The following is a 72,089-nucleotide window of genomic DNA, read 5'->3' on the forward strand; positions in this document are numbered from 1 at the left end:
CATTTTTTGGGGGGGTGTACCAGGGATTGAACCCAGGGGCACTTAATCACTGAGCTACATCCCCAACCCTTTTTTATATTTTGTTTAGAGACAGGGTCTTACTGAGTTGCTTAGACCTCCCCCTACGTTGCCTCAGCCTCCTGAGCTGCTGGAATTACAGGCAGTCACCACTGTGCTCAGCTGGAGAATATACATTTTAAGGAACTGCAAACACTCTTTACCTTGGGGTAATTTTAATGCTCTAATGGTAATAAAAACTTAGAGATTTTCAAGGAAAAATATTTCAGCCTTCCCTGCCTGCCTTACCCATTATGGCTGACCTCCAGTGGTTCTTACTTCACTGTTGAACCCAGACTCTGGTAGCAGCAGATCTGTGTAATGCTTCAATAGTGGAAAGGATTTACAACTGTTTGTGCTTTTTTGTCAGTGGCTTGAGTAACATTAATTCAGATTGATGTGCTATGCTTTAGTAGTGCAGAACTGAAGGAGGTGGGAATTTAACTGGGGCCTCATGGTTTATTCTAGAATTGAGATGTACATGAAATTTCTTCAAACATGGAGTGCAGGTTTTAATTCAACCTGCACTCTCTCCTCCACCCATCTCACTGCCTTCTAAACAACTGTAGTTAAATGCAATCTATTAATCCTTCAGCAAGAAAGGAAAGCCATGGAAAATCTAGCAACACCAATTGTATGCATCAATGCTTGGGCTGTTCGAAGTGTTAGACGTGCAGAAATAAAGAAAAAAAACCCCTCACCTTGTAGCAAGTAGAGAGTATTAAATGAGCTTTGCAGGAGTTTCTTTTGTGTTTTTCTTTTTGATAGATGTCAGAGTGTTATGGTTTAGATATGAGGTACCTCCAAAAGCTCATGTGGGAGGCAATACAAGAATATTCAGAGGTAAAATTTTTAGATTATGAGAACTGTAACCTAATAAGTGAGTTAATCCACTTGAATGGATTAAGTGGGTGGTAAATGTAGGCAGGTAGGGTGTGGCTAGAGGAAGTAGAACACTGGGGGTGTGCTTTTAGGGTTTATATTTTGTCTCTGGTGAGTAGATCGATCTCTCTCTTTCTCTCTTTCTCCCCCCTCTGTTTTCTGGTTGCCATGTTATAAGCTGCTTATCTCCAACACACTCTTCCTCCATGATGTTCTTCCTCCTCTTGGACCCAGAGCTATGAAGTTAGCAATTTATGGACTGAATCTCTGAAATGATGAAGCAAAATAAACTTTTCCTCTCCTAAGTTGTTCTTGTCATTTCTTATGTTCACAGAAATGAAAAATTAACCAGAGATATTAAAATAAAGAGAATAAATAAATAATGATAAGCAAGAAATCATTGTTGCTGTGTTGTGCCCAGATCGCGAATCCCCAAAGACCACCAGGGACCCGTCTCCGATGCAAAAGCAAAAGGGTCTTTATTGCAAGCTCGAGCTCGGACTCACAGCGTTCACTGACGCAGCAGGTACTGGCTGAGAGTCCCAAGTCTCGATTCAGTGGGATTTTTATGAGCTCCACAGTAGAGCGGGAAATTTGAACAAAGCAAAATACACAGTTGGCTGATCTTCCAACATGTGAGGTTTGGCATGTTTCCATTGGCTTAGGGTACCCAGGTCTTAACATATTGACATATATGGTTTGGAATGTTAGGCATTGGCTTGTTAGCTCCCGATTGGTTGTTTGCCAAAGGCCAGTCCTAATCTAGTAGCCTTCCTGGAATCGGCTATCTGGGCCTGAAATCTTTCATGCCCTAAATGCAGCCTGTCATGGCCGTGGTTTAGCTCCCTTTTCAGCTGATGATAGCATCAAAACCCTTACTTGTAACTGTAAGGGATAATCAGAAGTCTATGCATTGTTGTTCTCTTAGTCCTAGTTTCTGGCAGCTCATCTGACCCAAAACGACAGGACTCCTTAACTCAGGAGCAGGGCTAACTTCCCCTTTGGATCTGGTTCCCTCTCAGTCCCATTCTCAGTCCCCACTGTGCTTCCCCACCTCCCCTGTCTTGGGATTTCCCTTTTTATTAGCTTCGTTGCTTGCAATGCATCCTGCACCCTAGACCAGAAGCTCCTCCTGTATACAGCAAGTCCCTCTGGGAGGTAATATTTACCTTTGCTTTGTTTCCAGTTTCCATCCTGGTGGCAAACTGGAGTTTTTGTCAAAAAATGAAGTCATAAGTCATGTATTATAAGCTGGTTCCATGTTCTACCATGTTTTGAGAAATTGTACTTTTTTTTTTTGGGTGTTAGAATGTGCAGTATGACATGGTGTGCATAAATCCTTCCAACTCCTCCCTGTTATACTTGACCTGTGATCTTAGTTCATTTCTATCCACTTTCTACAAGTGCTGTGTCTCTCATTCCATTCCAAGTGCCCCCAACAGTGTCTCCTTGTAATTAGTCTCATTTGTGGCCAATTATGCTTCTGTGCTTGGAATAAACATTTAAGTTCACCTTTCAAATTAGAACTTCTGTACTCAATCACTCATTTTACATTGTAATCAGCATTACTGAGTAGTTATTTTTTTTTTTTTTGAAAGATAGATGTGTACAGATTTCTTACCTTCTAGAAGATTGTTGTTTGAAAATATTATAACTAGAATCCAATCTGGAGGTTCTGATTCAGTGGATCTGAGAGGGGACTCAGGAATTTGTGGTTTTAACAAGTATGGTGGGTGATTGCTATCATGGGGGAAAAATGGAAGACACGACTTTATTGTATAGTCTACTTCCCAGTTCCCTTATATACATCATTCACAGACATGCTAAATATTTGCTGTCTCTGTGTACAACCTTTGTAATGAATTTGTAGGCTTCCATTTGTCAGAGTTTGAATGTGATATGTCATTTTGCACCCTTGTAATTTTTTAAAAGCAGAATTTTAGGATAAATACCAAGGCATAGCATAGCTGTGTCATATGGTAATTCTATGCCTGATCTTTTGGGGAACCTCCATACTGATTTCATAGTGATTGTGTTAATTCACAATCCCACCAGCAGTGTAAAAGTGTTCATTTTTCTCCACATCCTTTCCAGCATTTATTATTATTTGTATTCTTGGTGTGAAATGAATGAAATCTCAGTGTAGTTTCGATTTGCATTTCCCTAATTACTAATGATATTGAACATTTCTCATATATTTGTTGGCCATTTGTATTTCTTCTTTTGAAAAGTGTCTGTTTAATTCATTTGTGCATTTTTTAATTGGGTTATTTGACTTTTTTGGTGTTAAATTTTTTGAGTTCTTTACATATTAAGAGTAACTAGCGGGGATTCAAGATGGCAGCCTAGAGGGTGGCTGCATTTCATGTTGCTCCAGGACTCAGGATTCAAAAGAGGAGATATTGAGACACTTGGGACCAACTCAAAGCAGCCGGGTGACTCTCACCCATTGGGAAGGCGTCCCGGATGGGACGGTGGTCCCGGAACGCAGGGAACTTTGTGAAGTAGAGCTGCCGGCGAGACACCCCTCCCCCCGCTGAAGCAGTGAACCCGGACAACTGAGAGCGCCGTAAAGGAGGCTGCTCGGCACAGCGCTGGGACTCGGAGCAACCACTGGGGCTCCGGCGGCTGCCCAGGGGAGGAGTGGCGAGGAGAGCTGTGTGGACTCAGGACACCGGGGCCTGCCCTGAGGAGGAGGAGGAGGAACGTGGCCGCTTGGATTTGGAGTGACTGCACCAGAGCTACAGGAGGTTGCCAGAGGAGAAGCCGCGCGGCAAGCTGTTTGGACTCAGAACGATCGCTTCTGAACACCGGGGCCTGCCCTGAGGACGAGGAGGAGGAAGAGGAGCGCGGCTGCTTGGATTCAGAGTGACTACACCAGAGCTACAGGCGGTTGCCAGAGGAGAAGCCACGCGGCAAGCTGTTTGGACTCTAAGCGACCACTTCTGAACCCCGGGGCCTGCCCGGAGGACTAGGAGGAGGAGGAGGAGGAACGCGGCAGGTCGTTTGGACTCGCAGTGACTGCATTAGCGCTCCAAGCGGCTACTCAGAGGAGAAGGTGAGTGTGAGTTGTTTGGACTTAAAGTGACAGCTCCTGAACACAGGGGGGCTGCCTGGAGGAGAAGCGCGGTGGGTCGCTTGGTCTTGAGTGGCTGCACCAGAGCTCCAGGCGGTTGCCAAGAGGACCCGTGCAGCGGGTCACGTGGATTCAGAGCCACTCAGAGCGACTGCTCCTGAACATCGGGGGGGTTATCTGGAGAAGGAGGAGGAACGGGGAGGGTCACTTCGACTCGGAGTGATTGATTGCCCAGGGCTACGGGTGGTTGGTGGGAGGTGGAGGCACGCAGTGAGTTTCTTGGACTCCTAGTGACCGCACCGGAATACTGGGTGGCTGTCTGGAGGAAGAGGCGTGTGGCGGGTCTCTGGGACTCAGAGCTATTGTACGGGGCCCCAGGTGGCTGCTCAGAGGAGGGGCCGCATAGCCAGGCGATTAGGTGCAGAGCAGGGTCCCAGGATCTAGGAGGCTTCTGGGTGGAAGAGCCACACAGAGACAGCTTAGGGCGGAGCGAAGGTTCCAGGCCTGCGGGCAGATTCTCTGAGGAGGGGCAGCCTAAGGAGATTCATCTGCGAAGGGTGAGGCTCCCAGGCCCAGGAGGTAGGGCCGGGCCCCTGGAAACTTTGCAGAGGAAGGCAGCCCAGCCCAGGTGGTAGCTGTAAATTGAGGGGAACCTCTAGGAGGGAACTGACCAGCGAGACCTCCCCACAGGGTGAGTCTTCCCTGCCGGGTGAGGTTTCCCCACAAGGACGGTAAAACCAGAGACTCAGGCCCAAACAGGCCTTGCCTCAGCCCGCAGCCTAGGTCCCCTTTGGATGACCATTGGTCAACAAGTGGAGGCACCTCTGCCCACTAGCAGGGATTATACCCCTCCTGAAGGCCACCACTCCTAGAGAGGCAGCTTCCTTGTGGAGCACCGCATTATCAACTTCCTCCAAGACTTCAGCCTACTGAAGGCTAAGGGGGGATATATATAGAAATCTTCAGGGACATTGTAAGTCAATAGAGGAAATCTGCAATATCTCAGCGGTCCTCTGATACCTGAACAATATGAGAAAACAAGGAAAGAAAATGCTGCAAACAAATCTAGATGTTACATCAATAAAACCCAATGACAGCATGGCAGAAGAAATGACAGAAAAGGAGTTCAGAATGTACATAATTAAAATGATCAGAGAAGCAAATGATGAGATGAAAGAGCAAATGCAAGCATTGAATGATCGCACCAATCGACAGTTAAAAGAGCAAATACAGGAAGCAAAAGATCATTTCAATAAAGAGTTAGAGATATTGAAAAAAAACCAAACAGAAATCCTTGACATGAAGGAAACAATAAACCAAATTAAGAACTCCATAGAAAGCATATCCAATAGGATAGAACACCTGGAAGACAGAACCTCAGACATTGAAGACAAAATATTTAACCTTGAAAACAAAGTTGAACAAACAGAGAAAATGGTAAGAAATCATGAACAGAATCTACAAGAACTATGGGATATCATGAAAAGGCCAAATTTAAGAATTATTGGGATTGAGGACGGCCTAGAGAAACAAGCCAAAGGAATGAACAATTTATTCAATGAAATAAATCAGAAAATTTCCCAAATCTGAAGAATGAAATGGAAAATCAAGTTCAAGAGGCTTATAGGACTCCAAATACACAAAATTACAACAGACCCACACCAAGGCACATTATAATGAAAATACCTAACATACAAAATAAAGACAGAATTTTAAAGGCTGTGAGAGAAAAGAACCAAATTACATTCAGGGGGAAACCAATACGGATATCAGCAGACTTTTCAATCCAGACCCTAAAAGCTAGAAGGGCCTGGAACAACATTTTTCAAGCCCTGAAAGAAAATGGATGCCAACCAAGAATCTTATACCCAGCAGAACTTACCTTCAAATTTGATGATGAAATAAAATCCTTCCATGATAAACAAAAGCTAAAAGAATTTACAAAAAGAAAGCCAGCATTACAGAACATTCTCAGCAAAATATTCCATGAGGAAGAGATGAAAAACAAAGAAGCAAATCCGCAAAGGGAGGAATTATCCTAAAGGAATTGTCAAATAAAGGAGGAAACAAGTTGTGTCAAACAAATAAATAAATAAAATTTTAAAAATGAACCAAATGACCGGGAAACCAAATCATATCTCTATAATAACCCTGAATGTTAATGGCCTGAATTCATCAATCAAAAGACATAGACTGGCAGATTGGATTAAAAAGGAAGATCCAACAATATGTTGCCTGCAAGAGACTCACCTCATAGAAAAAGATACCCATAGACTAAAGGTGAAAGGATGGGGAAAAACATACCATGCACATGGACTCAGCAAAAAAGCTGGAGTATCCATCCTCGTTTCCGATAATGTGGACTTCAAGCCAAAGTTAGTCAGAAGGGATAAAGAAGGCCATTTCATACTGCTTAAGGGAAGCATAAATCAGCAAGATATAACAATCATAAACATCTATGCCCCAAACAGTGGCTCATCCATGTATGTCAAACAAATCCTTCTCAATTTCAGAAACCAAATAGACCATAACACAATAATACTAGGTGATTTTAACACGCCTCTCTCACCACTGGACAGATCTTCCAGACAAAAATTGAACAAAGAAATCATAGATCTCAATAACACAATCAATAATTTAGACTTAACGGACATTTATAGAATATACCATCCAACCAAGAGCGAATACACTTTCTTCTCAGCAGCACATGGATCCTTCTCTAAAATAGACCATATATTATGCCACAAAGCTAATGTTAGCAAATACAAGAAGATAGAGACACTACCATGTATTCTATCAGATCATAATGGATTGAAGTTAGAAATAAATGAAAGAGTAAAACACAGAAACTATTCCAACATCTGGAGATTAAACAATATGCTATTATATGATGAATGGATAACAGAAGATATTAGGAAGGAAATTAAAAAATTCTTAGAGGTAAATGAGAACAAAGAAACATCATATCAAAATCTCTGGGACACTATGAAAGCAGTACTTAGAGGGAAATTTATTTCATGGAGCGCATTTAATAAAAGAAGTAAAACTCAACAAATAAACGACCTAACACTACAGCTCAAAGCCCTAGAAAAAGAAGAATAGAACAGCACCAAAAGTAGTAGAAGACAGGAAATAGTTAAACTCAGAGCTGAAATCAATAAAATTGAAACAAAAGAAACAATACAAAAAATTGACAAAATAAATAGTTGGTTCTTCGAAAAAATAAACAAAATTGATAAACCTTTAGCCACACTAACAAAGAGAAGACGAGAGAAAACCCAAATCACTAAAATTCGGAATGAACAAGGAAATATCACAACAGACACGATTGAAATACAAAACATAATTAGAAGCTATTTTGAAAATCTATACTCCAACAAAATAGAAAATTTCAAAGACATCAACAGGTTTCTAGAGACAAATGAATTGCCTAAACTAAATGAGGAGGACATACACAATTTAAATAGACCAATTTCAAGTACTGAAATAGAAGAAGTCATCAAAAGCCTACCAACAAAGAAAAGTCCGGTACCAGATGGGTTCTCAGCTGAGTTCTACAAAACCTTTAAAGAAGAGCTCATTCCAATACTTCTCAAAGTATTCCATAAAATAGAAGAGGAGGGAACCCTCCCAAACTCATTCTATGAAGCCAATATCACACTGATACCTAAACCAGACAGAGACTCATCAAGGAAAGAAAATTTCAGACCAATATCCTTAATGAACATCGACGCAAAGATTCTCAACAAAATTTTAGCAAATCACATACAAAAACATATTAAAAAGATAGTGCACCATGATCAAGTGGGTTTCATCCCAGGGATGCAAGGTTGGTTCAACATCCGGAAATCAATAAACGTAATTCACCATATTAATAGACTTAAAGTCAAGAATCACATGATTATTTCAATAGATGCAGAAAAAGCATTTGATAAAATACAGCACCCCTTCATGCTCAAAACACTAGAAAAAATAGGGATAGTGGGAACATTCCTTAACATTGTGAATGCCATTTATGCTAAGCCCATGGCTAATATCATTCTAAATGGTGAAAAACTGAAAGCATTCCCTCTAAAAACTGGAACAAGACAGGGATGCCCTCTTTCACCACTTCTATTCAACATCGTTCTTGAGACTCTAGCCAGAGCAATTAGACAAACCAAAGAAATTAAAGGGATACGAATAGGAAAAGAAGAACTCAAACTATCCCTGTTCGCTGATGACATGATTATATATTTAGAGGAACCTGAAAATTCCACCAGAAAACTCTTAGAACTCATACGTGAATTCAGTAAAGTAGCAGGTTACAAGATCAATGCCCATAAATCCAACGCATTTTTATACATAAGTGATGAATCTTCAGAAATAGAAATTAGGAAAACTACCCCATTCACAATAGCCTCGAAAAAAATAAAATACTTGGGAATCAATCTCACAAAAGAGGTGAAAGACCTCTACAATGAGAACTATACAACACTAAAGAAAGAAATTAAAGTACACCTTAGAAGATGGAAAGATCTTCCATGTTCTTGGATAGGCAGAATTAATATTGTCAAAATGGCCATACTACCTAAAGTGCTATACAAATTCAATGCAATTCCAATTAAAATCCCAATGACGTACCTTACAGAAATAGAGCAAGCAATTATGAAATTCATCTGGAAGAATAAGAAACCCAGAATAGCTAAAGCAATCCTTAGCAGGAAGAGTGAAACAGGGGGCATTGCAATACCAGATCTTCAACTCTACTACAAAGCAATAGTAACAAAAACGGCATGGTATTGGTACCAAAATAGAAAGGTAGATCAATGGTATAGAATAGAGGACACAGACACAAACCCAAATAAATACAATTTTCTCATACTAGACAAAGGGGCCAAAAATATGCAATGGAGAAAAGATAGCCTCTTCAACAAATGGTGCTGGGAGAATTGGAAATCCATATGCAACAGAATGAAACTAAACCCATATCTCTCACCATGCACGAAACTAAACTCAAAATGGATTAAGGACCTCGGAATCAGACCAGAGACCCTGCAGATTATAGATGAAAAAGTAGGTCCAAATCTTCACCTTGTTGGTCTAGGATCAGACTTCCTTAACAGGACTCCCATAGCACAAGAAATAAAAGCTAGAATCAACCACTGGGATAGATTCAAACTAAAAAGCTTTCTCTCAGCAAAGGAAACTATCAGCAATGCGAAGAAAGAGCCTACAGAGTGGGAGAATATCTTTGTCAATCATACTTCAGATAGAGCACTAATCTCCAGAATCTATAAAGAACTCAAAAAACTCTACTCCAAGAATTCAAATAATCCAGTCGACAAATGGGCTAAGGAAATGAATAGACACTTCACAGAAGAAGATCTACAAGCAATCAACAAACATATGGAAAAATGTTCAACATCTCTAGTAATAAGAAAAATGCAAATCAAAACCACCCTAAGATTCCATCTCACCCCAATTAAATGGCGATTATCAAGAATACGAGCAACAACAGGTGTTGGCGAGGATGTGGGGAGAAAGGTACACTCATACATTGCTGGTGGGGCTGCAAATTAGTGCAGCCACCCTGGAAAGCAGTGTGGAGATTCCTTAGAAAACTTGGAATGGACTCTCCATTTGACCCAGCTATCCCACTCCTTGGCCTATACCCAAAGGACTTAAAATCAGCAGACTACAGAGATACAGCCACATCAATGTTCATAGCTGCTCAATTCACAATAGCCAGACTGTGGAACCAACCTAGATGCCCTTCAGTTGATGAGTGGATGGAGAAACTGTGGTATATATATATACAATGGAATATTACTCAGCCATAAAGAATGATAAAATTATGGCATTTGCAGGCAAATGGATGAAATTGGAGAATATCATGCTAAGTGAGATAAGCCAATCTCAAAAAGCCAAAGGACAAATGATATCGCTAATAAGTGGAGGATGACACATAATGGGGGGGAGGGAAGGGTTAGTGTTAGGGTTAGAGTTAGGGTTAGGGAGGGGGGCAAGTATGGAGGAAGGAAGGACTGTATAGAGGGTAAAGAGGGGTGGGAGGGGTGGGGGAAGGGAAAAAATAACAGATTGAATCAACAACATTACCCTATGTAAATTTATGATTACACAAATGGTATGCCTTTACACCATGTACAAACAGAGAAACAACATGTATCCCATTTGTTTAAAATAAAAAAAAACAAGATTCTTTTAACTATCATACTAAAAAAAAAAAAAAAAAAAAAAGAGTAACTGCAAAGATTTTTCCCATTCTGTAGGTTCTCTCTTAACTTTCCTAATTGTTTCCTTTGCTGCATAGAAGCTTTTTAACTTGATGCTATCTTATTTATTAACTCTTGGAATTACTTCCTGAGCTTTAGGGGTCCTGTTGAAAAAGTCATTTCCTGTGCCTCTATGTTGCAGTGCTGATCCTATGTTTTCTTCTAGGATTTGCATACTTTCTTATCTTATTCCTAGGTCTTTGCTCCATTTTGAGTTAATTTTTGTGCAATGTTGGGAGAAATTCCAGTTCTTGGCTGGCAGCAGTGAACCTCTCAAGTGTGTAAACCTGTAGGGAGGAGCATTCCGCTTCTACCACCTAGCAAAGTACAGAACTCCCCCAAATTGACTCAATGTTACCAAAGGAACCCGTATAGGAACCTGGTGGTCTGATGCCCCGTGGCACATTGTGATTGGGCAAGAAACCTATAAAATGTATAGCTGTTCCTGCAATAAATGAGTTTGCAAGCTGCTCGCCACAAGCTTGCTTCCACCCAACTCCCAGAGTCTGGGTCTTGACTCTGTACCATTTACTCCGTGTATGAGCCTATATGGCACAAGAGAAGCTACAGTGCAGGGTGAGAGATAAGGGTTACCATATGAGCCAAAAAGAAAAATGAAATTACACCATTTACAGGAAAAATGAATGGAACCGGAGACTATCATGTTAAGTGAAATAAGCCAAGCTGAGAAGGTCAAGGGTCCTGTGTTTTCTCTCATATGTGGAAGCTAGAGAGGAAAAAGGAAAAGTGTGTGTGAGGGCTGGGCATCTCATGAAAATCAAAGGGAGATCACTAGAGGAGAGGAACCAAGGGAAGGGAGATGGGGAGGGAGGCAGGGAGTGCTGGGGAACAATATTGGTCGAATTATGTTGTTATATTGTGTGCATGTATGAATTTGTAACAACAAATATCATCATTATGTACAATTATAATATATCACTTTAAAAATGTGGAAAGAGAGAGGAAAAAAAGGAAAGAACATAAGTGGCTAGAGATAGGGTGGGATCACACATATGGAATGCCAGTCTCCCATTCCTCCTTCCCCTGCTACCTGGCCTTCCCTAAGCAATAGGAAATTTTAATAATAATTGATCAGAAAAAGTATTCTGTCATGTGCATATTCTAGAAATATCTAGTATAGATAGTCACAAATATTTCAATGAGAAAGAAAAATTTAATGAACTGTTTCACTTTAAAAAAAAACAGAAGTTTATCAGATCAGTCATCCTGTGTCGACACAATTCATCACTTGCTTCTTTATGAACTTCTGAGAAACAATAATGATGTCATTTAAATCTGGAATTTAGTGTATAGACAAACATGATTCTTAGCAGTTATTCTGAGTAGTAATTGAAAGTTCTTGATTATTTATTCTTTTCGATTAAAACGTTTTAGAGAAGGGAAGAAATGGGGAGTTGTTTCACTGGTATAGTTTTGGTTTCAGAGGAGAAGAGCTCTGGAGATTGAGTACACATTACATTGACTATATTTAACATTACTGAACTGTACATTTAAAAGTGCTTAACATGGCAAGTTTTATGTTGCATATATTTTATCACAATTTAAAACAAAGTTTTGGGGCATGCCGAGATAAAGGATGAAAAATGAATATGAGCACCTACCAAGCAGTGTGTTTTAAAACTGCTTTCACTTTATCAATTTAATATTTAGTCCTTACACAGATATGAAAGGAGAAGTTCCTTCCTAAGACACAGGCCAACTGTTATGGACTGAATTGTCTCCCCCAGATGCACGTGTTGAAGCCTTAACCCCAACACAATGGTATTAGGAAGTGAGACCTTTGGGAGGTGATTAGGCTTAGAGGGGTCACAAGAGTGGGGGCCCTGTGATGGGATTAACGTCCTTATAATAAGAGACATCGGGGAGCCAGCTTCCTCGCTCTCTCTCCACCTGCATGCACCGAGAAAAGGTCAGAAGAACATACATTGAGAAGGTACTGTCTATAATCCCAGGAGAGAGCCCTCACCAGACAATGACCCTGCTGTCACCATCATCTTGGACTTCTGGCCTCCATAACTGTGAGAAATGAATCCCTGTTGTTTAAGCCACCCATCTATGGTATTTTGTAATGGCAGCTCGTGCTGACTAAGACATCAACTTATCTTACTTGCCTAGAGTCACTCAGTATTAGAGCCCAGAATTCTGACCTAGCTTTGCCTAACTCCACTTTCATGCTCTTTCCGGATTGAAACTTCTGTTCTGTCAAGTTTTCCTGACTCTTTTAGAGCTTTGGAGAAACATGAGTAGCAGGCTGCACATAGGGACTAGAACAATAGTGTGCTATTCCATTGGGACATCTACTCTGGGTCCCCTAATCTGTGAGTTAAGACTTGATATTGGTAAACTTGGTGAATTTAATGCTTATGGCTACCAATTCTTCAGATATGAGGGATACTCTAAAGGGATTTGCCAACAATGTCAGTATCCATACATAGTATGGAATGATGTATATACAGTTTGCCAAACCCTCAGCCAATACCATGTGTATAACTGGTGCCTACCAAAGTTCACTGGGATTCACTGTTGTGTGAGTGATAGCTCCAGGTGCAGGTAACACTGAAAAACTTTTAGCCCACTGTGGCCAAAAGCAATGACTCCACATTTATATCAGGACCTTCCTCTCTGTGGTCATGTCTTTCTATTCCTGCTGAACCTCTCTGTCCCCTGCAGGTTGGTGTGGGAATGCTCTCATTAATGCACCAGAGTTTTACTACTAACTCAAATCTTCTCTGTAACCAGGCATGATCACATCGAGTTCAAAATTTAAAGTCCCATTCCATTAACTATATTTCAGTTACTCCAGGGGATGCCTTCCCTAATTCACTCTGACTCACATTTGGGCTACTGTAAAAACTTCTCTGAAGTCCTTGTTGTAATATGCCTTCCACGGTTCCTCTTTTTTTGTCTCTGTTGTAATTTGGATCTGGAACGTCCCTCAAAGGTCCATGTTTTTTGAAGACTTGTCCCCCCAGCCTGTGGTGCTATTGGGAGGTGGTAAAAGCTTTAAGAGGTACAGCCTAGTGGAAGGTCTTCAGGTCAGTGGGGTCATGCCTTGACAAGGCACCTGGGGCGTTGGTATCTTTCCCCCTTTTTCTCTCTCTCTCTTTTGCTTTCTGGACATGAGTTGGATGGTTTTGCTCTACCACATGCTGACACCATGATGTGCTGCCTTGCCAAAAGCCCACTAATCAATCAATCATGGACAGGAATCTCTGAAACCATGAGCCAAAATAAATCTTCTCTCTCTATTCATTGATTTTTCTCAGGTATTTGTTGTAGAAATGAAAAGTCAACAGTCTCCTCTTTGTGCTGCCGTAGGAAAGCGGGTAACCTGCAGTCTTTTCTCTCAACCCTTTCTTGCAGAGAGAACAAATTTTAGGCTGGGGCTTCCTGAAGAATCCATTCTACTGGACAAATGGATCTGAGATTCCTATATCGTAGCATCAAACATGAGCTCTGTTTCTATCAACTTTAAGATCCGTAACCTGACTGCCACTGTTTTTTTGTTTTTTGTTTGTTTTTTTTTTTTTTTTAAACTGAGATTTTATCTTGTAGAAATCACTTTATCTCTCTGGGTTCCAAGTACTTATTTTTTTAAATAAAGGTCTCTTTCAGTCTGAGCATTCTGAGATTGCACAAGTTTTCCTATTTCCAAATTCATCAGCTCGAGAGTGTCACTCTGGAGGTCCAGTGACAGACAATAGGTGCTCCTCTGCAATGTTGACACAGGCCCTCCCTTGGCCTCTCCTACCAGAGTCTGGAACACTGCCTCATGGAGCTCAAGGTGGCTGGAACCTTCCTGAGGGAAGTAGAAAGTGGAGCTTCCATTTAGTAAGTGACTCAGAGTGACAGAATCAAGGCGCAGAATAATTTAGAGCTTTCCTCCCATTGACTAGTACTATAGGTGCTTTATCGCACAATATGCCCCAATGTCCTTCAAGTCCCTTATAAAATGAGGTTAAAATTGCGAACATCTAAATTTACCTTCACATAACTTTGACCTCCTACTAACAATCAATACTTTTTTGAAAGTATTTAAAAACTTTTAAAAAGTATTTAATAAGTATTTTAAAACTTTTTTTAAAAAATATTTTTTTTTAGTTGTAGGTGGACACAATACCTTTATTTTATTTATTTTTATGTGGCACTGAGGATCCAACCCAGTGCCTCACTCATGCTAGGCGAGTACCTTACTACTGAGCCACAATCCCAGACCAATCAATACTTTGTCAAACGACTTTTTCTTTTCTTATGAATGGCATTTGAGGAGAATTATTTTTCCCCATAGAGTTATAAGAAATACTTCCTCTGTTAATGGAGAATAAGAAAAGAATAGAAAATGTTCTCTTTCACTAAGTGACTCCTTCCAAAATGTTAGTTCATGAGCCTTTGTAATTCACATTGGAAGCTTCATAAAAATGACACATATAAAAACATACAGGACAAAACTGAAAATTGCCAGAACCACCATTTGAGTGTGTGTGTGTGTTGGTGCTGGATGCCACTGTGTCACAGGTGATGTGGCTGCATGGTAGATCAGAATGGAGTCAGGTCTCAGGTACAGAACCTGGAGAACAGGTATCCTTTATTTGGTGGCAGTGACAGCATCAAAGAGCATTGTATTTTTAAAATCCAGTTTTATTTTCCATTAAGATATGTATTGATTGATTGTTGATTTATTGATTATGAATATCATTCATTCATGTACTTATTTATTCAAAATTCTGTCTGAGCACCTATCTCTCATGTGTCAGGCCTGGGCAAAACTTTGGTCTTAGAACAGTGAACAAGTCAGGCAGGGTCTCTGGCCTCATAGAATTTGCGCTTGAGAGAAAGGTAATCAACTGGCCAATAAATGAATTGAATGATTACAGATTGTGATAAAAGGCCACAAAACAAATGAAAAGCATGGTATGGTGTTAATAATTGAACTAGGAATTACTGAAATGATAATTTGCCTAAGTCTCATTTTCTGATGTTCTGCTTTCTTTCCCAGTGTACTTCCTGACCAATGCTTCCCTAACTCAAGTTCAAACACTAATTATCTGAAAACCATGACAGTGTCTAAGAGAGCTGCTTTTGTCATTGCAAATAAATCAGCCTCACTAACCTATCCAAGTATGTCTTACATTTTATGATTCTTAAGGTAGGTCACGAGTGTTTTTGAAAATCATAGTATCTTCATTTTTTAGTTTACATTTTATATATGTATAAATCAAGGCAATTAAAAAGAAGTTTGCATTTGACATAGCTTCATGCATATTTGTGACATTAATTCTTTGAAATGATATTGACAGGGAAGATGAGAAATGAAAATTAACATCTAAGCTGTGGCCTATATGAGAACTTTATTAGCTCTCAGTGGCATGGGACATCTTATTCCACTGCCCTCAGCCCTTTTCTTTGTCTAGGCCCAGCTTTCTAGACTGATTTGGGTTTTTCCACTGTCTGGGGGGACACTGAGCAAGGCATTTATCTTTGGGTCTTCTTCTTTCCAATCTGCCATTTTCATATGAATGTTGCCTGCTTGAGATGAAGCAAACCTGTAAAAATGCTCTTTACATGGGTTTCTGTGATTGTTCTGTATCTTCGAATTTAAGTTTTTTAAATTGTTTGTGTATGTAAGTGCTATTTTCAGCTTTTGTTTTTGCTGCAAAATAATTTTAAAAGAATGAGATTTATATGAATTAAACTGAACAATAAGGCTCCCACCAAAAACCCATGCCCAAACAATAAATTCTAACTAAGGTTTAAAACAACCAATCTAATGTTAAGGAAATTGAGCGACTCTTCAAATAGAAGAAAGACAGGACATGTTTTCTGTATTAATGAGCTGTTCTACTTTAATTCTGTTGGGAGGGATGCCGATGGCGTATGAAGCTCTGTTATATTGGGTTGCAACATCTGTCACTGGCTAACATGGCTGTTAATCTTTCATTTCATATTCAGACTTATCAGTATTCATTAAAAATCCTCCATTTCTGCAAGTCCTTCTGGGAAAAAGTACCCTATCTTGGAGTCTTAGATTTTTTTTTTTTCTTTTTTTTTAAAAAAAGGTCCAATTTTAAATACATTTTCTACCCAGCAGTAAGCAGTCTTTGCAGCAGGAGGTGGGAATTTGTTATACATGCAGATGACCAAACAGCTCTTCTCCAGGGCAAGTTCAGTGCTGGTAAGAGAGAGGGGTTCAAAATAAAAATTTAAATTCACCGATTTCCATTTTGATTTCCCACCTACAAGAAAATGAAGAAGTTGGTGTAAATGGCATTCCATTAGCATTACTTCTGAGTCTGCCTCTTTTACCTGGAAGGGAGTACAAAGCTCCAGCTGGGAACCTGGGTCTTTAAGGCAGGATCTCATTGCCTGACGTACTTGGGAGTCCAGGCACATGCACGGTGTCTAAAGGTCTAAAGAAAGATAGGATGTCCTGCCCCAGCAAAAATCTAATGATTTTCCCTATCTGCAGCAGAGAATGAATACAGCAGGGATTTCTTCCTCCAGACCCACTCTGCAGCTCTGGTGTATATTAAAAATGTAAGAAATGTGCAATATCACCCATGCTGCTTATTTCATATTTATAAAACATGAATATTCCTAATGTGACCTGTATAACAACCGGCATTTTATCATGCCCACAGTCTCTGAATGATTCAAAAAGAAATTAGTATACACTGAGTTTTTTTCATGTAGGCAAGGATATTAGAATGAATCTATCAAATTCAATACAAATTGAGCCCATAGTCAAAAGAACCCATATGAAGAAAAAAAATCAAATCTTGGGTCTAAATTAAAGCTATTTTCATTTAGATGGAATGGTATTACCAGATCTTCTGCCTCCAAGGAATGGGGATATGAAGAATAAACTTTTGAAATTGTTAAGCCTGAGTAGAAATAGTCTTGCAGGAGAATACAGAGGAGCAAGATGCTGGGGGTTGGAGCCAGTGGACTTCTCTGCACTAACTCTTTGCTGATTTTGAAGGCCACTGGGGAAGGTCAGCAGCCCACCCCCCACTGGAAACCAGGATCAGCTTTATCCATAGTAGCTCCATGCTTAGTCTCCTCTCAGACAACACTTAAAAGTTTGTCTGTAGAACCACAGATTCCAGGCAAGCAAAAATTTTCCATGTAGGGGATGAGAGTGTGGGAGCCATCATCACTTAATCTGCAATGTCTTCTTTGTTTTTCAGGACGTTGACACTTTTGAGGAATTTGGGTTTGCCTAATTGTTCTTCCTGAGAGGTTCAGTTGAGCATTATGATGCAGATATCAGGACTTGGGAATCTCTTGTTACTGGTGAGGTTCACCCTGATACTTGGTTAAGGGGTTGTTGATTAGACTCCTCCAATCCCTTGGCAAATAGTAAATCTTATAAGGAATGTCTTGACATCATGTTCTGCATCATACAGTTTACCCATACTTTTAGCATCCTTTGATGACTCTTAACTGAAATACTTATGACTGTGGTGTTTTCCAGATGGTGGTTTTCTAATTCCCTCATTCCTTATATGTATATTAGTTGGAATTGTAGAGTCAGGAAGGCCTTCCTTTTCTCCCTTATTTTTCAATGATTTATTGATTTCAGGGTAAGCTCATGGATTCTTATTTTAGTCAATGAATTAAAACCCATTACTGTCATCATCATCATCATCATTATTATTTTTTGCTCAAATTATCCCAGATTCATCCTTGGAAGTCTCTTCAAAGACGTTTGTGTGTCCTTTGGCTTGACTCTATCAAGCATTTTTTTCCTTTATGACATATCAAGATGATCCAGGCTCATCTTGTTCTTTCCCTGCTCCAGTTCTGGAATGAGTCACTTCTTCAAGGAGCTCTGTTCCTTTTCTTAAAGAAGAGTATTTAAGATCCAAGATCTGGGAGTTGGTCTTTCTCATTGCTGTTGAGATACCATTACTTCTAGATCCTTTCACTAAGCAGAGTTAAGACATGTATGTATTTTACATACACATCTGTTTCTATTTTTCCCCCGAGTAAATTAGAAAATGTAGACGTGCATACTCCCTTCAATTCCATCCAAACCCAGAGGCTCATGCTGACCCACTTTCTTGTTTGTAAGGGTTTCTGACAGTGAGAACCTTGGTATCAGATATTGACTTACCTGCTCAGTCCTAGAATATATATAAAATAGTTGAACATCTTTCCTTCTTCAATTCCTGAACACAGTGTGAAATTCCAAATTTAAAAATGTGATTTTAAAAATCCTTGCCTTTCCTTCTTATATTATCAACCATAGTATTTCTCTTCAGTAATACAAATGTTTACCTATTTTTTTTTTTTTCAAGACATTTCAAGGCTGACGGAATTCTTACCTAGAATTCCACATTATTTCTGGATCTTTTCAAGTTATGTAGGGAGGGTTGGGAGTGGAATCAAACATATCATCCTTTCTTTCCTTGATTAAAAATAAATGACTATGATGTTTGAATACCTAAAAGAGACCCAAAGAAGACTGTTGTTATCTAATCCACTCATTTTCTTTCTGCACAGTTATATTGTTTATCTAGTTTAACTTAACTTTGCTAAACTAGATAGTTAACCATCAGTGCTCCCAGTATGGACTTCTTTGCAATTCTTGAAGAAGTTAGGACAATGGAAAATGCAAAGCTTTTCCAGCGATTGGTTGAGATTACCCTGGGCATGTTGTGATTACCCTGAGCAAAGATGTTATCCCCATGTTAAAGAAAGCACAGATTTGGACACAGGCAACTTTGTTTGTATTTCTTTGTACTTTAATATCACTAAAATTGTTGATTTGGGTTTTAAACAGGCTCTTGAACAACATTGCTGCCACATCAAACATAACTGCAGAGAACTGAGATGCATTGAAATATTGTCAATGTACGTTTTGCTATGCAGAAAGCAGTCCACAGATTTCTACTCTGTGCCTCTACCTCATTTGAGCCTAGGATGCCAATCATAGGTCTAAGTAAGGTGGTCAACAAGGTAGTCTGTTTACCTCAAGAAATTCACCAAGGTCTTGTGCTTATTCAGAGCAGAGTTGATCATTTTTCTGCAAAACCAGCTCTACATCAAATATGAGAGAGAAAAATGTTCATAGAATTTATAAGCCTGATGCATATATGCCTAAGATATTTGTACTATGTTTCTAAAAGGAAGCACAAGTATGTAAAAGCAATTAATATGAATGGGCTAAAATTGTTGCCAAAACAAACTCAACATTGTTTCAGAAGACAATTTAGCTGCCTATCTGTTATGATATTGCTTTTAAACATACAAAAGTCATAGTAAGGTTTAATATAAAGGGATGGAAAATATATCAGGAAAGTGTAATAAAAAATACAGCAGGCCTCTGCTGCTGATATAGCCCATCTCATAGAGCGCTTGCTTTACAGGTGGAAAGACCGGGGTTCAAATCCCCATAGCATCAGAGTGGAAAAAAAACCCAGCAGGATGGCAAGATTATCACACAAGGTAAAACTAACAACCAAAGGATCTAAATGGGATAAGATGATATTAAAAATAATAAAAGGTACAATCAGACAAAATCTATACAGTTATCACTTAGTACCCATGGGGTATTGGTTGCAGAACCCCTGTGAATATAAAGATCTGTGTGACATAATATTTGCATAAACCTATACCCATCTTTCTGTATACTTTGTCATCTCTTGATTACTCATAATACCTGATATATTGTAAATTCTATATAGTTATATTGTGTTGTTTTTATTTGTATTATTTGGTATCGTTGCATTGTTACTTTAAAAATAATTTGATCCTTAGTTGAATCTGTAGATGCAGAAACCACAGATACAGAGGGTTGACTATAGTAGGCATAAAACTTCATGCACTGACAAATGTAGAAAAAGTATGACAATATAACTGTTACAAAGCTTATAAGAACTTGGGCTAGAGACGTGGCTCAGCAGCAGAGTGCTTGCCTAGCATGCAGGAGGCTTTGGGTTCTATCCCCAGAAGCTTACACTGCAAAAAAAGAAAGTTTATGATAATGTTGCTCTTTTAGTATTAAAGAGATTGATTTAAACATACAAAGTCATAGTAAGGTTTAATATAAAGGGATGGAAAATGTATCAGGAAAGTATAATAAAAAATACAGCAGGATGGCAAGATTATCACACAAAGTAAAACTAACAACCAAAAGATTTAAATGGGATAAGATGATATTAAAAATAATAAAAGGTATAAGTTATTATTACTGAGTAATTTAAAAATAAAATGACTATGATGTTTTTAATATTAAAGTATTCATATGTTGACTATTTTATATAACATGTAACAATATATTTGAACAAATATTTTCAAGTATATATTAAACATATAAATATGCAAACTTAATTATAGATTTAAAAAATTGTTTTTTTTTTTTTTTTTTTTTTTTGGTACTGGGGATTGAAACTGGGGTGCTTAACCACTGAGCAACATCGCCAGCCCTTCTTTTATATTTTATTTATTTATTTTATTTAGGCCTTGCTAAGTTGCTGAGGCTGGCTTCAAACTTACAATCCTGCCTCATCTTCCAAGCTGCTGGATTACAGGCATGTGCCACAGCACCTGGCCAAAATTGTATTCTTTACACAGTTTCTTCAAATCCCCAATGATTGGTTGTAAAAGCTGACTATGTACCAAATAATAAAGAAAATATCAATAAAATGCAAAAAGCAGTACTTACTGGATAGTTTTTTGATTGTAATGTAGTATAGTATAAATTAACTATTAGGAGAAGATCAAAATGGTCCAACTTCTTAAAGGTTACAATATAACTATTTTTTTTGGTCCAGTCTCTTGAATAAATATAAAACCAAAGCTAAAATTTAGACTACTTAGGGAGAATAAAAAGGAAGTAGCATACAACAGAATGTGTAGGATACAGCCAAACCCTATTCTGAGAAAATTTGTATCCTTACATTATTTTGTGATCAAACAAGAAAGATAGAAAATTAAAAAAAAATTAAGCCAAATAATGAAAGACCAAAGTATAGTTGGAAAAAGAAATTAATGAATAATTAGAAAATGAAAAAAAATTTTTGATAAGGTCTTATAGCAGATTTTAGAAATAACAAAAGAGGGACAAAGATACCTGACCAAGAAAACTCTTCTGAATATTAGGAGTGAGAAAAGGAACTATGACCACAGATATTAGCTTAATTTCATGGGAGAGTGATACTTATGCCAAATTGATGGCGAAGTAGATAAAATGAATTATTTTAAGGAAAATGTCAAATATCAAAATTGCCCTGTTAATATAAAAACTTAGATATGCCAGCAATCATTGGGGTTGACAATTTTGCTAACAATTTACTTTCAGATGGTATTATTGGAAAACACTCTTGAACCCTATAAATCTGGTAATTGCTGTGTTGTTAAGCTATATCAGAATATAAGATAAGGCCTAGGGATATAGTTCAGTTGGTAGAGTGTTTGCCTCGCAAGCACAAGGCCCTGGGTTCAATCCCCAGTACCACAAAAAAAAAAAAAAAGATAAGCATTTCTCAATTAAATGCTTTAAGTTATCATATCCAGATTATAAACCTAATGAAAATGGTGAAAAATGCAAACCCATATATATTATAAATATTGAAATAAAGGTCCTAAATAAAATGTTAGCAATTTGAACAAGCAGTTAACTAAAAGAATAAAGTGCTAATAACAAGCAACTTTTAGCAAATTAAGAACAGTTCAGATTAAGAAATTTATGATTTATATCATGTTCATAGATGCTTGTGCAGGTAGTCTCTAAGATGGTCCCCAGTGATTTCTGACTCCTGTATCAATAGCCTTGTATAGTCCTCTGGTCTTGATTTGTTTCTAGCCCAAAGAACTCAGCAATATTGCAGGGATACCATTTTCATGATTAAATCATGAATGGACCTGACTTCTATCATAGAGCAGATTGTCTCCCTTGCTGACTTTGATGAAGTAATCTGCCATGTTGGGGAGGTCCACATAGCAAAGAGCTGAGGTCTTCAGTCCAGCAGCCCAAAAGGAACTGAGTCCTTCCAACAACCATGAGTAAGTTTAAAAAAAATTTTTTTAATTTGTTCTTATTAGTTATACATGAAAATAGAATTCATTTATGCATTTTGATAACTCATACATAAATGGAGTATAATTTCTCATTCTTCTGATTGTACATGTTGTAGGTTCACATCGGTCATGCAATCATATATGTACATGAGGTAATAATGTCTGGTTCACTCTACTGTCCTACCCCCATACCCCTTCCCCTCCCTTCACTGCCCTCTACCTAATCTAAAGTAACTCTATTCTTCTCTAGTGCCCTGCCCCCTACATTTTCCAGGACAGCTGTGTCTCTCTAAAGGTTTGCCATTATCCACCTTCATCTAAGTGAGTTTATTTCCAGGATAAAAAATGAGCAAGTCACCTGATTCTGTACATCTATGCCACATTCTCCAATTACTCTGGCCAATTAACCTGGTGTTTTGATCTCCATCTGTCTGATTCTTGTGTTCAGAATTGGTTTTAAACTCCAGGTGGGCAACAGACAGACTATTATTCATTGGTTGCCTAAACACCCAACTAATACTAATAAAAAAATTGTGGTATTCTATGAATCAAAGGAATCTTCCTTAATATGGCAAAGAGTGTCTAGAAGAAGCAAATAGCAACCATGATATTCACTGGCGAATTATTAAAGTAATTTATATGAAAGACAGGAACCAAGGGCTGGGAAGATAGCTCAGTCATTAGAGTGCTTGCCTTGCAAGCACGAGGCCCTGGGTTCGGTTCCCAGCACCGCAAAAAAAAAAAAAAAAAAAGAAAAAAGAAAAAAAAAAAGACAGGAACCAAGCAAACTTAATGCAATGAATTAATGGAGAAAACAGAATCAGATCTATGTAGGTTGAAGAAAGAAAGATATAAACATGATTTTTTTTTCAAACTGCATATTATTATATGGGAAAATCCAAGAAAATCACCTGAAAAATATTAAAACCAATAAGGGTGGTTAGTAAAGTGCAGAGAAAAATATGCATACAAAATCCAGTTGCTTTTCTTCATACGGCAATTATTTGCTTAAAAATGTAATGGAAAAAAAAAAAAAAGGATCCATTTATAATAGTAACAAAGCTACAAAATGCCCAGAGTGAATTTAAAAAGAAATGTGAAAATCTTTTGAAGAACTCTATAAAGTTTCTCTGAAGGAAATAAAAAGAGGAAAGACCTGAATATCTGGAGACACAACTAGCAGAGGTCAGTGGTTAGGTTGCTCTGGTAGACCACACTTAATGCATTTCTCATGAATTAAATGTAAATGCAATAATAATACTATAAGGTTTTTAGGAAATGATCAGAAAATATCATGAACACCGTATCAAACACCCATATTAACAAGTTTCTGAATATTCATTACTATTCAACAATTTTCATAGTTTGGGGATTTAGACAGGTCTTGTGTCACCTGGCTGCTGGACAATGTTTTCCATTCCTAATGATCCTTCCTCAACACTAAATGGCAGAACAGACTCATCATGGCTGAGTAGTGGTATGCAGCAAAAATCAACTCCTTTGTGTATTTTCTTATGCTGGAGAACGACTGTGTAGAACTACCTGTGCAGCAAAAAGAGGGTCAACAAGGTTCAGCAAGCAGTATTTTCACCCAAAAGCTCGGTGGTTCCCTCATGGAGTCAGGGAAGCAGATGAAGCATCGGTCCTTTGAGCCACATCACCTCTGGCCCAGTGACAGCTTTGAAAGACACTCAGCTGCTCTACAGAGCCTGTGCTGGTTACCATGGAGACTCCGGAAAGATGCTAATAACATATTTTTCCTCAGTTAGTGGGTCTTTGAGCTTCATTACCAAAAATCTCTATTTACTGAATTAATGTTTTGATGAGGAACATTCTGTTCACATCAGAGGTGAAGGTGTGGACGCCAAAACTTCAAGCAAGTGAGGACTGTGAAGTGTGAAGATTCTGTAGAAACTAAACATAGTACCTCAGGAGTTCCAAACATACCTTCCCAGTCAACCTGAACTCTTCTCTTTCTCACTTCCCAGTGCGATCTATTAGTACATCCTGTAGACTCTACCTCCAGAACTGTTCAGAGCCCCACTGCCCCTCCGCTCCTTAGTCTTGAGCCACGTCACCATTATTTCTTAATTATTTCTTGCCAAGATGGTTGTGGTTGTCTCCAATTGTTCTCCCCACTTCTACCATCACCCCTTTATTTTCAAACGAAAGTCATATCATGATGCTCCTTTGCTTTAACTTCTTCAATGTTTCATCTTTTTGCTCCGAATAAAAGCTAACATCCACAGAATGCAGATTGATCATATATCTTTCAAACGTGAAGGGTTTGGGGAATGAAAAGGGGTATTATAAAAATTTTCCTTGAACAACAGTCAAAGGACTATGCCAGGCAAATGAGACGTGTGCTCATCCTATAAGTCCTCACATGATCTGTCCACTCCCTGTACCTGTCAAACCTCGTCCTCCCTCTCTATCACTCTCACTCTCTCTGTTCCACCCAATAGACTTCCTGCTGTTCTTTCAACATGTTAAGCCTGCTCCAATCTCAGGACTTTGGCACTTGCTTTTCCCCCTAATCAGAATGGCTTTTCCCACACTGGGGGTGCTTCATATTCTCCTTTTTTCTGGCCTCTGCTCGAGGCTCCCCCTATTTATTAGTGAGGTCTTCCCAGACTATCCCAGATATTCAGCAACCTTGTTTCCACCCCAACCCCTGTTCTTCTTACCCCCTCACACTTAGAATGTTTCTCCTGCTTTCTTCACCACCATCTTTCATACCTTGTACTGAGAGCAGAGACTTGGTTTGGTTCATGATTGTATCTCCAGCCTCCAGAACAGTACCTACCATGTAGAAAGCACTAAATGGAATGCATGTTGAAGGAATGCATGGATGGTTAGGATGAGGAGACATGGAAATCATGGTAATGTCTGTGAAATGCTATGAAATATTTATGTTTAACTCTATCATGTGAAATAGGGATCATTTATCAGCTGAAAGTGCAGCCATATTATTTTCATTATGCAAAGTCTTAAACATCTATTCACAAGCAACATCATCAACAAAGCAAACCCAGCAAACTATTAAACTAAGAATAATGGATTGTTTCTGTTTTAAATGTTCATCTTTCTTTGCACCTTGTTCATTTATTTTGTCCTTATTTTACTGAGGCAAGAACTAGAGATTTTAGAAAAGAAATGTTGGAGAAAAGGAAATAATTTTGAGCATATTTTTTCTCCACTAGCCTGATTATTTCTGTAGGGAGAAAGTTATTTCTCGGTTTTAGTTACAGAACACCCTAGCATGTTCTGCTGATTTGGAGTTTAAGAACTGTTGTAATAAATCACAACCCATGGAACAAAAAGGGCCATTAGAGATCTTTTCCTACATTATGCAGAGAAGGACTTTGGGATCTAGGGAGGTTGTGACTTGCCTGAGAAGGCTGGCCTCCAGGAGCAGTGCACCAATCATCTCTTTCATAGCAATACCTGAGCATGTCTATATCTCACACCCTTGCCAACAATGAGACTTGTATAAAATATTAGTCAATTTAATAAGGGAAACTTGGCATCTCCTTTCTTAGAATTGAGCTATAAATTATAGTTATGAGTTTGATTTTTCACTTCAATATATTAGCTAACTAAGGAGAGTGAATATTTTGTTCTGTTCATATGTACTATTTGGGCTTTTTCTGTGCCTTTCTATTCTTTTTTTGGGCCCATTTAGCTCTTATGCTAGTGTTTCTTATTCTGGAACTATTAGATCTCTTCCTAACTAACTATATAAGAGTTCTTATTATGCTGTAGATGATCATCTCCCTTGTACTTTGGTTTCTGATTTGTTTTTGATGCTTAGAAAGTCAGCATGTAACCTCCTTTATAATTATTTGCCTTTGATTTCATATTTATAAAGCTTTCCATATCTCTGTGTGTTGGGGCAGGGTGGTCATTTGTGTGGTTGTGTATGTATATGTATCTTTGTTCATCTCGTCGTCAGTAGTTGAGGGTAAAGGTCATGTGGGTAACAGTTTACTGTACATACAGCACCTGGTATTGCTCAGAGTGTAAATCATGCTGGCTTTCTTCATGTGGTCAGACTGGTTGAAATGAATGAGGTGCCTTCCAGTAGATCAGTAAGGGTATTAATCAGCTTTTGTTGCTGTAACCAAAATGCCCAATGAGAACAACTTAGAGGAGGAAAATTTTTTTTGTCTCATGGTTTCAGAGGTTTAGTCCATAGTGGACTGACTTCATTGCTCTGGGCCCAGGATGAGGCCAAACATCATGGCAGAAGGGCATGAAGGAAGCTGCTCTGTTTATGGCAACCAGCAAGCAGGGTTTGGGGGAAGGGGCCTCAGGGAAGATGAATCCTTTCTGTGACTCATCTCCTCCAGGCACACCCACCTGCCTATGGTTACTTCCAAGTTAGTCCGTTCAAACTAGGATGGACTGATTAGGTTACTTTATCTCTGAATATTCCTGCATTATCAGTAGCTTTGTGGGGACACCTCATATGCAAACCTAATAGTAAGCATCCTGCTGTGGCAGTCCTAGTCCATTGTGCCAGAAAATACCAGAAACAAGAAAGATGGGATTCACTCTTAGGTACTTTCTTACTTTTCCTTTAATTTTAAATTTCCATCATCTCATTGCAAATTACTGTCCTTTCTAAACTTCCATTGCTGAATAAGCTTTTAAGAATTGGGATAGATTTATTTTGAGAAAAGGCAGCTAGAAACTAAGTTTCCCAAAAGCAGGGCTGAATTTTATTTATTTTTGAATTATTAAAACCTAGAATATGATATGTGGGCTCGACACTGTTGTATAAGCAACCATTTCAAACTTGAAGCAAATAAATAATTTCTTTGAGAGTACTGAGAAGTGTACACATAACTCCTTGTGTATACTTGACCCAGTTTTAATCAAAGCCGAGAGCTTTACGTCAGACACAAACAAGAGTAGAAAATAAGTAGTACGATTAGCTACAGAGGAAATTTTGGGAATTTCTTTCCTAAAATGAATTGCAGGAAATGGCTATTTGGAATGTTCTGCTTCCTTATGGGTCTTTAAGTAAGACATAGACCAACTTATCATGTAGGATTCTGTATTTATGATGTTATTGAATTTAGTGAGAAAAACTGAGAGAGGTGACAGGCCTTACAAGTGGTCATTTGGTTTCTGCAATACCTTTTCTGTCTGAACATGTGACCTCCATTCGTGGCCTTTACCATAGAGAGCAGAGATAGAAAGGCCTGTATGTATATCAAATCCATTTTTTGCTGGCCATCCTACCTCCTACTGTGCCTGATCTTATGACTTGCATTTTCACTGCTTTTGTTTTTCTCCGAATAATTCTATTTATGCTATCTTTAGAAGTGGGACTCTGCATAGCTTTCATTAGTTCTCAGGAGTCCTGACTCCACCATGGTTGATCATGGTCTCTCTTCCACACTAAGCTGTGTCCCACACCTGAAGCTATTTTCCCTAGGGGTCAGGTCCAGGTTGAGTGTGGCCCACACCAAACTGCTCCATGTAGCCAAGTATCGTGCTCAGATTCTGCTTGTCCTGCTCAGGGTAACTTTTGTGAATCTTTTGTGGAGGAGAGGAATAACATAATGAGACACAGTGTCACTGAGTGAGTAAACTTTTCTACTAGAACTTTGGGATAATTTGGGGATCATAGAAAACCATCACTTATTGGATGAAGGAGTAAAGACCTTTTTCCTCTTTCCCCTCCTCTGAAATCCAAACCAAACATAAAAAATGACATTAAAAACTCTGACTTCAATCAAAAACAAACAAAAAAAAAAAAGGAAGGAAAAGAAAATGGACACAATCTAACTTCTAGACCAAATTGACGTCATACGCTGCTAAAATCAGTAATACTTCTATTAATTAATGCTAAGATAGTTAATATTATAAAATAATATTATGAAATGATAATTTTTATGAGTAAAAAGACACATTTTAATTAAGCATGTGTCTTAATTCAGATAGCAAATAGCAGAATGGGAATTCAGACCAGACCAGCCATCAGGCTTGGTGACCTGAGCTCCCAGCCACACTGTGCCACTTCACTGATACATCTAAAGGGCTGAGGGTGTAACTCAGTGGTAGAGTGCAAGCATGGGGAAAGCCCCTGGGTTGAATCTGAAGCACCAAAAATAAATAAATAAATAAAACCAGTTGTCTAATTTCAGATTCTATTAGATCAACTGGTCCAAGGAGCTCTCATTGCATTAATTCCACCCAGCCTTTGCCCACAAGAAAGACTTTAAAAAAGTGTTTTTAAAATAGACTGGAATTATCCATCTCAGGCATGTTCAAACTTATCCTCTTATCAATTTCAGGTTCTCAAGAAGTTATTCTTCAGTTCGGTGAGCTGCCCAACCCACACAAGGAAGCTGTTTATCTCTACAAAAATGAGTAAGGCAACCAAGGAGTTTGAGGTGGAAATTCACTGAGGATAGAGGCCTTGTGTGTATATGTGCTTGGCACAGGTTATGTTTAAATGAGAGAAGTAATATCTCACACCAAGAGAGATTTCCCAAAAGCCACAAAGAAGAAATAGGCTTCCAGGGCAGCAGACAGGCATCTGGGACCATCGGGGCACTCAAGTTTGCTAGCTGTCTTCTGCTTTTGGAAATATTACCTTGGATGCCTAGTTAACTGGAGGAAACAACTACTACATTAACTTCTTTGTTCTGAGGGTTGAGGTGGGATGTGCTCCCTGGCTGAAGCCACATCACAGAGGAATGGTTGTTGGTGTTATGGTGGAGAAAGGAGGTTGGTGTGAACACCATTCTTGACTGCCATGTATCAACAAAGATTCATCCAGCATTGCTAATGCTCCTCTAATTAGAAACGAGCCCCAACAGGGCTGAGAAGTAGGGACTGGAAAGGCAAAAAATGGAATCTGTCTCACATTCACCCTGATGGGCTCAGTGACTGCCTAGATGGTTCACTTAGGAGGTAAAGGATCCAGGTCTATCTCAGTGGCCTTATATCCTGGAGGCTCTCAGAAGGTATTCTGGGTTGAACTGTATCCCTCTCCTCCACCCCAAATTCATCTTGAAGTTCTCATGCCTGTGAATGTGACTTTATATTCTAAATATGATTGTTGCAGATATCAATAATTAAGATGGAGTCATGCTGAACTAAAATGGGTCCCTAATTCAATATGACGAGTCTTGAGATAAAAAGGGGAAATTTGGACATTGCCCCACATAGAGGGAGAACATCATGTAAAGATGGGAATCATGATACCTCAAGAAACTACCAAAAGATGGGAGAAAGGTCTAGTAGAAGGCCTTCCCCTTGGACCTCTAACCTTCAGAACAATGAGACAATACAATTACGTTGCTTAAGTTACCTAGTTTTGTGGTACTTTGTTATGAAAGCCTTAGCAAAGTAATGCAAAAGATCTAGTACAGAGAATGAAGAACACTTGTTGAGATGAGAGTATAAAGAATTGTCTTGTTCCTTACTAACTGTGAGGTCTTGGTTAATGAACTTCACAATATGAGGTGGAAGAAGTGTCTCACTGTAGGGATCCAGATTGACATGACTACAGTCGCCTTGGTCATAACCATCATTTTACCCAGCAGGAATCCCCAGAGTTCATCCCAAAACCTATAGGATAAACAAAATTTGACACTTGGCTGAACATTTCTTGCTAACAGTGATACCTGGCCTATTTCTTGACTAATGCTAGGCATGTTGATAATTTGGGGGAAAACTCAGTGCAGTCACTGACTTGACATTGCTTTTGTCTAGCTTAGTATATAAACCTGTTATTCCTGCCTTGCGGGTTCAGAGATCCTCTCTCTTGCTGCTGCCCACTTGTCTTTCTCCATAAGTCCCTAATAAATCACATTCTATGGAATCCTGAATTTGTCCCCCTCTTTCTTCAGTCTCTAAACACCTTCTGCCTTTGGCAGTCAGTTATTATATACCAGGTTTTCCTGAAACACTCATTTATTTAATTTCTCTAATGTATTCTCAAATATATCCCCCATATCATGCAGTCAGAAGGAACTTTAATTTTAGGATGATTCTGCCTATGCTTCACATCTCAGGGGGTTGTAAATGGCCCTGGGCTCTTAAACCATCCAGTGCCTTTAGGGAAATACCTCTTGTTCTTTGAATACCTAGGGAATCAATCGAGCCTGCACCACGCCAGGCTCATCATCAAGATGACTGGAAGCCTGCTCCTATGATGTCTTGCCACCTTTGTGCTATAGTAAGTTTTAGCAGATTCTTGCAACTCTTGGGAACTCTCCCACCAGAAAAAAATAAAATAAAAGTATAGTTCTTTTTTCAAATTTGTTGAATAAATTTTATCTTCTTTGCTCTTATAGTTTTTTCCCCTTCTCTCTCCAAGGGATTTGCATCTTTTCTCACCCACTCTAGAGACATCTCAATTAGCTTAGACTTTTCAAATTTGAAACCACCACACTATGCTTTTACTTTGGCAACACAAACCCCTCTGAGGCAAGGTAATGCACCAGGGATAGCAAAACTCAGTGTGAATGGAACACAAATTAACCTCACTGGCAGATGTTTCCAATGATACATTCCGTCCTTCTCCGAGAGGACTAGACAGCCCCACCCATTGCTATATGACTTTTTATGCTCTCTTGTAGCAAAAATACTGATTCCCTGGCCCCACTGATGTTGGGTTGACTCCTGTGACCTGCTTTTGCTAAAGGGATATGAAGAGAAATGACATGATGTTCCCGTTGAGCAGAAACTTTAAAAACTACTCTGTCCACAAGATCCTCTTATTTTGTTTTCTTCTGCCATAAGCAGAGTATGTTCCTGATTGACTCTGCTACTTCACCCTGGATTCCAGAATGAAGACAGGTGGAACAGACCCATGGCCAACTTGCAGTTGTATAGAGCTATAGTGTGCAGCAAACCCACAGCAGATGTATAGCAAGAGTGAGAAAAAGATCTTTGTTATTGTAAACTACTGAGATTACTGAGTTTAGGGCTATTTGTAATCATAATATAAGGATAAGCATCCCAATAAAGTATCTAAAAAATTATTCTTCCACAGTAGAAAGGTCCATTTCTTTCTCTGAGACTCGACTGCATTGTATGTGAAGTTAGTTGTTGGACCACAGATATTGTAGGTTCCTTACAAATTGAATGTTCTAGGATTCTAGACCAACATACCCAGTTTCCCTCCCCATCCTAGGTTCGTACTTTTCAATCATGAAAGCACCTGCTAACCTCCTGTCTTTTCCTCTCCATTACGGTCTTTATTCTAACCTAACTATCTATGACAAAATAAGGATCCAACTTAGCAGAGGGAAAAGAATTATAGTTTAGAACAAGTGCAGGCTCAGTTCTCATCCCAGACACCAAGTCTATCTCTTCAACCATTAGTACATTACTTAAATTATTTTCCCATTTGTAAAATGAGGATGATAATAGAGTCATAAGGACAAAATAAGATAATACAAGTGTGTTAGTCAGCTTTTTGCCACTGTGACAAAACACCAGAGGCTATCAACTTATAAGGAGAAAAGATTTATTTTGGCTCACAGTTTTGGAGGTTTCACTCTATGTTTAGTTGGTCCATTGCTATGGGGTTTTGGTGAGGTAGCACATCATAGGGGGAATATGTGGGAGAGGAAGCTGCTTACCCTATCGCATCCAGGAAACAATGAAAGATAAAGAGGTAGGGCTAAGGTCCGAACATCCTTTTCAAGGGTACTCCCCATAGGACTGGAAAACTTCCAACCAAACCCCACCTCTTAAAGGTTTTACCACCTCCTATAAGCCATGAGTTGGGGACCAAGACTTTAACACATATGGGACTTTGGGGGACATATCCAAAGCAGAGCTACAAGTAAAATTTCTAATATAGAACTAGTCAAGTATTAAATATTCAATATTAATTACCCTCTTCCTTTTAAGTATCTTTAAGTGTTTCTTTGCCCAGAAAGATTTTCAGCTTAATGAAAGCTAATATCCTAGGATAAAAGGAAGAAATTTGAAAACTTCCTTTCTAGTATCAATGGTAGATAAGAGAGAGAGAGAGAGAGTATTGGGAATTTCTGAGTCCTGTGAATTAAACAATGGAGAGTGGTCTTCTCAGTCCTGGATAGAAGGGTATTTTGTATTGTGTAGTTGTACTACACAACAATTGTTGGACCAACAATTAGGCTTCTATCAGGAAAACTGTACTTTATTGATTTTTCAAATTACTCCTTAAATTCATACTTTCATTTCTAAGACAATATTACCCTAGCTGCCAGGTTTCTTTACCACATCCACCTCATCTCTTACTTTGCTCTTAATAAACTGAGCATTTCCTTTGTCAATAAAAGCCATGTACAGATTCTAGGGCTTTGATAGCTTTGTCTTATAGCTCAAACAACCTCAGAACATCAGTTATTGCTCCCTAGGCTATAGAGAAACATGACTGAGATTTCAAAATACAACATCTAGATTCTGAAATGGTGCCATGTGCCAATTCCAGCTCAGATGACTAATTCAAAAGTAGATGAAGGCCTGAGTATTCGGGACAGAAATGAAAAGGGACAATGAAAGATATTCTTTTTCACTTGTCCAGTTTCAATTTCATTATAGAAACAGGGAAAGACTCTCTGAACATAGGTGATTTAAAGTGAGCCCTAATGGGCTGGGGATATAGCTCAGTTGATAGAGTGCTTGCCTCATAAGCATAAGGCCCTGAGTTCAAATCCCCAGCACCACACACACACACAAATAAATAAATAAATAAAAATAAATAAATAAATAAAAATAAAGTGAGCCCTAATGACATGAAGGAGAAATCAAGTGAACATCAAGGGGAGAGAGATCTAGACAGAAGAGCAAGAGCAAAGGCCCTGAGATGAGCATTATCTTGGGACATTTGTGAGACAGAAGGCAGACCAGAGAGGCTACAATGTACAGGCTGAGAGGTTAGTGCTAGAAGATCTGGATGGAGAGGTGAGAACGGGGTAAGGTCACATGCACCCCAGAGACCATGAAAAAGAAAAGGCCATGAAGGTCTTTGAGCAAACAAGTGATGCCATCTGATTTACATGCTGGGAAGATTATACTGAATGCTGTAAAAGAAAAAGATGGGGGGTAAGAGGAGCAAGAGTCCACTTAAGAGAATAACATGGTTCCAAGCAAAAAATGGTGATGAACTGAATTGGGATTTTAACAGTGGAGATGATAAGTGAACTTGTTCAAAATAGATTTTAGAGGAGACTCAAGGAGTGAATTGATAGGCTGGGTGTGGAGTGTGAAAGAAGGAGAGGACATATAACTGACTTCTAAGTAGCTGGTAAATAGAAATATTTTTTGCTGAAATGGAGAAAGATTGAAGAAGGAGCACATTTTGGAAGGGGGAAATCAAATTTTTGTAGAGAACACATGACCTTTGAAATATATATGAGGCTAGGCAACTTTTTCCATCCAGGATCATACAATTCCAGGGACACACTTCTTCTTTGATTTTTTTCCCCTGCCCTTTAAAAGTGTGAAAACTATTCTTAGCTCTTGGGCCAGACAAAAATAAGCCATGGGCTACATTTGATCTATGGACCATACTTTGTCAGACACTGATCTTGAGGTCAGAGGAGAGGACAGGGATAGAGACATGGATTTGGATATCATCAGCGCGTTGATAGTCTTTAAAACCCTGGGACTGGATGAGATTATGCAGGAAGAGAGATTAGATAGAGAAGAGAGGAGGGATGAGGGGACGGTTCCCAGGTACTACCACCTTTAGAGTTTAGGCAGAGGAGGAGCCAGAAGAGGAAACTGAAGTTGCAGGAAAGCTGCAGGTGGGGTGTGTTATTCAGATTTTACTGTTATGTTCTAGCAACAAACAGTCCCCATATCTTAATTCCTTAAAACAAAAAAAGTGTATTTTTCACTCAAGGGACTTGTTAGCTGCTATTTTGCTGCTCTATTCCATAACTTTTTCCTTCTAGACCCTGACTGAATGATACATGCCTAACACAAGCTGCAGTGGAGGAAAATGAGCCATGACAGATCAAGCAAGGGCCTGAGATGTGGCGTCTATCCTTCTGCTCACTTTCCATGTCAAACTTGTTGCTATTAGGGGGAGGAGGTGCCATACTCTAACAGGGACAAGCAGCAAATAGTTAGAAACAATGACACAACTACCACAAAGTATGTGGTGTCCAGGAAGCCTAGAAAACAGAGTAACTCAAGAAACAGGATGTGGTCAGCTGGATCAAAGGCCATTGAGAGGTTGAGTAAGAGGAGGTAGAAGAAGGGACCAGTGGGTTTGCAAATTTGGAGGGCCTTCATTTTCTCTTCCAAGATGGCAATATGAATGTGCACTTTCTGTGCTAGAATGACACAGTGGCAATACTGTTGTCAGTCTCCTCCCTGAAAAACAATTTCCCTACCTCTATATTCTTAAAATGGAGTGGACTGAAGATTGGTGATGCTCCAGAGTATCTCATAGGCCCAATATACAACATAACTAACTTTAAAAGTAAAAGGTAACCTGACTTCATTGTACAATCATAATTTTATGTATTCTTGGAAAGGAGTCCTGGATTCAACAAACAACAATTATATCTTCTGACCAAATTTATTTAAGGGATTTTGCTAAAGACAAAGGGATACATTGAATAGTAAGTTTGTACTTTGAAGACTCTATACTTCTTCTTTTAATTAATCGGGTTTTCCTGGACCAAACTTTGTGGCTTTCCCTGGATATAACTCTGATTGCTTGAGAGGAATCCGCATGAGTTTGCAAAGTTAGGTGTGGGATTGAACCCTTGAGGCAACAGCAATGGTGTTAAACCGAAATGCTGACTCCATATATTTTTTCCTGAGCAAGCCTGGGGTTGAGGACAATCACAGGAGTCATTTTGATTTGACAAGATACCTGAAAAACCTGAAATTTCTCCATGTGATATTTATCTATTTTGACATTTTCAAAGAAATATTCTTTTCAAATACCAATCCTAACTCTGAGATTTTTTCCTTTGTTTTGTTTTTATAGTATAGAATATTGGTGTTAGTACGGCAATTTTAAAGGTATTTGGGATCAATGATTTTAAAAACTGGTGAGCATCACGATGACCCTGACAAATTTAACCTCCCTCCTACCTCCCTCAGTGTATACTGTCTCACTATCCAAGGCAGGATTCTCCAATTTAGAGGAAGTCTTTTCTGTTTTTTAATTAAAACTCACCTCTTTATAGCTTCCACCAAGTAGTCTATGCTGGGGGTAATATAGATGTGACATAATAAATACATTTGGTCTTTGTCCCTGGTTCTTAGCACAAATTTGCAATTTCCTAAATGATAGGAGTATATTTTGTTTTGATAACACCTTAGTTTAAGCTAGTGAGGTGTGGGGGTCCCTTAGCTTGTGGTAGGAGCTGGTCAAACACACTGCCATACCTCTGAGGGTTGGAAATTTCAGCCCTGTCTCCAGGCTCTGGAGAGAGGAGAAGCACTAGAGGTTGAATTCAGTTATCAATGATCAATGATTTAAGAGTCAAACCTATGTAATTACACCTTATCAAAAGGCCTTCAATGATAAAGCTCAAGGAGCGTCTGAGTAGACAAATGTATCCATATGGTGCACCTCAACTTTGTGGAAGCAGAACCTCTTGTACTCAGGGCCCTATGTACCTCTTCATTTAGTTTTTCATTTGTATCTTTTATAGTAAGTTGTAATAGTAAGTATAATCTTCCTGAGTTCAGAGTTCTAGCAAATTATTGAAATGGGGGAGGGTGTTACAAATCCTCAAATTTATAGTCAAGTTAGACCTAAATATTGGTAATCTGGGATCGGGTCCTTGTAATTGACACTTAAGTGTGGGCAGTTGGTTGGACCAAGCCCCTTTAACCTATGGGATGTGGAGTTAACTCTGAGTAGTTCGTGTCAAAATTGAATTGAATTGTTAGATACCTAGTAGGTGTCCAGGAAATCAGAGACTAGTATAAATCTACTGTATCTTTTATATGAGAATTATCTGAATTACTGAGTTTTCTCTCTTAGGTTGGGTATGTTTTGTTCTTTGAACTCACTTGTAACTGGCCAACAACTAATCTTCCATCCTATCCTTCTCCATCACTCATCAGAAACTCCAGTTTTTCAAAGTCCATCTTCAAATTTTATATTTAAAATTTAGCATACCTCTCTAGATGTAGCCTGATGAGGACACCATGGGTACCCCATAAAGTTAATAATCAATAGTTATTGGTTAATACTTTAGGTCCCTTCAAATGCATATGTTCTGGATATTTGTTCCTTGAACCAGGTAGGGTACATTGGCTAGCAGTAGCTCTTTGTTTTCTTCTCTGTTGCTCCAATTAGATCAGTTCTGTCCTGATCATGCAAACTCTACTCAGCAACTACAAGTCTTATGGATAATTGTGCACATCCCCCTTGCAAGTCAGTTAGGAATTCTTAATTATAACTTAGACATATTCTCCAAGAGCTCAGCCCTTGCTGCAATAAGCTTGTCAGCCAAGAATTCTGATAAATTGGATTTCTCCCTTTCCTTATACATCCAACAATACTGAGCAACCTACAGTGCGAAGCCCTGGAAATCTACATGGCATCCCTCAATCCAGCTCTGGATCTGATCAATTATCTTCTTTTATTTTTATCTTTTTGATTAATTATCTTCTGTGTTCTGGATTTGCCTATATGGATTGTGTCAATTTTTTAAAGTCCTATCACTTATTAAAAAGTGATTAAATTAAAAATAGACTTTTTCACATGAATTGCCAAGCCAGTCACTCTCACTTTATATTTATATGATTGACTTTTGAGAGTCTAAATATGGAATTTTACATTTAGCCTCGTTGACTTTTAGTTTGCAAGATTCAATGAACGATTTTAATTTGTCAAAAACATTTTGAATTTTTATTCGAACATGCCAGTATAGAATATTTTCAGAAAAATTGTGTTGTCTGATTGACAGACATTTGGAGGTGGTAACAACATCAGTACATTAGGGAAATTTCTCTCTTCAAACTCTCAAGCTGTGCTATCCAAATTATAGTCACTGGTCACATAGGACAGTGGCTAGCTCATATTGAGATGTGCTGTAAGTGTAAAATACATGTCAGGTTCCAAAGTCTGAGTACCAAAAAAGAAGGATATAAACTATCTCATTAAGAACTTTTAAAAAATATCCACGTTGAATATACTACACAGTACATGATAATATTTTGGGCATATGAGGTTCAATAAAATATATTATTAAAAATAATTTTGCCTGTATCTTTGTACATGTTAAAATGTGGCTAGAGAAATTCTTAAATTATACCTGTGGCTTGCATTCGTGGCTGACTTAATATTTCTATTGGACAGCATTGCTCTAGAAGTCGAAGTGACCCCTAGCTACCCTCTATTGTAATTGGATAATTAGAGTAAGTTGAGTTGGGCTGGAGGCAGTGGAAAATTTTTGGTGTTGGTATGTGGCTGAAGGTGGGAGGGGAAGGTAGTATTGGGCAGCCAGAGAGCAGCATGATATTAAGTGGGCAGGAGGTGTGAAAGGTGGCAGGAGAGAAGAAAAAGTGCCTAGGAAGAGATAGGACATTCAAACTGAATAGCAATTTTCCCAGGTATTGTGTTCCCCTGCTGATGTCTGACTTGAATGAGATTTTATCCATATGGCAATAGGCTGCAGCTTTACCATGAATCTGCCCCATCTGGAAAGTCTAAGCTGCTCCTGTCTAGCCTGGTACCTCCTTGACTAAGCCCATTCATCCTTTCCTGGCAAAGGGTGAAAAGAGGAGGAGAGATACATGCCCTGTCCTATACTCTCCTCTCTGCTTTTCTACACCAAGGCCCATTTCTTAGCATTAGTAAAACATTTACCAGATGTCAGAAAGCCTTTTGCTGGAGTTTTTCCAGTTTTGTAATTTCTAGTCCTCAATTATCGTTTCATGCCAATGCAGAAGCAAAATTTTTCCAGATTATTTTGTGCTTTAACAGTATCCTTGGCTTTGTTTTGGAGAGGGAATGTAGTCACTCTTCTTCTGAACCTACAGATTTCACTACCGTGGATTCAACCAACCATGGGTCAAAAGATATTCAGAGAAAAGTTCTAGAAAGTTCCCCAAAGCAAAATCTGAACAAGCTGTTTGTCAAGCAATATGCTAATCTATGCAAATGAAGAGATGTGCATACATTCCTTCTGGTTGCCTCCTTCCATCTTATAAGTCCATAGTCTCTCTCCAGTACTTGTTGGAGTATGGCTTATCTCACATCTGGCTCTCATTCATGGACTGTGTAGTCAGGCCTATTTTGGTTGCATGTGTACTGAACAAGTACCTGTGAAAGGTGGCAAAACAGAAGAAAAACTGCCTAGGAATTGATAGGACATTCAAATTGAACAAATACTTTTTTTTTTTTTTTGGTCATTATTTCCCATAATAATACAATATAACAACTATTTACTTACCCCAGCAGTTACAGTGTATAAAGTGTCATAGGTAATCTAGAGATAATTTAATATGTATGGGAGGATGTGTGTAGGTTATGTGGAAATATGTCCATATAAGGGACTTGAGTATCTGAGGTATAGAATATCTGCAGGGCATCCTGGAACCAATCCCTTGTGGATAAACAGGGACAACTGTGGTGGCTGGAGTCAGCCCCAGGCAGTGTAGACATTCACCATTTATGTGCCCAGTGTGTGACTGAGCATGCACAAACACAGAATGCAAATCTGATCCACATTTATTGCAGTTAAAGCTCTCAGCATCCACTCCTCTGTGTTGAATTTCTTAAAAATATGAAGGCAACTAGTGGACATTCATACCTAATGGTTCGTGTGTTTCCATTAACTGTGAATTTCTATGCAAATGCATATTTGTTGCACTCAAGGTGAGACCCTTGAGTACAACAGAGATTTCACATTGGCAGCATGAAAGCTAAAGATTGCCCTTTGACATATTTTGTTTTGCTTTCATACTTTTTTAAAGAATTAAGTCAATCTTGGAAAATCAGAACATTTCACATAAAATTCCAGGGTTTCAGCTTTCCTTGGAATCTCGCAAGATAACAGTGGGTCTGTGTCTCCCAAGGTAACAAGAGGCAGTAAAAGTGGCCCCACTACCCCAAGTGTGTGATCTCTGCTGCTGCATCCTTGTGGACGAACACCATCAAAGCCACATAGCGGAGTTGTCTAGCTGGTTCAGGGGTCATTTGTGTCCACTGCACCTAGGCCTTCCTCACTGAAAAATCAGAAGGAAGCATATCTTCTAGAAAGTGTGAGGGCATGGTGTGTGTGTGTTTGTGTGTGTGTGTGTGTGTGTGTGTGTGTGTGTGTGTGTGTGATAATTTTATTGTCTGGAAGAGTAGGTGAAGGCAGAGTTTCTAAGAATGAGAGATTAGGGTCCTGGATGCTGCACCTAACAGGATGCATTTCCAACAGGTGGAGTCGAAAGAGAAGGAGGACGAAGGATAGAATTGAGGAGCAGGTCTCACTCATAGCCCAAGTTTGTCTATAACTCACCTCTGCTACCCACCCAGTAGAGTTATGAACAAGGAAACCTAGTGAGCAGAAGCCAAAAGTCATGCAATTATTTCAGTTTACTTACAATAGTGGATTTAACCATTTACAAGGTTGCGTTTTCCCAACTACTAAAAGGAAAAGACAGGGTGGCAACAGTACAGTGTTCACATGAGAATAGGTTGCACAATGGCTTGTGGGCCTAGCAGCCAGATCTCCCCGTGATAAAGGGAAATCAGGCCATACCTGTTCACACATTTCAAAGTCCAAAGAGTAGGTCAGTACTATGTTCCAGGGTAGGGCAGCCTGGGACAGAAGAGTGAGGGAAAGAAAGTCTTCCTTGTTTAAAAACCATCACCTCGTATGGTATATGTACTAGTCAGTTTTCCATTACCATAACAGAGTACCCGAGGCTAGGTAATATGTAAAGAAAAGAAGTTCATTCAGCTTACGAGTTTGGAGACTGCAAGTCCAAGTAGTGTGGTGCAGGTTCTGGTAAGAACCTCATGTTGGACAGCATCTTAACATGAGTGTGTGAAGATAGACCTCACATGACAAGTCAGTCAGTGGTTTAAGGGTCAGGCTCAGGCTTTTCTAACAACTCCTCATGTGAGAACAAATCCTAAGGGTCACTCAGGGACCACCTTTCTCCCTTTTGCACACATCACCCCTAAAGACCTAAGATGTTCTCACTGGCCACACTTCTTAGGGGTTTCAGAACCTCTTAACATCACCAGCTGGGAACTAGACCTCCAGTCTATGAGCCATTGAGGGACTTATCGAAGGCATATCCAAACCATAGCAGTGTCCCGTATTCTTAGTCTTTATTTTAATATTATTTTAGAATTACTTCAAAACATTGTAGAAAAGGGATAGTGACTCAAACACAAGGGTTGATTCATATTCTTTAAAAGGCAAATAGGATAAAATGATATTGCTTAAGAAAGACCCAAGTTTCTTTCACATTCCTGAGGTAGAATCTAGATAGCTTTTATAAACTCGAGTCCACTCTGGTTGCTGTTTTTGGCCTGGTTTCCTTGTAGAGCAAGAAAAGACTTTTCAAAGTCCCTCAGCCCATGGTGTTTTCTCTCCTTAGCAATTTCTAATTCAGGAGGCCAGTTTTAGCCATGCTGGGCAGGTTCCTAAAGGAGGGTCAGGTCTCACATGTTCTGTAATGACCAGTTTTTACTGAGCACCAAACTGGCCCCTTTTAAACTGCCCTGTGCCCCGCCAAGATCCAGTTTCCTGGGGACAGTGATGGCAGTGTGAGCCGCTCGTGAAGTCATGTGTTTGTTTGCCTGTCGGTTTGGAGTGGGGATGGGGCTGAAAGAAAGACCTGTTAGAAGCTGAGAGATGGACTGCAATCTGACTTGTACTTTATTATAAACGTGTTCAGTGACTTTTCTCCTAAATCCCAAATCTGATAAATTTAATAAAAAACAAACCAGTGAAAACCCAACAAACCAAAGTGACTGGGCCAGATTCACCATGATGACTGCCCTAATCCTTCTCTGCTTGAAGTTTCTCTTCTTCATGTTACTGACCCCGAACCCAGACTATAGGGACAGCTCTAAACTCACATCTCTTACTGTAATCTTTAATTCTAAAAGGATTTTTTATTTTTTTCTTTGGGGCACAACTGTATGGGCATTTATATACTATAAACCTATACTAGCCTTTCCATGGTGTTGTCTGTCTTTGAACTTGTGTACGAACAAGGACTCTCTCCTTGAACAGTCTCTAATGGGCTCCCTCCTAGTCCAGTTCTTGTCTCGGCCTCAACCTTGGCCATGAGACTTCAACAGATGCTAACAATTTCTAACAGCTCAAGGCCTCATCCTTAGGATGACTCTAGATGCCTTTAAAGAGCTGACCTGAGAAAGCTCAAGGTTGCCAAAAGAATTTACTGTTGGTTCCACTCAATAATGAACATTGGATCCATTTCCTAGTCCCTATGGGAAGATGGGAACCTGACTTGAATCAGCTCTAGTTAGCAAACCCAGATGAGTTTTACATGAACCAACCTCTGCTTCCCACTTTTTATCATTTCTCACTTCCCTGACCCTATTGAGTTCTCCCTTATCCTTATTCTTCATTCTCCCTTAAACCACTAGGTCATCTCTGTATCAAGATGAGTTCAGTTCATGGTGGCATCTTCTCCTTATTGCAATAGTGTATTACTGACAAGAATTTGCTCTTACCACTTAACTAGTGTCCACCTTTGCTTGTCTCTGATAGTATGCATTGGCTGTCCATTAATTTCCAAGTCCATTGGAAGAAGTATATCTTATACCCTTTTGCGTTGGCCACAGTTCTTGGCACAGAGCTGTGCACACATTAGGTTCTCAGAAATCATCCACTGAAGGAATGGCACAGAGTCTCCAGAGATGATAATTACTTTGGCTCTTGTTGCAGGTGGAGTCAGGGGCTGGCAGATTCATTCACACAAACATAAGCTCATAATATCAACTCTTTCTAGAAAGGCCTATTAAATCCACAACCCAGGTAGATGGTATTCTCTGTGACAGTGCTACAGTCTGTATCTGGCTTCTTTTCATTTTATAGTTCCTTGTCTGTGCACCCCTATACGGATTCTCTCTCTCTCCCTCGGTTACCCCCCCACCCCACACCACATAAACAACTATTACACACACAATCATACACATCCATATCTACACAAAGATTTGTGATTTCCCTCTCTGATTTGCTTCCATATTCTTCTTTGCCTTGCCTTCTCTGGAACTATTCAATTTTATGAAAGCTAAAGTCAGGCATCCATTCAAGTCGATGGAGGTTATCTTTCCCAGGAATTATATATTTAGAAGATGGATTATTAAGATGAAAACATTCCTTTTTATTATTTTAGCAGATATCAGGCACTTAAGAGTACCCTAACTTTACATATTGCACACGCTACCTTACCTTTTCAACTAATATAAATTTTACGAGCCAAGAAATGAGAGAACTCTCTGCAAGAGAGAGGCTATTACACCATGCTCTGAGAGCACCCTGGGCTGTCTGGGGCATTCTGAACAATGGAGGCAATTGAAAGTTCAAATGAGTAGGTGATTGGTTACATCTTTACAAGGCATCTCCTGGAATACCCCAGCTCGAGCCTTGGTGGGTCCTGAGACTTCCTTCCTCTGGCAACCGTCTCAATCATGATGGGCCGTGGTTCAAGATCTTTATATCACACATGCCCGGGCAACTTTTGAGTTTATTCTCAGTCTTTTATTTATTTATTTTTTAAATAAATTTCTCTAAAGTGGAAATCCCACCTTCTTCCAGAACCATAAAGGAAAAAAAAAATCTACTTTGATTTCAAAATACCTGTTATGGGTTGAATTTTGTATTCATGTACCGCTCCCCCCATTTCTATGTTGGTATCCTAACTCCCCGTATCTCAGAATGTCTCTGTTCTTTGAGACAGGGCCTTTAAAAGAGGCAATTAATGTAAAATGAGGTCATATGGATGTGTCCCAATCCAATCCAACTATGACTGGTGTCTTTATGAGAAAAGGACATTAGGACATAGATTCAGACAGAGGACCCAAGGGGAAGACTACAATCTGGAAGCCAAAGAGTGAGACCTCGAAAGAGATGACTTTGAAAACACCTTGATCTTGGACTTCCAGCCTTTAGAACTGTGAGGAAATAAATGTCTGTTGTTGAAGCCACCCAGTCTGTGGTACTTTGTCATTACAGTCCTTACAAACTGCTACAATGTACCCACTCAGTTTCTCAACATCTCTGAGAAAAATATTCATTTTGCAGGTAAAAATTACTCCATAAATGAATGTATTACAGCCCACGAGGCTAAACAAGGGATTATAAGAGTCAGGTTTTTCAGAGTCCTATACAAAACTTTTTCTCTCTTCATGTATTTGTAAAAAAGTGTTTAAAATGACCAACTTTATTCAGGTGGCACAGCAATTCTCAACTGAGCTTTGCATATTACCATCAATGAGGGTGATTTGAGGCGGTGAGGAAGGGCAGCCCAGGTGATTCTAATGTGCAGCTAGGGGAGAGAAAAATTGTTATAGATGCCCTGAGAATCAGAAGTTTACAGAGAGAGCCATTCTCTTATCCTTTAAAAAAATCAGATTTCATAAACAATTTTCTATTGCTCTACTAACATAAATATATTTCTTACTCCAAATATATCTTCTTCCTTTTCAGTGCTCCAGTTGTGAGGGAGGTGATATTGCACCATATAGTGGGAACAGAAGCTACTTAGCAGTTTCGCCACCACTGATCGATGCAAGTTACAAAATGGCAGTGTGAGTATTGGGGGGGTATTTAAACTTTTTGGGTTTCAGGCAAATATACGTGTAGAGAAGCAGCTTTGTTTGGATAGGGGTGCTCTCCAGCCCACATCACCCTAATTAGCAACTTAGCAATACCAGCCCTGTGGAGAACTGGCCTAATTTGGTGGAGCTGGGTTGAGAGCCAGTTCCCTGGAACTTGGCAGCCAGTGAAAGCCTATGGGTGCCAATTAGCTGGAGTTGCCTTCCACCCCTAGCTACTTAGTGGCGGCATTTTAATGTTTGTTGGTTTTTTCATTAAAGATTGATCTGACTCTCTGGATTTCTAATGTCCTTTTATTTGGTAAGTCAATCTCAGCCTGGCAGTATCACATAGCACAGCAAGTTAAAAAAAAAAAAAAAAAGTCTTAGCTGAAAGTGACTTTCAAAACTCAGCTCTCTAGTTCCAGAAAGAAAAACAAAAAATAAAAAACAAAACTGCTGTGAAATATCTGAGGGACCAAGAGACACGGAGAAGAAAGAAAATGGCTGGGGTAACCCTACACCTGTTGCTGAAAGACAAACATCTTAAGACTCTATTTTTTCTACAGTGACTTTGGGGTTATTATATCTATTGAGTTTTAAGGAAAGTAAACTAAGCAAGAGAGTAAGTCTGGCAGGTGGAAGAGGCAAAAAGTGTTATAAAAGTGCATTCAATCTTTACTTCAATCTTCATTACTGAAGTCACTGGGGTGGCCAGGTTGGACAAAATTGTTTAACTGGCCCCTTCAATATTCTGATTGGCTTGGAAATGCAGCCTGCCTAACCAATCAGATGGGGACTCTTTGGGGGCACACCAGGGGAGCTGGTAATGGATCCCCGCCCTTGGCGAGGTTTCCACTGCCAATTTATCTTCCATCTAAAGAGGTATCCTGAGTATAATTTCTGGCAGGAGTTAATAAAGCAGGCACTTGCTAACAGCCTCGTTGATAACTTGTCCCAAGTGGGACTGTTCTTCCATCTGTCAGGGCCAAGGTCATCCAGGCTATAGCAAGCCTGACTGCCTGGGGCTGATATCCGAGGAGCTGTACCACCTGTGGACATGGCCAAGGGCACAGAAATGTTTCAGACCCCAAACAGAATCCACTAAGGACTGAGTGGTGTTTTGTTTAACGTGGCTCGTGTTCTTATAACTTGCAAAGGCCTGCTTTGCAACAATAGTGTCTGTTAATGCGAGCCTTGATTTGTGTGTGTGTGTAATTACAGTATGCATAGTAAATCATAATAATTATTAAAACACATACAAAAACACTTGGAAAACCAATATTAGTGTCTGTTAATGCCAACCTTATGTGTATATGCATGTGCCTATGTACATACACCAACTTGAAAACTCCTGCTATAGGGGTTCAACAATAGTCACTAGTTAGCACTCAGGATTTGGGGGAGTGAGTTGTGGTTAATTTCCTGGTTAACTGTGGATTCACTAGAAAATGCCTGTTAATGCCAGCCTAATTATTTACATTTGAAATATCTGTATCTCTATCTGCCTTCGAAAGCATAATTCAAAGGATGAAACTGGATCTTGATTTGCTTTCCCAAGACCTCAGTTTCCTAGGACAGTAATAAAGAATGGGGTCAATTGAAGGGTAGTAGATGAAAGTTACTTTTTGTCCAAAAATTCTGATAAATTCTGATAACTGATAAAAGTTTGTTTTTCAGTTATTTTTCTCCTTCTTCCAAAATGAGAATGTCACAGAACAAAATATAAACCCCAACCACAGCCATAGGCCATGGAGCACTGTGGCCAGTTAAGCTACAGTTATTTGAGGATTTGCTGCATCCCCTCCCCCCCCCGTAACTTTTGTCATTTAGTCGCTGGATTGTCTTCTCAGTTCTCATTTGTTTTATGTCCCAAAGTGTGGACTCGTATATACTTGTCTTAAAGTAGCATTGAATTTCTGAAGAACCAGCTTTGCCACCAATCTGTTTATGACCTTTTTCTACTCCTGGAGGGTTGGGGAAGGAGGAAAAGGCAAGAGTCCTTGAATTTCTTTTCAACTAAAGGAACACTGGCTTTCTTGGTGATCTCACCCAGCTTCATCATTTAAATACCATCTATGTGGGATAGGCCTCAAGATGGCATCCATCATGGGCACCAGGGAAAATGTCCCTCTCAATCTCTGACTGCTAGAAGAACTCAAGACAAGGAAAGAATGAGTAATGGCACAGCTGAAGTCTAGAAGATGATGAAGACATGACACAAGAAGAACAGCGGTAATTATCAGGTCTCCAACAACAATTGGTGAGAACCAAGTGTATAGCATTGACATAGATTATAGACCTAAAAACCCAGAAGCCCATCTTTTGTAAGATTTGTAATCAAAATTAGTTTGAATGGAGTTATAGTGGTAATGGAGTGGTTGACCCTAGAACCATATCAGTGTTAACAAAATGACAGAATTCACATTGAATCAGAGTTGTTCTATAACAGCTTTGATGCCTAGTGATGTCTAAAGAAAATATGAAACTCAGCTACCTGAAGGATAGAATGTCACAGCTATAAATCAAAAGGAAAACAATAGATGCTCCCTTACTTTGAGTTGGTTCAAAGAGTCTTTATTTTTTATAGTAGTAAGTTTTCTAGAAATGTCTTGTAGGCCTCAATGTACAAAGAAGGAAGCTACCAAAGACAATTTGTCTTAAGATATTATAAATTATACCAAATTTTTGTCCATTTGAAAGAGGTGTACTGTAAAAAAAAAATAAATGTGTACTGTTAAAATAAATGTGTACTGTTAAAAAAACTTTAGACAAATTAAATTTAACAGAATTTATCTGAACAAAGATCAATTCATGAACTGGGCAGTACCCAAAATCAAAACCAAAACAATAAAAATAAAAATTCGGAAAACTCTGCTCCACAGCATGGGCGGCAAGTTTTTATAGGCTCAATATAGATGCAAAGTAGAGAAATTACGTGAATGGTCACAGTTAGGTGTTTACCTTTTTGGGTGTGGTGTGATGAGGCATTTTCCTTATTTAGATATAAGTCAGATGGGAGGTCCCTAGGTATATAACCAATTAATTAGTTGACTGTTTCTGGTTGACTGAATTTCTTTTTACAAGGCAATTTACAATAAATATTTCCCAATTATTTCTGCTTTGGTTACAGAAAGAGCACTGGTTAAAAGATAACCTCATACTAATGGACTTATTTGCTTTAATAGTTCCCCTCTTTTTGTGATTCTCTCAATCTTAAAACTTTTCTAAACTTTGGCCATTAATGTCACACTATCACCATTGTAGCGGACTTATTTGGCCTCAGTATGGAATGCATAAGTCATGACATCAGGCTGAGTGATTCTTTTTCTTTTGTTTGTCCTTTGGTCATTCAAACAAGGGTGTGTTAATCAGTGTTTTGTCACCATGATGAAATACTCAAGAATTTCAACTTGGAGGAGGGAAGAATTATATTGGCTCATGGTTTCAGAGGTTTAAGTTCAAGAGCAGCTGACTCCACTGCTTTTTAAACCTGTGGCAAGACAGAAAAATCATGGCGGAAGGATGAGGCTAAGAAAATAAAGTGCCCATCAGGATACAAGTTTCATGACATTAAGTATCATCTCTCTTCACTGAAGGTGACAATTATTACTCTCAGTTATCCTCTTCCTCTGAGGTTGACATGGTGGAGAGAGTATGGTGGAACAGAGCTGCTCACCTCATGATGACAGGAAAGCAGAGAGACAGGGAGAGAAGCTGGAGACGAGGCCCACTCCCTTCAAGTATGCCCTACCTTCTACAGTTTCCACCACCTCCCAGTTCCACTCAGTTATGAATCAATCAGTGGATTGATTCATTGATGAAGTTAGAGCCCTCACGATCCAGTCACCTCCCCAAAGCCCATTTCTGAAACTTGCCATGCTAGGGACCAAATCTTCAACACACAAGCCTTTGTAGGACATTCCAGATTCAAACTCTAACAGGGGGTGAGACCATCTCACACAGAGTGGATGACTGCAGAGGAGCATTTAAGATTTTTTTTTTTTTTTTTTAATTTTTTTGCGGTGCTGAGGATCGAACCCAGGGCCTCATGCTTCACAGGCAAGCACTCTGCCAACTGAGCTATCTCTCCAGCCCTTAAGATTCTTGAAAGGGCAGAGTGCATCAGGGAACTCTTCTGATGACTATCATGAGGATAATATCAAGAGACATGATATGCTCCTCAATCAAGGAGCCCCTCAATCAAGTTCCTGTGAACCAAATCAATTAAAATTGAATCAACCAAAAAATGAAGAGGAATCTAATTGTTTCAACCAAATAATCTTTTTGTTGATTTCTTATACCTGAGTTTCTACAATACCAGATCTATATTTCTAAGGGTAGTTAGAGCTCTTATCTATCTCTGTCTCTCTCTCTGTCTCTCGCACACACACCCCATTGCCAACAGATTGTCCAAAGAAATCCTGTCATCTAAAAAACCTTAGCAAAGGAGTTTAAAGAAGCTTGTTATGCAACTGCAGGCTTTGCAGCGGAGTCTGCTATAAAAGCTAATGTTTGAGAGATTTCTAATCATTGCCTTATTTAAATTGAGGCCAGTCCAGGAAAGGTGCATTCTATCAAAAGATGCTCGTTTACAAAGATACATGCCTTCTGACAAATTCTTCTATAGTACAAATGAAGAGATATAGACCAACAACCAGTTTCAATAGGCTGTGGAATGACAGTGGTACTATTAATCCACATTGTCCTTTTACTTTCCACCTATGAGACATGGAGTCCTTCATGCATATGGTTGTCATTAAATCCTTCCCAGACAAGAACGTCTCTTTGAGGGGCACAAAGGTTGCCTGTGGAACACCTGCATGTAAGATCATCAGTAGGGAAGCATCAATAATATTTATCCAGGCCTTCATTATTGGATCTTATCATAGTTGGGGGCATTTGATAATTAGGGGATTAGGATTAGGAATTTGTTTAAAAACTGTCAAATTATCTTTTTCTTTGGTTTTCTTATTCAGTTTCTGGCATCATTTAATGGGAAACCCTCACTGTAGATTTTGCCTACTGTTAGATTTATAATAGGAATTGAATATGTGGTTCTAAAAACCTAACCTATAAAAAGGGCCAAATGTGCACTCTGAATAGTCACACTTGGAGTGTCCGTGATATTTGTTACAGAGTGAACTCGATATCTTAAGGCCATGTAGGGATTTGGGCTTAACATTCAGCATTTGTGGAGGTTTCCTGCAGAGGCTGTTGATGTGAAATCCTAATCATAGCAATATCTTGCCCTGTATAAACAGCGAGAAGACAGAGGGAAAGGAGGAACAGGGACAAAGGTTTCATGACAGTGAGAAAAGAACTCTTGATTTGTGATCTGGGGCAAGCTATCCATATCCAGAATGTCATCTGCTTCTGGACAGTTTTACATTGAGGTCTAATGGATGTGATGTCCAAGAATCTGAAGGGGTTCTTTAGGGTTGAAAGATGTGGATCCAAAACTTGAGATCTTGGTGTTAATGATGAGAAAAACTTGGTGTGATCCATTTCCAGAAGGTTCAAGGGCACCCTTTCTCTGCTGTTTCCAAAACACCCACTACCTAGGTTCTGGATTATCATCAGGAGGTGGGTCATGAAGGGGTTTTATTTTTAACCTGGTGAATATACACTTTGGTGTAATGCACTGAAGTGCTGCAGTTTATAAGAGCATAGTGTACATAAGACTTTATTATTACAGACATAGGTCTACCAGAAACTACTTCATAATAGGGTTAATTTGTGTTCTGTTGTTGGGGTGAATCTGATTGCCATCAAGGCCAGTGGTAAACTTTGCTCAAGGCAATCCAGTTAAATTAATTAGCTTTGTCAATTTTGATTTTTAAAAAATTTCATGCATCCTTTCGAGCTTCACAGAAAACTGGGGATGACCCCATGGTAAAGACTGCTGTATAGGTTTTTAGGCAACATGCCCTGTAATACATAGTTCTGATTCCTCATTATATCTCTGTATTAAGCACTAAACCCATTATAGTAATGAATTTAATACCATGTCGTTTTGTATTTTTATTATAGTCATCATAATTTTACAGGTAGCAGTGTCTTCATTTACTGGCAGAAAGTATGTGCCTTAAATCCTCCACTCTAGACCCAAAGAAGTTACGACAGCCTCATGATAGTTTACATTTCACTTGAGAGATGAGTGATCCTGAGAGATTCCTTCACCTAAAACAGTGCCTAGGAGTTCCAGGTCTTCTGGGGAGGGAACCAAAGTCATGTATACTGTCATAGAGGTCAAAGCCATAAGGATCAGGGTTCTCTGAAATAAAATCAGTGAAAAAGTGTATTTTCTTATATATTATTTTAAAAATTTATCTGGTACCACCAAAGGGTAACAGTAGTTTCTAACCAACTTCATATTTATAGCATTATGTGAAAATATTGTGAGGCCTAACATATTTTGCCACTGGTTTTCTTTGTTATGTAGGTTGAAAGGGGGTATGTCTTAACATCATGCATGTAAATACCTCCACTCGCTTTTTATTTTTTTATTTTTTGGTTCATATTTACTAAGAATTAATGTAAAAAATAATAATTTACTAACAACCATTACACATCATTGAACACTCATAGGGTAATACTGATTTGGGTGCTACTAGACTTTTAGCTAGCTTTGGTCAATCTCAAGAATTCATGTAAAGAAGGACAGTATTCAATTTAGTATATACTAAAATCCATTAGTTTAATGAAGGTCATTTATATATTGTCATACCAGAAAGCCATGGCAGAAAGACCACCTGCAGTCACCAGAACTTCATTCCTTCAGCTGTGAATAAATTGGATAACATTTTTTATTCAGAATTCCATCTAAGGGAATTAACTGGGATATAAGATTAATTGCTATTGCTGGTATTGCAAAATACACTACTAAATTGGTTGATTCTGCCTACTATTGATGTTTAAGAGAGTTCTTTCACTAATTTAAATGGTTAACATTGATGTGCTGTTGAGAAAGAATATTAACCTTGAAAGGCACTTTACAACAATCATGTAGACTTGTGTTGAGGTTTGTTGCATTCTGAGTCCACTTCATAATTTATGAGAAACAAAAACAATGGGTCAAAATTATTGAATAATCAGTATTTTTAACTTTTCATAGTTTGGTACTTCAGAGTATCAACAGAGGATACTTAAAAAGTATTGACCTTTACTTTGGTCAAATTACTGTTTTTGATCTGATTTCTTAATTTTCTGTAATTGAAATCTTGTGAATTAGGAATATCTATAGATGTATAGACAATAAAAATTTAATGATAAAATAAGTAATTCAGCAATGTGATTTTAACAAGTTATATTCTCAACATAAGCTATAGTTTATTGTATCTGATTTATATGTGACCTTATAATGGTAAATGCTCTAAAATGAATAATCTCCTTCAGTTCTCATACCTCCTCCCCCTCACTCCCCAGACATACAAAAGAATGTGATCTTATTTGATCTTCTGTATGAATTTTGCCTTATTAAACATTGTACCTTATTTTATTAAATTGTTGGAATCCAGTTCTGTATTTTGGAAATGTAACAATGTATTTTATTCTTAATTAACAAACACTTTTCTTTTAAAAATTCTAAAATCCTTATAATGTTTGTATTTGCCTGTTATATCATTGCTTATCTGTTTTTTTGAATTTATTCATTACATGAATTCATAAATTTAAAAAAAAAAAGAAAAGAAAAGAAAACTGGGGATGAAAGGGAAAATGATAATAGTACTATGTTTGTAATACCTTATTTGACTTTTATAACTAGTCCAATGAAATGAGTGCCTCTATCAGTAGCAAATCTCCAAGAATGACCCATAAAGGAAATAATATTTTCTCATCACTTTTTATCTACTGTTACAGTATCAGCCTTCCCAGAAGAGAAAGATTCAATCCAATCAGAGAACATAGATTGTTATAAGACCACACTGATACTCTATTGAGAGCTTCATAGCAGGACATTCACTTGTTTGATGAAAGAAGTTGCCAGTGGTGTGATGCCAATCAAAGAGACTGCCACATTCTGGAGAAGGGAGAGTGTTACTGTTTGGATCTGGTATGCTCCGCAAAGGACTATGTGTTCATGCCTTGGTCCTCTGCTTAGTGCTCTCAGGAGGTGGTGGAACCTGTGAGAGTCAGTTGTAGTGATAAGAGTTGGGTTATTGGGGCATACCTTTGAAGGGGCTATGGAGGCCCCAGCCCCTCTGTTTCTCTGTCTTGCTTCCTGGTCACCATGAGCTTTGCTTTACCACATACTTCCTGGTCACCATGAGCAGATTTGCTGTACCACATACTTCCTACCAAAATGTGCTGCCTCACCACTGACCAAAGAGCAGGGGTACCAAAAGACCATGCACTGAAACCTGAGCTCAAGTAAAATTTTTTGCCTTTTGCTTATCTCAGATATTTTGTCATAGTAACAGTAAACTGACTAATATAGAAAACAAGGTTACACTTGAGTCCAGAATTGGTCATCTATGTTAATTCAGAACTGAATTTAACACCAGGTTTTCTTCTTGTTGAATTCAGTCAAGTTTGCAAAATGGATAAAGGAGACAAAGAAATCTAGGTTTGCTTCGTAGGAATTGGTGATAGTTGTCATTGCCATCATCACTATGGAGCATTACCTGGCATTGACCTTGGGTCTGGTGAGTGCTCATTTCTTCTGTACCAATGGTCTGTAAAGGGGAGGCAGGATTCCTATTTGCATAGAGCTCACATTCAGGAACAGATATACTGCAATGGATTTTCCACCAGCAGAACATTGCTAAGGTGGTTAACAAAAACCCCACTGTTTATGCATTTTGTGATTTAACTGCCAAAGAACAACACCTAAATCATTAGCTAGCATCAGAATAAACTTTAAAAACAAAGAGACCCAAAATGCAATGGTTCTGATAAGATAGAAGTTGCTTCCATAGTTGACTAACAGTTCAGGGTGTGTGTTTGTGGAGGGATGCTATAGGCTGGCAGGAAGATTTGCCCATACAGTGATTCAGGGGTCCAGGTTGCTTCCATTTTTTTTTTTTTTTTTTTTTTTAATTCTTTAGAGATACAGATCTCTACCATTTTCCATGTCTGTTTTCAGTGCCACGTCTAGATTTTTACCAGCAGGAAAAGGGAAGATTGTTTAGGGGCACGTTTGTAAGGCATTTTGATCATGTCCCATAGGAGCACTCTTCCATTTGCCAGAATGACCACCCACACTACAGGGGATCATGGGGATGTAGTACGTGCCTGGGCAGCATGCCAGCTACAACTCGAATCACTACGACTCTAACAGGGTGTGCATTTTGGTGAACATCCAAAATCATGTTATGCTACCCTTTATATTTCGATCTGCATCTCTTCTGGTTTTCCTTAATCTAACAATAATTTTGCAGAATCCAGTGATGTCCAATCCCATTATAGTGGTTTTATGTTAACTTTGTTTAGTTCTCTGAACCTATTTCTATATACTTCCTTAAATCCCTACTTCAGTCATGGTCACCATTAGTGACAACATTTTTTTCCATTTAATTTAAATGAACGAGGATTCCTACCATTCCTTAAAAATAGCTTGTATTGCAAACCTACAGTTGGAGATTTCAGTTTTGAAGACTCCATTAAGAGAAGACTGACCAATGGAAAGGGAAAGAGTTCCGGAGGCTGGGGAGCGGGGAGACTGAAAGATGTTGCATAATGCACAGCAAAAGTACAGGAACTCCCCACAAAAAGGAAGCCCTACAGGGACATGAGATTTATTCTTCATTCTGTCCATATGTCACATTGTGACTAATTCTTCTTTTGCCCAAAAGACAGGACACTGACTGGTTTGTTATAGAAAGTGGGATTCACAGCACAAACCCAGCTGAACTGTTGTGGGGAAAACTGCTTTGGTTTACGTTCCATGGTTTCGACTGAACACACATTAATGTTATGACGGATAGATGGTAAGCACAGTAGTGGGAGACTCCTTCCAAACAATGCAATCTTCCCCAGATTTGGAATCTTGATTAGAAAAAAATAGGTTTTGAAAAAGTTTGCCAAACATATTTGAATTTCAAAGTAACAAGTTTTCTTACGCTTTTCTTTTTTCCTGGGTTCTGAACCAATAAAAGATATCCTATTGGGAAATAAGTCTTGCATACCAAAAGATTCTCTCTGCTCTCTGATGGGCATTTAGGAATTATTGGGTTAAACTTAGGTGCCCTTCAACAGATGAATGGATAAAGAGAATGTGATACACAATGGAATATTATTCAGCCATAAAAAGAATGACTTTATGACTTTTACCAGTAAATGGATGGATCTGGGAACTATCATGCTAATAAACCAGTCCCAAGAAATGCAGATGCTAATACATAACAAAGGTGACTGGAGGAAAGAATAGAAGTTCAGTGGATTAGACAAAGGGAAATGAAGTGAAGGGAGGGGAATGGAAATAGAAAAGAGAGTAGAATGAATTGGACATAATTTTCCTATGTTCATATATGAATACATCACAGTGAATCTCAACATCATGAACAACCACAAGAATAGGATCCTAATTAGAATAAGCTATACTCCATGTATGTATAATATGCCAAAATACACTGTACTGTCATATATATCTAAAAAGAAAAAATAAAAAAATGAAAATAACTTTGGATTGTGAGAGGAAAATGAGGGGGGAGGGACAAGAGTAGGAAAGATAGTGGAATGAGACAGACATCATTATCCTATATACATGTATGGTTACATGAACGGTGTGAATCTAAAGTTGTACCTCAAAAATAACAGAATGAATCAAACAACATTACTCTATGTAAATTTATGATTACACAAATGGTATGCCTTTACGCCATGTACAAACAGAGAAACAACATGTATCCCATTTGTTTACAATAAAAAAAAAATAAATAAATAAATAAAGTTGTACCTCATTTGTGTACAATGAATCAAAATGCAGTCTGTAAAAATAAACGTTTTTAAAAATAAAAAATAAAAAAGAATAAAGGTTCAAAATGTTGTTGTTGGTTTTTTTGTTTGTTTGTTTGTTTGTTTTTTGTTTTTGCGGTGCTGGGGATCAAAACCAGTAAGGCAAGCACTCTACCGACTGAGCTATCATCCCCAGCCCTCAAAATGTTTTGAACAATGACAAAATAAATAAATAAATAAATGTTGGGTTACCTGAATCTTCCAATTAAACCCTGTTGTGCAAAGTATAATCAAGAAGGGAGATTCTAGGCAAATCAATCTAAGTATTATTTGCCCCCAAAACGCACCAAAGGGTAATTGCACTGACTTTTACATGACTCAGCTATTACTTTGCAATTCATCTTTTATGGACAAACTTTCTTCATGTACAAGACAAAAGGACCAAGTTTGAATCTTAGTCATACCTTTCTGAGCAAGTGTAGAGTCCACTAGAAATGTAACAAAAGCCAATAGGAAAATGAGAAAATACTTGCTAAATGGCCAATGGCTTGTTCAGAACTATAGATCTGAGAGGTACAATCAATTAACTGAGAGGCACAATCAGTTAACTGATAACAACAAGCAGTTAGCAATTATTTTTAGTAATCTGAAAATATCTATTTTGTGGGAATTGATTCACACCATTGTTTTCACTCTTTAATACAATACAGTTCCATAAAACCATCCTCACCTTTTCTGACACACTCTCTCAAATCAGTAGTTCTGAATCAGCCATTGACCATTTAGCAAGTGTACTCTCATCCTGTGATTGGCTTTTGTTACATTGAAAGTCAACCATACACTTGCTCAGAAAGGCTTGACTGAGATTCAAACTCAGCCCTTTTGTTCTGTACATGAGGGACATTTGCTCATAGAAGAAGAACTGCAAAGTCATAGCTGAGTGGAACTAAAATAGTTAGTATAATTACCCTTTGGTGCATTTTTGGGCTAATGATATTTAAATCAATCTGACTGAAAAATAAAAATAAATGTCAACCTAAATATCAAAGAATAAATAACCTGCTGCGAAACTGTTAGAACCATCAGCAGTTTCCTGTACTTTAAGATTGTTCTAAGAACCACATCAGTACTCTAGTCTCATGGCAATTAAAAATCTGAAAAGTTAATACTTACCTTGTTGAAAGTATAAACATGAAATCCAACTTGGTCCCTGAACAAGCTAGCACAAAGTTCTGATCAGTTAACTGTTAGCAATGAATAGAAATTATTCTTAGTATTTCTGTAAAGTTTTTTTTTTTTTTCTGAATAGCTTACAATACTGTAGAATCACAACAGTTGGAAAGAACTGGAGGAATCTCACGAATTCCTTCATTTTACAAATTTGGAAGGTATGGCCCACAAAAGTTAAGTGGCTTGTCCTTGGCACATTGCTCACCTGTACTTCTTGATTAGCCCAATGAGATTCAATAGCATATCTTGGTGTCTTTGTCTTAGGTCATCCCAATTCTCTCTATATATTGTATTGTAACAAACCAGCCATTGGCCATTTAAAAGCTACTATGAATTTTGGAGAAGGAAGGAATCCTAAATTTTCTGTTAAAATGTAAACAAATGTCAACTAGATGCCATCTTGGTTTCATCACATAAAGCTTATGTGGAGATGTCCACACCATATGATCCAGCCTTTCATTGAGGCCAGATTGTCAGGAAAACTTCAGTAGGAGCTTGAGAAGACCTAACACGGTGTTTAGTAAGAAAGAGTTCACCCAACATTGGTGGTCTCGGAGAGCAGGAACACTCATCTCCTAGACAGGAATAAAAGGAACCCAGGAAGAAGTATTCACCATCCATTAAATAGGAAATCTAGACCCACATCAGAAGCCAGAGAATAGAGATGGAAGCAAGTGAATTGCAAAAGACAGAAAAACGGAGAACACAGCAAAAATGGGTCATGGAGGAAACTCAAAGATGACTGGATGATATCAAAAAACTGAAAGTGACTGACAGTCCCTCTCAAGAAGTTTAAATAAACAAGGTGGGTAAATCTTATTCAAACCATGTTTAGAAAAGACACACAGGGGTTGTACCCTACCCAGCTACCCCTGTACCTCACTTCTATTTCCTGTATCTTACTTCCTTTCCTCTGGCTATAAATACAACTTGCCCATGTCAGGAGTAGGGACAGAGCATTCTGAACCATTTTTTGACTCCAATTGGTTTCCCATTCAAGAATCACAAATAAAGCCAATTAAGGTCAACAAAAATATATTTGTTATAATTTAACCTTTTGGGTTTATCATAGAAATATGATACTGGGGAGCTTTTTAGCAAGTTCATGCTTATGAATAATCTTTTTATTATTTATTTATTTTTTGATTTTTTACAGACTGCATTTTGATTCATTGTACACACATGGGGTACATCATTTTTTTCCATGGTTGTATATGATGTAGATTCATACCATTCATGTAATCATACATGTACATCGGGTAATGATGTCTGTCTCATTCCACCATTTTTCATCCCCCCCTCTCATTTCCTTCTGCATAATCTAAAGTTCCTCCATTCTTCTCTCACTCCCCACACCCCTCGCCCCCAGTATATATCATTCTCCACTTATCAGGGAAAACATTCGGCCTTGGTTTTGGGGATTGGCTTATTTCACTTAGCATGATATTCTCCAATTCCATCCATTTATTTGTCTTTATGAAAGGGACTGCAATATTCAAAGATTACTCAGTGATTATAAAAGAACACTGGGTAGCACATAAGAGGCAAACGTGGCATAAGTCTGCAGTGGTTTTCTCATGCATAGCAGAATTAATTGTTTTATATCTAGTGCTTTCATTGAGAGCAGAACGATACTTCTTCAGGTCATTTTGGAAACTTATTAGAGGATTTTCTCAGATTGTTATTGTATTGGGGAATGTTACTCTGTTAGAGGTAGAGGACAAGTATGTTAGACCTTCTGTAAAGCATGCAGTCTTGCAAAATTAAATCTTCCAATCATCTCAAATTTGGAGTTTTGTTCATTGCTGTTTAACTTTATCTAAGCCTAGAAACTTACTTCATTATATGTATGCAGAATATTTTCAATCATTGTAATATAGACTAAATTTTCCTGAAATTTATCTACAAATCAAAAGATCATTATGTAGTTCTTTAAATTTTGCCAAGTTGCGTTCTATTTTGGAAAATTGGGTTACAATGGCAATGTTCCTTGTGAGATTTGAGTCACTAATATTATAGTCATCATATCTACATTCATTTGCATATGTAATTGTTACATTTATGGAAATCCTTCTATACATGTCAATATACTTTAAAAAAGGTCAAATATGTGCAAAATTTTTCAGTTAAATTCAGCTGAACATTAACAGTGAATTTTATAGTTTATTCTGTAATTGGATGATATCTAATATTTCTAATCTGCCAACACATTTTCAAATTAAACAATAAAAGTAGGGAGATCCAAAGTAAATTTTACCAAGCAGCACACTGGTGAAATTAGCAACTCTATGAAATTAGCTTCTGAAATGTTTAAGGAAAGTTGAAAACTGTGTTATTGTCACTGGACTGTTTTAAATACATCCTAATCAGAAAAGTAAAATATATATATATATATATATATAAATATAAAATATAAAAAAAATATATATATATATATTTGTTTTTATTTTGTCTTTTAACACTAGAAAGAGGACTCAGACTCATAAAAGGGTCCAGAATCATTCATGTGAGAGAAATTGGACCTGAAGGAACTAGGGGTTTAACCTAAAGGAAAGGTGACCAAGAACTGCTTTCAAATGTTAAAAGGACAGTGGCTGGGGAATTGGCTTCACTCTGAATTATCATAAGGACCAACAATGAACAAAAGGGTGACAAACTTTCAAGTCACTGTATGCAGTCTTCTAATCATCTAAGTCTAATAGATGTGTACAAAGACAACAGACCCCTGCAGGGAGCCGAGGTGGGGGTGAAGGTGGTGACGGTCAAGCCAGCGTGAGAAGGTGTGTGTACACAGGCGTTTGGTGGTGATTCTGAAAAAGAAAGAGATTAATTTTCACACCTCTCAAGCTAAATGTGGTTAAATATCCTGGAGTCTTTCCCCAAGTCTACCTATAAAAGCATTCACTCTTAGCTCTGCCCAGTTGCAGTCTGACTGAAGGGAGAAATAACTGGCCATTCTGGGGAACCCTCAAGGTACTGCCAGTGGTACAGTCCTGGCCACTGGCAGAGTCAGGACTTGACATGGCTTTGAAGAAATCTGAATGTGCAAAGTTTGCCCAGATGATACTGATAACAATCTGATACTGATAATAATACTGATAACTGTGTATCAAAGGCTTACTGTATTCTGGGTACATTGCTAAACATAGTAAGTATAGTATCTCATGAAACCCTATACTGATCCTATGAAGTGGATTTTATAGTCTAATTTTCTTTTCTTTTTTTTTGGGGGGGGGTTGCTGGGGATCGAACCCAGTGTCTTGTGCTTGCAAGGGAAGCACTCTACCGACCGAGCTATCTCCCCAGCCCCTATAGTCTAATTTTCTAGAAACAGAAGTTTAGAGACCTGAAGTTCCTTGCAAGGTCACTCAGCTAATGAGTTGTGGTAGATAAAACCTGAGCTGATCACCATGGCAGCTCTTGATTCATGTTCACTGCCAAGACCAAGGCCTCATTCCAGTGGCTCCTTGCTGAAGTGCTTTTTCCCAGGTCAGCTCCACCTTATTCTTGGGTTCACAGCTCCTAAGTCTCAATGGCACAGTAGAAGGAGTTTGTGAGTTAGATTCAGATAGGCCTGGGTTTAGAACCTAACTAGCTACAGCAGTGTGATCATAAGCAAATTTTGCAGTCTCTTTATCCCTCATCTTCTTTTCTCTCTCTCTCTCTCTCTCTCTCTCTCTCTCTCTCTCTCTCTCTCTCTCTCTCTCTCTCTCTCTCTCTCTCTCTCCTTCTTTTTCTTTCTTTGTTTTGTGGAACTGGGGATTGAACCCAGGGCCCTGTGCATGCTAGGCAAGCACTTCACCAACTGAGCTATACCTCCAGCCCCTCATCTTATAGTAGACTCATTCCCCTCTCCCACTGGGATCAGGTTTTTGAATGAGCCATATGTGAAAAGAAAACAAACAAAATAAAATAAGAAACAAAAATAATTTTGTATGCCCTTGATAAATCCCTTAGGAAGAGGTCACTTGGAGCCCCCAGTATACGCCAGACAACTTTCTGAACTGAGGCTACAGATGTAATCAAGACAGGTAAAATCCCTGCTTTTGTGGGACTTGCCTCTTGGTGAAGAGTGACAGACATCACTCATCAGCAAGTATTAAGCACTATTCAAAGACTTAGGCGGGATAGGGTGTGATAAGGAAAGACTTCTCCAAGGAAGTGGCATTTCGTGGGAGATCTGAGTGACAAGGAACCTCCATATAAAGATTAAAAGAAAGAGTATCATCCAGGCAGAAAGAACAGCCAAGATAAAGCTGTAATGCAGAAAATGAGCCAGAGCAAGGTGGCTAAGGGATAATGGTTCAAGATGGGGCCAGGCAGTTAGGCGGGGAATCAGATCATGTGGGACTTGTTTGTTCTCCAGGTGTGCCAGAGAGTTCTACTCAGTCGCAGGTCATAGACTGAATCTCCTTTTCGAGCTCTTTCTGACAGTTATAGGAAGAACGGGCAGAGGTTGAAAGGAGGGAAGCAGGGCAGCCGCTAAGAAGTTTTGCAACAGTGCAAGATGCTGGGAGCTCAGACTTGGGGTGGTGGTGGATGTGGCAGGTTCAGTTTATGCTCAGGAGGGAGGGCTGATGGGGTAAGTGGTGATTTGGACACGGAGTATGGGGAAAAGGAAGGAACCAATAGTAACTTAGTAAATTCTACATAGCTTTTTTCCTCCAGGGCTAGTAATGTTTCTTTAGTTGACCACCACATGAAGTAGTTGTCTTTCAACCAGGGACTTTTTTTTAATGGGGAAAAATGTATATCTTTAAACACTGGAATCATTCTCATTCTTGGAAGATGCTTATACTTAGGAGAGGCACATGGGACAGATTAATGAATTCATGCCTCTCTCATTTTATTCACTCTGGGGGCACATGGGACAGATTAATGAATTCATGCCTCTCTCATTTTATTCACTCTGGGGGCATATGCTCATTTAGTGAGATGGCCAACATCTCCTGGTATCTGTGGTATTTAGGTTTAAGGTTTCTTTGAGTCTCTTTGTCTTTCTCCTATTGAATTCAGATCAGTTAAAAGTGCCTATACAGTGGTTCCCTAATAATGAGGATCGTGTATTATGTTAGGTCATGTCTTTATTAGAACTTCTAGTTGTGTTTCATTAGCTGCCTGAGAAGATTCGTTCTCTGTTCACTTGGTGTGTGCAGTGGGAATAATAACAGCCTCATCCTAGTGTGCTCACTATGAGGCTTATAAGAAATTCCACATGGTGCTAACTCATTGGCCCAACATTTGTTGGGTTCCTGTCCCCTCACTAAAGAACCTTTAGTAGTTTCTAGTATTTTTGCTCTTTTGATGACTATTTATTGAGCACCTACTATGAGCCAGAGACTGTTTGAGGTGCTAAAGGGGTAGCAGTGAATTAGATAAAGTTCCTGCCTTGTGGGCCTGACATTCTAGGGGGAAGAAATATGCAAGGGGATGGAAAGCAAATAAATAAGATAACCTTAGATTGTCTATGAAGAAAATCAAAGAGGACCACAGGCCAGAGAGTGATTGGGGCAGTCCCTAAGTCCTCTCTAGGGTGATGGCATTTGCACTGAGATTCTAGTGCAGAAAGATTCCCTCTGTTCCAGCACATGTCCACATAAAACTAATTAAACTAATTCCAAGTTCCAGAAACTTGGAAATGGGTATTTTAGTTTACTGAAGTTCTTGGCCCAAAGAATGCTTGCGCTCAAATTTTGTTTTAAGTGTTTGTTATGGTTTGAATATGAGGTGTCCCTCAGAAGCTCATGTGTAAGACAATGCAGGAATATTTAGAGGTGAAATTATTAGATTATGAGAGTTATAAACTAATCTGTGGATGAATCCGTTTGTTAGATCAATATTTTGAATGGATTATTGGGTGTTAATGGTAGGTAGGCAGGTGGGTGTGGCAGGAGGACGTTGGTCACTGGGAGGGATGCCCTTGAGGATTGTATATCATGTCCCTGGCTTCTCATGATCCCTCTCTGCTTCCTATTGCCATGTTCTGAGCTGCTTTCTTCTGCATGCCCTTCCGCCATGATGTTCTGCCTCATCTCAGGTCCAGAGCAAAGAAGTCAGCAAACCACCAACTGAACCTTCAAAACTGTGAGCCAAAATAAACTTTGCCTTCTCTAAATTGTTCTTGTCAGGTATTTTGGTCACTGTGATGAAAAGCTGACTAATACACTATTGTCATTTAAGAATGTTCATAAATATTGGTGTATTTAATTCCTGTCCCTGATGGGAGTAAATATAAAAGAAAGAAGCATTAATAAATAAAAAGGATTTTTTAAGGTCTGAAGGTTATCACTTGGATCCCAACATAGTATTTCAGATATTGATGTTGATAAATTGGATGGGCTAAATTGGATACTGATGACAGTTACAACCTTGAAGTTCTTTTCAAAGAACTTCATCGTCGCTTAGTTTTTACCCAACAACCAAGTACTAGAGGAATTATGAAATCTCTTGTGTTCTCCTAGCCCTCTGTTTCTGAGTTTCTCATTTTTTTCTCTTGATCCTCTTGATCTGTCTCTTTAAACATCCAGTGAGTTCATTTTCTCTTTCGTTATTAAATCCATGGTTAAAAAATTATTCATACTTTGATTTAAAAAGGTGATTGATAATGATTGCTTCTTATTGCTTCAGTAATAAATTTCCACACATGTAATGGCTTAAAACAACACAAATTTATTCTCTTCTAGTTCTGGAGGCCAGAAGTCTGACAAGGTCTCATTTAGGTAAGATCAAGATGTCGGCAAGGTATCCCTCTATAGGCTTTTGGGCAGGTTTCCTTTTCTCACCTGCTCTGGCTTTCAGGGGCATACCTATATTCCTTGGCTCATGGTCGCTTCTTCTGTGTTCATGGCCAGTAGCACAGAACCTTCAAATCTCTTAACTATAACCCCTGCTTTCAGAGTCACTTCTCTAACCTTTTCATCTGTCTCCTTCTTCAAACAGCCTTCTATAGTTTGGATCCTAAGTGTCCCTCCAAGGCATCTTTGTTAAAGGCTTGGTCTCTAGCTTGGTTCCAGGGATTGAGATGTAGATGTCTCTGGTGGTGGTGGTGGTGGTGGTGGTTGTGGCCATCATTCTGCCTACCACAGCTGTCTTCCATCCAAGGGCGATGAGATTTGTTAACCAAGGACCTAGTCAGGATTCACATACTCATCTGTTCTTGCTAAGCCAGGATTGGGAGGTGGTGTCCCACACCACCCACGAATCTCATTAAGAGATGGGGCCCAGAGGGAGGTCTTTCAGTCACTGGTTGTGTGCCCTTGAAGGGGATTGTGGGACCTCTTTCTTTTGCTTTCCAACCATGAGGTGAATGGTTTTGCTCCATCATGTGCTTCTGCCATGGTGTGCTGCCTTGCTACAGGCCCCAAAGCAGTGGGGCCAACCGATTATGAAACCCCTAAAACTATGAGTCTAAATAAACACTTTCTCTTTATTAGCTGATTAAGTCAGGTGTTTGCTATGGTGACCCTTGTAATCATCTAGAACCACCTGTGTAATCCAGCATCACCATTGCATTTCAAGATCTTTTATTTCATTACCTTTTCCAAATCCCTTTTGTCCTTTGGGCAGGTGGTGTAGAATAGTCACAGGTTTCAGGGATGAAGTGGCCATCTCTGATGGTGGGGTGAGACAATATTCTGGCTGCCATTGCTGTTATCCATCCAAGAGAGATTTGTTAACAGAGGACTGTTAATACAATTCACATACACATCTATTCATGTAAGCCAGTAGAGTAGGACTTTTCATAAGTAATCAAAGTGATAAATATAGTAATTAGTACTCTGGGACTGACCCATTGCAGATCATGTTCCAGGCTATAGGTCCTGATATGGTGTGTTAGGATTCTAAGTCTCTGGATCCAACCCACATTGCCATATTAGGCCCATCAGAGGGCCCAGGATAAATATCTTGCAATCTCAGTAGACCCAGAAGTCTTCAGGGGATCACATGAGGTAAAACTCAGATAAGGCACAGTGAAGGTGTTTCTGGGTGGTCAGTAGGGCTCTTTGCATTTATATAGAAAACCAGAAGTTAAACTTAAGTCTGTCATCCCTTAGATCCTTGTAAACCCTGGATCCTTAGCTTTTGTGTAGATAAAGCTAAAGGCAAAATTGTGACCGAATTACAACCTGTGTATTGTGTGGCAGCTGAACTGTTGAGTTCACTGAGCCAAGACAGAGCAGCTCTTCAGTTCCTGGGAAACCTGGATTGTTTTCCACGTTTAGGCCAATGAAAGCTAGCCTGTCAGGTTTGTATTCATAGGCAAAGGGCCTGGGAAAAGGGGCCATATGCCACTCTGGCATGTTTTATATTTGTGTATATGAATTGGCCTTATTTTGGAGATGAAAAAAATACCTCTATGTACACTTGTAGATAAGAATGGCCATGTGACTTGTTACTTAGGCCAAAGTCTCTCGTTTCTTTTCCTTATATAATCAAATCAAATATAGTCTAATCCTGCAACTAGGAAAGAAACAATTAGCTGGAAAATTCTTTGACTAACTTCCAACTTTAAAAGAAAAAAAAACAATAGTATTTGTCTTTTCTTTCATACAAAAATCCCAGAGTTCTCTCCCTGAATTGCAGCTTTTCTAAGTGTATCAGTTCTTTGAAATGATCTAGTTCTGATGTCCCATGTCCAATGTATTCATTCACAGATTTTAAAAGAATCTATAGAGTGACTCTTATGTATTTAAATAGTTTGAGTTTGTGGAGACAGTTCCTGTTTTCCTGGGTCTATGAATTAGAAGGGGAAACCAAAGCAATATCTTGTTACAGACGCATGGGCTATTGAAGTTGGCCCCTTTGATGGTTTTGCTACACAAAGGAAAACCCTGTGAGAGAGGACAGTATCTGGGAGAGTGGACATTCAAGCATCTGTTACCAGAAAGAATAAGAGTGTTGTTTGGGCCCCAACAGAGAAGACACCATCCCAGGTGGCTCTCTCAGTGATGAAGTTCACTGTAGTGTTATAGAAAGGAAAGAAGAGTTCCTGGCACTCTGATGCCACCTCTGGATGCCACCTCTGCCCCAGCACAGTGTGTGACAGGGCTCTAGTCACATAGCATCCCCTGGACCTCAGCAGCCACCTCTGTGGAGTGAGCGATGCAGATGGGGACAGAGTCCTTTGTGTTCGCTGTGCTGTTTAGCTGTGCTCTCTGCAGAGTCACAGAAAACTCAGGACTCATTGCCCTGAATAAACACCACCACCCAGCACTGGGGATAAATTAGGAATTCTGATCCAGAAATTGTGTGAGTAATTCAGTGGTATTACCTATGCCTTAGAGAACAAATGACAAAGAATCAGGATAAAGAAATCATGTGACTTTTAAAACTATGAGAATGTAAGCTTTTTTTTTTTAATTCATGAAGTATTTGGGGGCCTAATAGCTGCTCTGATCTATTTATGAATGAAGGTCTAGCATCCATTTATTCTAATTATTAATCCTTTTCCTCTTACTAGTTATAAAACTTAGACTTTGAAGGATCTCCATTATTATCCCAACCCAGGTGAAGGAAAACATTGATGTAGCATTTCCAAGTTGACCCAGTTAGTTAATGGAGAGTCGGGAAGGAATCCTAACTCTCTTCTGGGGCCCTTTCTGCACCTTACTGCCACTCACACCCTTCACACAACCAATATGACCTGTGACCTGGCACTGTTCTATGTACTGAAGACAGAGCCGTGGGTAGGCAGCTCAGTGGTCTGTTGTCAGGAAACTCCCATCTTTGTGGAGAAGATGGAAACTCAATGAGCAAGATCAATCCAGGAGGCCACAGGTGCAAAACACAAAACAACAACAACAAAAACAAACAAACAAAAAGAACATCACAGCAACAGAATAAAGATTGATGGGGCAAGAGTGGGGATTTTGGTTTTCTTGTCATTTGTTTTTGGTGCTAGGGAATGAACCCAGGGCCTCCTGCATGCTCAATACACAGTCTACCACTCACCCACAATCCCTGCAGAGTGTAATTTGAAATGTAGAGTTGTGTTCATTGGTGAGGTCACAATCTAACTCAGAACTATTCAATGTAGGAAGCATACCAGGATCCAATACTGGTTGGAAGTGTGTTGCTCTCATCTATAGGATGTTATGAATTTTCAAGAAACCATCTGAGGTCTGAATGATGGAAAAAAGCCAACCCCATGTGTAACTGGGAACACTCTTCCAGCCAGAGGGAATGCCAAGTACAGGGGCCTTGAGATGGCAACAACTGAAAGGCAAAGTCTGGTGTGAACGCAGCTGGAGACCAAGAGTTTGGTCAAGTCATTTGGCAGATGATAAGGTCAGAACTGTTAGCAGATTCCAGCGCCCGAAAGCTATGTAATGGAGCTTGGTTTTATTTCCTGTGCAAAAGGAGGGTGTCAGAGAGCAGGTAGTCATGGAATAGAAAATATTCTTTAAAGTTTGCTCTTGTGGCTGAGTAGACAATGTTGTGCAGAGGGGAAGGTGGACTAGGGACACCAGGGAGGTGGTCAGCAGGATAGCGTAGGTGATAGTGGCATCAACAGGGAGGCAGAAAGGGAGATGGAGATAAAGAGGAGGATTTCAGATGCTTAGCTGGGAATGACCAGTTCGGTTTTTGGTATGGTAAGATGAGGTTGCATGTTAGACATACATTTCTTTAAACATTTTCTAATTTAGTCCATTTTCCCCTGTTTGTCTGTATTAAATGGTTTCCTGTGTCATGCTCTAGAAACTCAAGTTCCTGCCTATGATTCTTGGACAAGTAACCGGTTGTTCTCTAACGGTGACAATGATGTAAGATACTTGAAAAGATGCCCTAATTTCTCACTTCGAGATGCCTCTCCCGGTCTCTGGATGTGCCCCAGCTTTTTCTTTCCTTTATAGAAAACCCTGGGGCATCCACCTCACAGATGGGAGAGGCAGTGGGACCTGCGAGTCCCAGAAGGGGTAGAGACAACTGGGCAGGGCCCCTGATGCAACGTTCAGGAGCCTCTCATTGGGCTGACTGGTCAGCACCTGCACTTCTTTTATTTATTTATAGGGGCAAACAGTAGGTATTCAAGGGAAAAGACTGAGTGAGACAAGAGGTTTGAAAAATCGTGAAGAGAGGGGAGAGAACCAATAGCCATCTGTCTGCCAAGAGAGAGGAAGACATCAGGATCCCCCAAGAATTTGATGAGAAGAAGGCAGACTGGGGGCCTGGAATGTCCTCTATAAAGGTCCATGTGTTAAAGGCTTGACTCCAGGCTGTGAAGATATAGAGAGGGAGTGGAACCTTTAAGAGGAGGGGCCTAGTGGGAGATGTCAGGTCATGGATGATGTGCCCTCTAAGGGGCTTGTGACACCCTGGCCTCTTTCTCTCTCTTTTTCCTCCCAGCCATGAGGTGAATGGCTTTGCTGTGCTACACACTCCCCGTCATGTATGTTGCCTTGCCATAAGCCCCAGAACAATAGGCCCACCCAACCATGGACTGAGATCTCCCAAACTGTAAGTCAAAATAAACCTTTCCTCTTCATAAGTTGATTGTCTCTGGTATTTGTTATAGTAAAAGAAAGCTGACTAACACCAGGTACAAACTAAAGCAATCCTTAAGAGCTGTGGATCTGGATGCTCAAGATTACACATAGTTGACCCTCCTTATCCTTGATTCTGCATCTGGATCAACCAAACACAGATGGAAAATATTTAGAAAGAAAAAAAGTTGTGTCTGTACTATACATATTTTTTTTAGATGTTTACAGTATATTAGATATTGTAAATAATCTAGAGGAATTTAAAGTATATGGAAGGATGTGCCTAGGTTATATGCAAATAATATGCCATTTTATATGAGGGACTTGAGCCTCAGGACTTTCTGGTATTCTTGGGGATCCTGGAAATATTTCCTATGGATACAGAGGGACAACTGTATATGATTCCTCCCTCCCACCAGGACCTTCATATGGATGATCCTAGAATCAACACACAGCTGGAATTTAGTCCCTACTCACTAGTAGGCAGTTTGTGAAGTGGTAAACAGCATGGACACTGAGTTAGAGGGCTAGGTCTGAGCCTGGCTCTGCCGCTTGCTAGTTATGAATTTGGGCATGTTACTTAAATTCTCTGTGTCTCAACTACCTCATCTTTAAAATGGGGGCAATGATAGAACCTACCCTACAGGGTCATTGCAAGAATAAAAGGAGTTACCTCCAGAAAATTTCTAGAATTCATAAATGAATCCAGCAAAGTAGCAGGATATAAAATTAACACCTATAAATCAATTGCATTCCTATACATCAATAATCAATCTACTGAAAGAGAAATTAGGAAAACTACCCCATTCACAGTAGCCTCAAAAATATATACATATACATTTGGGAATCCATTTAACTAAAGAGGTGAAAGACCTCTACCATGAAAATTACAGAACACCTGAGAAAGAAATAGAGGAAGACCTTAGAAGATGGAAAGATCCCCCATGTATTGGATAGGCAGAATTAACATTGTCAAATGGCTATACCACGCAGGGTGCGGTGGTACACGCTGGTAATCCCAGCGACTCCAGAGGTTCAGGCAGGAGGAGTCCAAGTTCAAAGCCAGCCTCAGCAACAGTGAGACACTGAGCAACTCAGTGAGACCCTGTCTCTAAATAAAATACAAAATAGGGCTGGGGATGTGGGTCAGGAGTTTAGTGCCCCTGAGTTTAATTCCCAGTACCAAAAAAAATTGCCATACTACCAAAAGTGCTATACAGATTAATACAATTCCTATTAAGGTTCTGATGATGTTCTTCACAGAAATAAAAAAAAGCAGTCGTGAGATTCATTTGGAAAAATAAGAGGCCCAGAACAACCAAAGCAATCCTCAACAAGAAAAGTAAAGCAGGAGGCATCACAATACCAGACCTTAAATTACACTACAGAGCTATAGTAACAAAAACAACATGCTATTGGCACCAAAATAGACATGAAGACCAATGGTACAAAATAGAAGAGACAGAGATAAACCCACATAAAAACACTTATCTCACACTAGACAAAGGTGCCATCAACATACATGGGAGAAAAGATAGCCTCTTCAACAAATGGTGCTGGGAAAACTGGAATCCATATGTAATAAAATGAAATTAGACCCATATCTCTCACCCTACACAAAACTCAACTCAAAGTGGATCAAGAACTTGGCATTAGACCAGAGGCCCTGCACCTAATAGAGGAAAAAATAGGCCCAAATCTCCATCATGTCAGCTTAGGAACTGAATTCCTCAACAAAACTCCTAAAACACAAGAAGTAAAATCAAGAATCAAGAAAAGGTATGGTATCAAACTAAAAAAAAACTTCTTCACAGCAAAGGAAACAATCGGGAACATGAAGAGAGAGCCTACAAAATGGAAGAAAATCTTTGCCACCCTCACCTCAGGTAGAGCATTAATCTCCAGGAGGTATAAGGAATAAAAAACTTAACACCAAAAAACCAAATAGAACAATCAATAAATGGACAAAGGAACTGAACAGGCACTTCACAAAAGAAGAAATACAATCAATCAACAAATATATGAAAAAACGTTCAACATCACCAGCAATTAGAGAAAGGCAAATTAAAACTACACTGGGATTTATTTCATCTCACTCCAGAATTATCAAGAATACAAGCAACAATAAATGTTGGTAAGGATGTGGGGAAAAAGGTACACTCATACATTGCTGATGGGACTGTAAATTGATACAACCACTCTGGAAAGCAGTATGGAGATTCCTCGGAAAACTTGGAATGGAGACACCATTTGACCCAGTTATTCCACTCCGTGGCATATACCCAAAGGACTTAAAATCAGTATACTATAGTTATGCAGCCACATTAATGTTCATAGCAGCTCAATTCACAATAGCTAAGCTATGAAACTAATCTAGGTGCCTCTTCAACAGATGAATGGATTAAAAATGTGGTACATACGCACAGTGGAATATTACTCAGCTGTAAATAAGAATGGAATTTGACGTTATGGTTGGGATGGGCGGTATCCCCCAAAAGCTCACATGTGAGACAATTCAAGAGAGTTTGGAGGAGAAATTATTGGGTTATAGCCTTAACCTAATCAGTGAAATAATCCCTGATGGGATTACTGAGTAATAACAGGTGGGATGTGGCTGGAGAAAGTGGTTCACTGGGGGCATGGCTATGGGGTATATATTTGAACCTGGCAAGAGGAATCTCTCTCTCTCTCTTTGTGTTCTGATCACCATGTGAGCTGCTTCCCTCCACCATACTCTTCCACCATGATGTTCAGTCTCACCTTGAGCCCCGAAGAATGAAGCCAGCCTTCTATGGACTAAGACTTCTGAAACTGTGAGCCTGCAAATAAACTCTTCCTCCTCTACAGTTGTTCTAGTCAGGTCTTTTAGTAACAGCAGAAAGAAAGCTACTAAAACACAGCACTTGCTGGTAAATGGCTGGAACTGGAGACTCTCATGCTAAGTGAAATAAGCCAATCCCAAAAAACCAAAGGCCAAATCTCTCTGATGTGTGGGTGCTAACACACGGTAAGTGGGGGGAGGGAGGAGTGGAGGTTCACTAGATTGGACAGCAGGGAATGAGAGGAAGGGAAGGGAAATGGAATGGGAAAGACAGTAGAATGAATCAGACATAACTTTCCTATGTTCATATATGAATACACCAGCAGTGTAACTCCGTATCATGTATAACCACAAGAATGGGAAGTTATATGTCATGTATGTATAATATGTCAAAATACATTCTATTGTCATGTATAACTAAAAGGAACAAATGAAAAAAGAAAAAAAGGAGTTAATATATATTAAGGCTTTGAAGTAGTTCTAGGAACATATTAAGCCCATTAAAATACCATTTTCCAAGGGAGAGGAATAGAGGGAGGAAATGGGGCAACTCTTGCAGATTTTTACCCTCCCTATTCCTTGTGAGGTAGAAGAGGAGGCCTGAGTTGATATGACTGACTCTCTTCATGTTGCCTGAGCTTTGGGGTATGAGTGGTCTCCTCAGGATAGCTGGGGATGCACTGGGCCATCTCTCACCTAATTTGGGAGAAGAGTGACTACATTAGTCATTACACAGCAGGTAGAAACTATAAGAACAGCAAAACAATGTCTGATTTTGCCTCCTAAAAGCATTGCTGAGGAATTCACCAGGCCTGAGACCTAGGCAGATGGCAGGCTCCCTTGAAACACCACTATGAAATATCTGGGAGCTTTATAGATTAATAACCTTAGCAAAATGCTATTAGAAAAAATCCTGCTTCAGAAAAATTCAAGGCCTGACCTCTACCACGCTTGCCTTCAGCTTGTGCCATTTTACTCCTGAGGAAACTAACTTTAAAAAATTATTTAAAAATGTAATAGGATGAATTATCAATTCATTAAAGGAAACAAACCCATTCTAATTAACAACTGTTCATGGGAAAATTGCTTGCTGCTGCAGGGTTAGATACATGCCAACCCGAAGCTAGAGAAATTGTGCCAAAGACACATTCCAGTTCAATTATTTTGTCCTCACTCGGCCAAGTAATTGATGTCTGATCATTTGGCCTGGTGGGTGTTGATGGAAGGGGAGTGATTTCTCCTTGGACTGGACCAGCAACACAGCAGATTCTGGGCTGTGGCTCACAGAACAAAAAGAATTTGCAGGGCAGGCTCTTGGGTTGAGTGTGATCTAGACCAACTCCCCTGAAGAAATGGAGACAGGGCAGCCATCCTCATGAGATCAGAGCAGAGACCATCCCTGGTCACCTGTCAGCCTTCTTGCTGCAACTCTGTGTCCCAAAGCAGCCTCTTTGACTCAGTCAAACTCTCCAGTTCTCAATCCAGAACCCACAGAAGCAACTTGGCGTTTGGGGAAGAGAAGCTAGGTAGTGACTTTGTCCTATTAGCAAAAGTATCTGTGACAGTGACAATGATTGTCACTATAAAA

The 72,089-nt window shown here is 39.1% G+C and overlaps 1 long non-coding RNA gene across 1 annotated transcript; it reads left to right on the top strand.

Annotated features, from left to right (window-relative positions):
- The first annotated feature begins 20,393 nt into the window (after nucleotides 1-20,393).
- LOC306660703 lies at nucleotides 20,394-29,980 on the top strand. The gene is made up of 3 exons (XR_013763720.1): nucleotides 20,394-20,432; nucleotides 22,201-22,320; nucleotides 28,644-29,980. It is a non-coding gene; the product is annotated as an uncharacterized lncRNA (long non-coding RNA).
- Nucleotides 29,981-72,089: the final 42,109 nt, after the last annotated feature.

Source organism: Sciurus vulgaris, assembly GCF_902686455.1.
Source record: "Sciurus vulgaris genome assembly, chromosome: 5".
In the NCBI taxonomy this organism is placed as follows: Eukaryota; Metazoa; Chordata; class Mammalia; order Rodentia; family Sciuridae; genus Sciurus; species Sciurus vulgaris.